This window comes from Sander vitreus, chromosome 20, assembly GCF_031162955.1.
Source record: "Sander vitreus isolate 19-12246 chromosome 20, sanVit1, whole genome shotgun sequence".
NCBI lineage: Eukaryota > Metazoa > Chordata > Actinopteri > Perciformes > Percidae > Sander > Sander vitreus.
Window position 1 is genome coordinate 20,523,651 of NC_135874.1, and position 72,089 is coordinate 20,595,739.

A 72,089-nucleotide genomic window follows, 5' to 3' on the forward strand; every position below is an offset into this window, starting at 1 on the left:
GCTCTTCACTTTTCAGCCTGCGTCAGAGAAATCACTGGAAAGTGTTGCATTTAACAACCTGTTGATAGTCTTTGCTTTTTTTTTAACTCTCAGACAGTTGCATAAGATATCAGGTTCACAAAGAGCACGAGCAGAAAATTGACTTTATTCTAACGTTGTAATCATCCATTTAATGACACTAAAGACTTATCTGATCTGTTAATAACACATTTGAATAAAGATAATTAATGTAAACGTTGTCACTGGTATTTGCACTGTTATACTCATAATTTTTAATGCTTAACTCAAGGTCCACTTCATCATATCCATGTCAATCATATGAGGACTTCATCTTTATACCCATTCAGTAAAATCATGATAGATTGTATTTGCATTTTTAGTTATATGATATATATATATATATAAAAAAGTAAGCCAAATTTCTTTTCTTTTTTTTCTGGCTTAAAGGTGATTTAATCAGAAAAAGGGAATATAAGGCAGATTGGTTTGAGTTACCTCGACACTAAGATCCTATTAATCCTGCATATTTGCTTATTGCTGCATATTTGCTATCTTTACTTTAAAGGTCCAATGACATGCTGCTTTTTGGATGCTTTTATATAGACCTTAGTGGTCCCCTAATACTGTATCTGAAGTCTCTTTTATATAGACCTTAGTGGTCCCCTAATACTGTATCTGAAGTCTCTTTTATATAGACCTTAGTGGTCCCCCTAATACTGTATCTGAAGTCTCTTTTATATAGACCTTAGTGGTCCCCTAATACTGTATCTGAAGTCTCTTTTATATAGGCCTTAGTGGTCCCCCTAATACTGTATCTGAAGTCTCTTTTATATAGGCCTTAGTGGTCCCCTAATACTGTATCTGAAGTCTCTTTTATATAGACCTTAGTGGTCCCCTAATACTGTATCTGAAGTCTCTTTTATATAGGCCTTAGTGGTCCCCTAATACTGTATCTGAAGTCTCTTTTATATAGGCCTTAGTGGTCCCCTAATACTGTATCTGAAGTCTCTTTTATATAGACCTTAGTGGTCCCCTAATACTGTATCTGAAGTATCTTTTATATAGACCTTAGTGGTCCCCTAATACTGTATCTGAAGTCTCGAAATTCAGCCTTGGTGCAGAATTACAGCCACTAGAGCCAGTCCCACAATGAGCTTTCCTTAGTATGTGCCATTTCTGTGTCTGTAACTTTAAATGCTATTGAGGAGGAGAGAGGGGGGGCAAGGTGGAGGTTGGTGGTGTGGCCTTGACCAACTGCCATGCTTTGTGTCAGTACCCGATCCGTACCGCCTGTAAAATCTGTTCTGCGCATAATTACGTAGTAGAAAACTAACAATGTCCCCGTGCGATTTGTACCACGCATGCGTTGAAATACTTTACGACCAAACATCACAACTTTTTTTTAATTAAATCTTTATTATACAATAGTCATAGCTACAAACAATCGAGACTTATCACTGATCCAAAACCGTGTAGCGATGTCGTTGTTTATGTTAATGTTTTTACTTTTAATACTTCGTCTTGACTAATAACCATAGACTGTCTATTATTAATGCGATGAAGTGTAAACGTACATAGCTAAGTGTCCTTTTGAAGACGGGATGACAGCTCTTCCAGCCACCACTGCTGTATACCACTATAGTAGCTACATGCTAACGGCAGTAAACATGTCATCTTAGCTAGCAATGTTGTTAAATTCTCCCCAATTCTGGGTCACATTCCTGCTGAAACATGTCCGATTGTGTAGTGTTTGGTTCAGAAGCCTTTATCTGCGATTTTTGACGTTAGAAAGTGCTATTTCGTTCCACTACAATCTAACGTTAGCATACTCATAGCTAACTATTGTAGCTGCATACTAACGCGACATAGTGGAGCATATATAGCTAGCTATATATGTACGTACGTATGTAGCAGGACTTTGTACCGTAAAAAATCACCAATAAAGGCTTCTAAACCAAATACTAAACAAATACAAATACAGTAAAGTGACCGGAATTTGGGGTGAAATGTCCAGCATTGAGCTACATAATAGTTTGCTAGGAGTTTGCTGGTCTCTCACAGAGATCTCATTTGTAGCCCTGTTTTTACCTGATACTTTCATATAAGTACAAATACATGAAGTGAGAGGTATACACATGCTTAAACTTTATTTAAAGCATGAGTAACCTGAAGCAGGACGGAGTCATGACTTAAAACACCAAAGCAAGACTTCTAGCTCAGGCTAGCTTGCGTTAGCAAATTACCTTCAAAGTTGCAAAGAAATGATGAAACGTAAAATTTGAAGCCTTTATTTAATTTGCTACATGGTGTTGTACTGGATGGCCGGACGAGCCTCCGTATATCATTAACAGATATTTTAGGCAACTCCAGCAAACACCTTGTAAACTTCATCTCTGCCATCATAACGGTCTACTGTCACTGTCTAATGTTTTCTTCTGGTAACCAGAAATGTCCAAACATCCTTACGCCAACGCGTGCATAGAGCCGTGAAGTCTGCCGGTGTTCGCACAAGCGTATAACTGATCAGGCAGTGTCGTAAAACACGTTGAGTTTCTGTGCATGCGCTGAATTATGCGCATGCGCAGAACGGATTTTACAGGCGGTACGGATCGGGTACTGACACTTTGCTTGTTTGCAAGCCATGATGTCTCTCTCTTTCTCATGGGCGGGTAAAGCAGAGAAAGGGGAGGTAACCTTTCCCCTTATGACGTCATAAAGGGAAGATTCCAGATCGGCCCATCTGAGCTTTCATTTTCTCAAAGGCAGAGCAGGATACCCAGGGCTCGGTTTACACCTATCGTCATTTCTAGCCACTGGGGGACCATAGGCAGGCTGGAGGAACTCACATTAATGTTAAAAACCTCAAAGTGACATTTTCATGCCATGGGACCTTTAAATACCTCAATGGAAATAAGTCTTCAGTCAGACTTTATTGTATTATATTTGACATTGTTGTAGTTGTGTGTGGTTTGATTTCCTCTTCCTTTATAATGCCAAATACAACTAAACAAAAGATAAACGTTCTGCCACTGCATCACTTTGACTTTTTATTGCAGTTACTGAATGATGCTTAGGGATAACAGCCACAGTTGAATTACTGGTGTTGTTTTCCTGAGATTTTTACAGGATAGACATCTTATAATTCTGTAGGATACAACACTTTTCTTGTTTGTTAACGGCGGCAGAAATACAACCTTCTGACCTCCAGTGTTTCTGTTGAATCAATCATTGTGCACTGGAGGCATTTGTCTTGAAGAATACTACTGTACAGTTGGTAGTAGTCCTCAAGCCCCCCCGCCTTTTACTGAACGTTTAAAATATTAAAGAGCTTAAAATCAATTATCACTCACTAGTTCCCCATATCAAATCCATACCAATAACAGAGGAGATACAGAGACATTGTCCAAAAAGGTAGGTGTCCTTAAAGCTTTGTACATCCTGTTCGTAACACAACCCAGAGTACATTATGGCCTTCATTTGACATTTACAACATTTTAAAAGCATTACTTATATTCTAAGGTGCTTGTTGCTAAGCAATAAACACCACTGCTTGGTATTTAATGCAAAACGGGTGATATAAGTCAGTACATTTCACTTATGAAACACCTTTCAGTCACAATGTGTGGCTCCTCTGAATAACCAATTTTCCCAGCAGCACCAGCAGCAGTAGACTAATTAAATTGTTTAATTCCCAGGAGGACCATTGGTGTTCACACACCACAAGGTCATACATGGAGTGAACATGATTGTAATGTAAATGCTACTCTCTCATGTGCGACTGTGACAGAACTGCCTTACGGTCCATTCAGGAGAACACTGAGATGAAAGGATTAAAGGCGAAATAGGAGGTGTTGATGTAATGGACGCAATTGGAGGTATTTAAATTATTAGAAATTAACTCTTCTAACAATGCAGGATTAAATAATAATTACATTATTTACATCCTCCCCTGATTTAAATGATCTACCTGTTTAGATAAATCTACCTGACCCACAGCTGTGCTCCCTCCCCTGGTGAGAGAGATTTGGGTAGCCTGCAGACAGAGAAGCTAAAGGACGTGCCAGCCTCTTTCTATGACAACAGGAAGGAGCTGCTTTGATGAGCCCAGCAGAGGGCATTTGAGCCGAGCTGCAGCTAAAAATAGGACCAAGTAAACAAGAATGAATGAAGAGGTAGAGATGGAAACATGCACATCGATGCACAGGGACGTGTACGTGCACATAATTGTGTGCGTGTCTTACAATTTTCAACTAGCAGGCTCTTTTCCTAACACGCTGTATTCCAAATGTGCTGTTTGTATTTTTTTGTTTTTGCCTTAAAAAGTGACCGTTCAAAAATCCCTAATTGGATATTATATCTTCAATTTAAGAGAGACAAATTATTCCATCCTGGGCACATCTCACAACATCTGGATAAGACAGAGTCACTATTAATATTTTTAAAAGCCTGTTTCCAAATCCATCTGGACAAACTACACACTGTAGGTGAAACCCTGTATGTGCTCTCGCAAACAGGCCTTGCACATCATAGATGAATATTGTATTTATTTAGTTTTTTTTTTGGACACTTGACATTGTATTTGTTTCCAGTTAGTTGTAAATGTGCTCACTTAATATATTTGGGTTACTGTAATAACTTTTTGTTACTTTAATAACACAAATTCTCAATCTGCAACTCATGATGCTTTAGAGAGCTGGTTCCTAGCCTAGGGGTCAGGACCCTTACAAGGGGTCGTGAGATGAAACTAGTTGGTTGTGAGTGTAAAGAGTGTAGACATTGAAAAAAAAAAGAAGAAAAAGAGCCATCACTCTCTTCTATTAGACTGTTTTTTTTAGATGTGTGTCAGTCTATCACAAAGTACACAATCTTTAAAAGCCTGCTAAATACTGTAGCTCTGTTAGACTGGAAAATGAGGATTCTAAAATTAGAGGCCCAATAGAGTGAGGGTACAGAGAAGGTGTGTTACAAAATGCTTCGATTGGGTAACGTGCCCATGTTTTTGACAGAGAATCACAAGGTAGAGCTCAGCAGCTGCTTTATGTGTCCATGGCAACCTGATGATGGCATGGTAGTGTACATTGAACCTCAGAACTTAATGGGTTTTACAGTTCTATTGCAAAAACGGGTTCATAGAAACATGAATACAGTGCAATGGCTGCATGTTTTCAGAGGGCTAAAAGAATGTACAGAAATACTTTAACATTTACATTTTAGGCATTCAGTTGAGTAATGAACACAAGCAGGCAGTAGTGTTTTTTTTGTCTGACTGACTTACAGAGATAGCAATTTGATTTAATAGAAATTAGTGAAGGTTTAATGAACCTCAACAGGAAATGGGTTAACGGCAGCAAAACAGAGCAATTTAGATAATATTAGAATAAATACAGGGTACTGAAGGCAATAAAGTAATTATAGGACAACACATGCAGGTTATAAATTGTGTTTGTGTTGTATCATTAATGCAAAAGACCATTACACAGAGGCTGCACTAACCTTTTTTTTTTTTTCAAGTAGGAGTAACATATTGGGCTGTGCAGCTTGTTCGATTGGATGTATAATAGAAAGCAAGTAATATTTTAATGTATTCTCCAACTTTATTGTTTTTTTTTTTTACTGTATCTACATCTCCGGTGGATGCACAGCTGCTATGGAAAACAACACTGTATATTGAATGCCTGCTTTAAGAATATTTAATTCCAGTGCTGTATTTAATACCTGACCTTTAATATTTCCAGTGCATGCTTCATTCTTAGATATCATCATATTGATCAGAACATTTCAGGAGTTACACTGTAAGGATGTGTTGCAATTTATGTTTTTGTTGTACTTCTCTTAGTGACTTCCTGTGACTCCCAGAATGCTTTTCAAAAACTCCCAGAAAAGGTCTGTGATGATGGATGTCTTCCTGTATGAGCCGTGCTTGTGTCTTTTCCGGCCATCAGCAATCAGTGGATGATTAACAACTAAGGTAGTGGGTTAACCAGCAGCACTGAGTCACAAAAGCAGGGCTGAGAACCACTGCTGAAGAGCTTAAAATTGCCCTCAAGTACATAGGCTATAGACAAAATATACTAAATTAAACTTCAGAAATGCAAGGCTGATCTTCATTGTTGGTGTTTTGAGCATTAAGTTGCTTTAATTTGGATATTTTCTTAAAGCTCAAAACAAGTAACATTACTAGTCTATATAGTATGTAGTATATATCACAAAAGTCGATTTAGGCAAACTAAGCCACATTATTAAGCTGTATTTGCATCTAATAAGCATATTAGCATCTAATAGTTTACTAATGTAACGTTAGCCTTCCTAAATTGTGTTTTCTGTAGGCTATTTAGCTACATTTAGATAGCATCATTAGTAAGATGTATTTTTTTTTTTTTTTAAATGTTAAAGTGAGTTTTATTAGCATTTAATGCAGCTTAAATATATTTCTTAGTCAAGCTAAATTAACTTCAGGGTTAGCTAAACTAATTTACATTATGAAGTTCGGATAAAGGATAATAATACGGATAAACTCCACTAAAGGAAGATGCCTTGTTTGTAGAAGATATCACAAAAGTTGATTTGGGTTAACTTAACTATAATATTATGATTCATTTGCAACTTAATAGGCATAGGCTATCTTAACATGTAGCTAGCGTTAGCTATTTTACTAACTTTTTCTTCAGCTAACTTACATTGGGTTGCATTAGCATCTTGCTAATACGACTAGCTAGATGCTATTAATAAGTAGCTAGTATTAACATATATTATAGTTTTTAATGTATCTTAGTTGAACAAAATTAACTTTTGGATTACATTATTAGCTAGCTGCTGTATAAGATGATAACAGTCTGTCTCGCCTAAAATAAATCATTTGCTGAGCTATTATCAACCTGTAATGTGTAGCATGTTTTCTCTTAGCTATAATTTATTAATTAACGTTAGATATTTTTATTTGTACATTGCTTGTTTTAGACAGTCAGCTTGCTCCCGGGTGCCTGGTGGACTGTACCACACTATGAATGTCCCCCTACCCTCACCCTTGCAGTGGGCCGCTCCCCCTTCTTCACCGCTCGCTTCAGTGGAAGCGAAGCCCAAACAGAACATCATGGCGATTGATGGTAAGTAGGCCAATAACGTCTCTCCTTTACTCGTAATTAACTTCGGCTGGAAATAATACACGTCATAGCTGAATTCTTTAAACTAAAAAGTGCGAATGATTTCAGGAGAATGATGCTTGCATTGGCTGTAATCAGTTTAAGTTGTTTTTTATGTCTTTGAAGCGGATTTTTCCTCTGCTGTGTGAGAGTAGTAAAAGAGACACATGAGACGGTGTTTCTAACGGTGGTGCTGAAAGGACAGCTCCGCTATTTCAACTGCTATACATATAGCCAACTACTGTATAGCTGGTTGTGTTTCTACTCTGGCTGTCATTCGGTTCTCGTCGAAGTCGGCTGGTCGTTTTGTAGCCTCGTTGCATGCTAGTACTTTACAACTTGGGTTAAAGAGAGCAAACCCCACACAGATGGAGTTTTAGCCCAGTACAGTATTCTTTGAAAGCTCTGGTTCAGCTTTGGGATATCTAAAATACTAAGTTTGGTTTATAATTACTGTATAATAAATATATTTTCTGTGTATAGCCTCTTGGGTTTTATCTTCTGTTTCTGGGCTGCACAGTGAACAGTGCTTAAATTACACCTTTATCTGCTTATATAACTTTGCAGGTTGTAAGTAGCTTTGGTGTTTATTTTATCTGTTTATGTTTATATTTTAAATGCTTGCAGCTGTGGAATACAGTACTTTTGATGTCACTGGAAAGAGGACATCACATAACTCAATGATAAATGATCTGTTTCGTATTAATAGGGAGTATTTCAATCAAAATATTAAGCTGTGTTTTAAAAATATCCACATATGGGAAATATTATGTCAAATATACATTCAAACCTGTAGATGTTTTTTTGTTTTTTTTTATGGCTGTGTTTTATGCCTTTATACATGGGCAGTAGAGAGGTGACAAGACATGAAGGGAAATATATATTATGGAAAATGACACAACACAGTTTCCCAGCCAGAATCCAAGTGGGAATGCTCTAATCATACTACGCATTTAAACCAGTAGGCCAGTAGGACGCCCCAAACCTGTAATGATTTTAGGTCTGTACCAGTCTTTGGCGAAATAGGAAAAATAGTAGGCCACAGGGAATACGGGACATTTTTGTTCAGAAACCAGCACGGTGATGTGGTTTATCCAGTTCCTGCTGTAAAGTAGGCAACTAGACCACCCACCAGCCCCGGGCCTCGGGGCTTTGCTAATATCACTTGTGACATTCAGAAACACATTGTTTTGCAAGAGACTCATCAAGTATATGTTGAAGAATCTGAAAAAAAAAAGATGTTTAAATAAATGCCAGTCACACAGAGACTTTGATTTATTTGATATGAACCATAGCTTAGAGTGTTGCATTTTTTTGTTTTTTTAATTTTACACTTTTTATCAAGTGATCACACATGGTCTAATGGACTTGTTTATTGGACAGTTTTGCTTATATCTGAAATTTTACCATTGGAGGAAGTTATGAAAAACGCATCTGATCCCAGTCTTTTCAGTTTTGTCTTCGCATAATACACTTTTAAGCTATTGTTCCCCATGATTAAGTATTTTTTTCTTCATGTTAGGGACGAGCACATGAAGAATTAGCATGAACAGGAGCATGTCATAAATTCACGAGATACACAATAAGAGGCAGCTCCACACCCTTGCATTACTAAATCTCACCCTTCCTCATCTCCAGGAGTCTCACTAGAATCATACCTCCTCCAGTTCATCAGACAGCCACAACTTAGATGTTTTAGATGCTTATTCTACCCCACCCACTGACTACATTAGTCAGCAAAGTGCCATTTCCTGAAAGGCTGTGATTATAGCTGCCCCTGTCAGCGATATTTCACCACAGCTAGTTGGCTCCGCTGAGATTTATACAGCAGCTGTGGGGCTGACTGACACCTACAGCATCCAGAGCCCGGGCTGCCCACTCCAGTGGAAGGCTGTCTTTTTGGCTGTATTTGTGATGTAAGGTTGGATGAACATCATAACGTGGAACAAGGAACAAGTTGTTTCTGCCTGACATGTTAGAGCAAAGAATGAATTCAGATTTTATGTTTTATTGTGACTGCATGAATCAGTGTTTGGAAGTAATTATGTTCTTTAAAAAGTGCTATTATTTAACTTGTCATCTCATTTAATACATGTAATACATACATACATGTAAGAACAACTGCAAAGGTTTTTTGTTCCGACACTAAATAAATATAATGGAAATATTTATACAGCCTTTACATACAAAAGCAGAATACAGCTGCAACTACAGTGCATGCAATTGCATGAGTGTATGCAATGTGAAAAGAAATAGTGGAGAAATGGTCATCGCAATTTCTCAGGGCCTTAAGTAGTGTCAAGTTGTTTGATCTGTCCGAACAAAATGTGTAAAAAAGAAAGTGAAATGGTATTGCAAGCATTGCATTTAAATGATTTTTTTTTTTACATTTTAGAACATTTACTCTAACTGTAGTTTTAGTCAACAACCTCAAGTGTGACTCACACATTATAGCTTTTGTTTGGCAGCTATTTACAGACTTTATTAATTAACAATCAGTCATGCGATTAAGTCTGTTTATTTTGCGAATTCAGGTTGTGCATCATATCTGGATCGTCATCTTAAAACTGCTATTATCAAAGCGTGCTGCCTTAAATACCAAATATATCAGAGCTCCTTAAGCTGGTTAATTTGATATACAGTACACAGCAGGCTCTCTGTAAAAAGATCACTGAGAGACTTTGTCAAGCTTGTGTAAATGAAAGCTTTTTTTGTTAATTAAGTGACTGCAATAGAAATTTAAATAAGGAAAAATGTTTTCACTGACTTTTATAAAAGCTGTAAAAGACGGAGGATTTTCTTGTACAAGTGTGATCTGGGCAGGACTGGTGTATATTGTGTGTGGTTCCACTGCTCAGCCCCGGGACTGAGCTCCATGCATCAGCTCCTATGACAAGCTGTAGACAGATCGACTGCAGGCCCAAGTGGATTTCACATATCCTGGTTAAGCCCGGTTTTCTGGCGGGCAGATCGAAAACAGCCCAACTCACGCGCTTTGTATTCTCAATGTGTGTGGTGTGTATGAAGCCTTGAGTCCTGAGCTGGAGCCAAGTACAGAGTAGGCAGCGCAGGAGGTGTTTAGCTGTGGAAATATTATGTTTTAAAATGACATCAACAGAAAAGCTCTTTTGTGCTGACATTTTGACAGTATCTTTCAAATCTTACTGAAATGCCTGCCATGTCGTTTGTCCTCTGGTGCCTTTGACAACCAGTGGAGCTACATCCAATAAGAAATATATGGTAGATCACATATGTTTAGACTGATAGAAATACAAACACCATTTTCTCGAAACATTAAGACCATGTTTTTCATGAACCCTGTTGCTTCCTGTCAATGATTTTTCAGCTCCTCTCCCCTCCTCCTCTCTGGCATGGCGGTTTGTTTTGGGGAGCGAGAAAGAGGAAATAATAGCCAATATGTCTTTGGACCATTTGAGCTAATGTGGGATATGAGACATTTTATCTGGAATAGAGATACATTAGAATACATTACTTTCAAAGTGAAACTAAGTGAAACTGTGGGCCGTAAATCAAACCAGGACATTTCAGTATTACACAAGTTTAAAAGGCAGCGAGGAAGCTGCCAGTCTTTACAAAGTTGCTTGTGAACACAGTGGAGTGATAAGCAGCGGGACCGATATTTCCAACAGGAGTTAGTGAAGACTAAGACGAGGCTTTTATTTGTCAGGTGGCCAGAAGCACGACTAAATGAATGTAAATGTTCTATGTCTGCTCAATGTGTAAAGTGCCAACTGTTTGCTAATATGTTAACTATATCAACTTAGGCAAAAATATTCCAAAAGTGCATTATTTTCCACTTGTTGGGTTGGTCCAAATGGCAAAAAAATAAATAAATAATGCAGCTAACAGTTTTACGATTAATGAGGTAATAATCAGGGCTTAATTTGAGCCGGAACACATGCGTTGGATCCGGAACCTTTTTTATTGGATCCGACAGCTCCTGTGTCACTAAGAAAAATGAATCGCCTAAATGGAAAAAATAAATGACTGTTTGTGTAGTGTTCAATGTTGTTATCTGTCTTGTTAGTCTTTATTCTCCATTGAAGTTCCACAAAAATCTTGTGTTTGCATTTTCGATGCGTTTTGAGGTGAATGTTCAGGGTAAGACAGAGGACCTCCCACTTTACAAATTAAGCACTGGTAATAATGTATATATTTTATGTACTTAAGATAGAGATTGAGATAAGAGCTACATGTTTGGAAAAGGTCCAGAGGATTAGTAGCATGTTGTATGCTAAAAGTCTATCCATACAACAGATGAACATAAGACTCTGTGACTTGTATACATGATCTCCCGTTGAATTGTGGACACAGACCTCATTCTTTAGTGCAGTTTTAGGCTACGTTTAGACTTAAGGCAAATCAAAAATTTGGCAACTATGTTTCTCGAATCAGATCTTTAGGACAGACTGTCTGCACAGACTGATATTTGCAAGTGATCAGATTGGAGTTTTGTGTCCAGACATTGCCAACCATATCTGCATGGGTTGCCGTGGTAATTATGTAGCTGGTGACGTGGCTTTCCAACGCGGTAGCATGAGAAATGGGGTCCATAATTTCGCCCTGTCAAGTCAGGGTGCAGACTATGGTCCTTCTCTGACTGTTGTTCTCCTCCATGTTGTCCTCCATAGCACTCTGCTAGTAGCAGCATGTATTCTGCTCAGCATGTCTGTCACTCTGGATTTGATGTATGTGTGTCGCGTTACGAGTGACGCAAAAGACACTTTGAAATCCGGTTTGAGCAGCCAGAACATCCAGGCTGAGACGCATCTGTAGAAATCCAATTGGAACCGCATTTGAAACCACCCCCAAATGTGGTTTGAATCCGATTTGCAAAAATCGCATTGTGTTTTTTTTTTTGCTGTCCAGACTTTCAAAATCAATCAGGATACAATCTGCCAATGAATATGCCAATATAGTATTATGAATATGCTGGCAGTCTGAACAAGACTCTTTTCTTTAACTGCATGTTTGTTAATGTTCCTCAGCAGATTGTTCCCAGAAGTTTGATTTGTGCAAGTTGTTTTTACGGTATGTAGGATGGATTGTAGATCCACTGCACTGACTTATCATGTTGTTCATCATCATGATGTTTCTGTCATCTCAGGGCTTGATGTCAGGTTGAGACAAAGTGAAGGATTTTTTGTGCAGTTTACTTATTGATCAGCTCTTCATTTTACACGATTTGGGAGAATCACAAGAAACAGAGAGACATCATTTCTTCCTTCTTAGAGCGGGAGTGACTGATAATACAAGGCTTGTTTTGTAACACTGATGAATTAGTCCCAGTAGAAAAGTACACAGAAAGGCCGAAGATGCATTTGCCACTGAGGTTTGAGTTTGATTTGGGAATAACAGATTTTCTTGAAGAAAAAAGTTAAAATGTATATGGGTTTTTTACTTCTGTATTGTTGTGTGTTTGCAGGCTCAAGCTATTAGTAATACTTCACAGTAATTGTCAAATGAATACTATGGTTCTAAATTGGGTATATGTGGCTTTGTCTGTTCTATAAATAAGGTGTCAACTGCACTACTTTGTCAGAGTATGTTTCCATTGCCCAGGGCTATGGAGAGTGCTGGTAATATATAGAGCAATAGTTGGCTGTGACTTCACACAGTTTTCTCACAAGAAAACCCAATGCCTCAGTATATGTTATATAGCTGTAGTGCGAGGAAACTGTTGCTGCTTTCTCAATTTACAGCCGACTGTCGGGTAAGATAATCTTCGACGTACTGTATCCTCTATTTGCTAACTGGCTTAGCTGGAGCTTATTCTGAAGTCGCTCCTTCTTGCCTTTCAATATGACAACGCAAACATGTTTCATGAACAACCTGATGTAACACAAACCTTCCCTCTGCCAGTTTCAATAAAGATACTAAGTGATTTTCTTGTAAATGGCCACTGACGAGAAAATGTTCTCACAAATCAATTATTGCTATTATTGAGAGGACATGAAGAAGCAATACAAGCTGATCATTTGTCTCTGTTTTATTTGATGAGCATGTAGACCACTGCACATTTAGCTAGCTTACTTCTCTAAATCCAGTCCGTTATAAAATACTTTCTGCAGGCCTGCTTTTAGTTATTAATTTTAAAGCTGCACTGATTTATATTTTATTTTAACAATGGATCAAATGACAAGGTTTAAAGTCCCACTAATAAAAATGTTTTTAAGAATATAAAAAATATTCTGTTATGATTCATACTTTTTTTTTTGTACACGGTTTTCCCACATAAAAAGTAAAAAAAAAAATCTGTCATGGAACTTGGGTTTGCGAAGTCCCAATGGGCCCGTTAGCAGAGCTCCGCGAGCTCGCGGTCTGCAACGATATAGTTTCGGCATCCTGTCTGAACCCACCGTCAGTCAGACTCAGATAGTCTATATCCACATGTTCCATTGTTCAGGTGCCGCCAAAAATTCCGCCGGATGTCTTTCATTTCGGCCAGATGTCCGTTTGCTTCCGCTTTCTTTGTGCTGGCATTTTAAACTCTGGCCGATTTATGAGGACTATGGTTGACTGCTCCTCAGATCTCTGCAGGGTAAATCCAGACAGCTAGATGGACTATCTGTCCAATCTGAGTAGTCTGTTGCATGAGTAAAACAACCTTTGAACGTACACACGTTTCACCCAAACAAGTTCCTTCCCAAGGCTATTTTGCAGAGGTGCCGTTGCTCCGTGCGGCGCTTAGCGCCACCCAAGACAATTGTGATTGGTTTAAAGAAACAACACTGAACCGATGAGGTGAGATGAGGAGTCTGTTGTGCACTAAAATCAGGGACTAGCAGATGTATCAGAATGGTAAATGTAGTTAGCATCCTTTATGTTTTGTTTGTTAGCTTGTTAGCTTGTAACTGGCAGTGGCTAACAGCTACGCTGACAGTGTGTTTTTGCTCTCTGTACTGACAGTCCGCTCTGCGCCGGAGCCGGTTTCTTTGCTGGCTTTTGTGTATAAGACAAGTGATTGGCTTACGGATTAGCGATTTACCTAATCAAGCTTGCCCAGGATACGTTTGAGTCTCAAATTTCAGGGAAGTGCACAGACATTTCCCATTCAGGAGAGTAATGTGAAAACACCTCTCTAGGTGCAAACTTTGGACGGATACAATTAAGTATAGTTAAGTTCAGACATTTTAGGGGACATAAACATAAGAAAAACACATTTTTGAGTGGAGGGACTTGTTTCAAAGTGGTTACTCATAGTGACAAACCCACAGAGAATGATCTCCCAATTCTGCAGTCCACTTTAGTTTTAGCGACTTTCAGCTCATTGTTTTGGTTTTACAGCCCACAACTTTACTGTCTCTCATTAGCTTTGGTTCCAGACACAGCAGGCAACTGTTTTTAGCAAAAAACCTAAACTTACTATATGCTACCTGCCCAGCACCAAGCTGCACACTGGCAAAGTAAGCAATTAGCTTGGGAACATAGTAGAGGTTTGATGCTAGAATGGTTGGCCCGGAGGGACATCAAAGGCATGACCCGCTTCTGATTGGTTGATGGGTTGGTTAGGTTTGGGCATGAGGAGTGAGATTGGTTAAGGTTAGAGTAAGAATATCAGGGTAAGACAATCAGAGTGAGTGTAGGGCGGGTCATGCCTTTGCCCATTCCTCTGGACCAGCAGTTTAAAGGGCTAGAAAGCTGGTAAATCTTCAACTAACAGTTTGAAACTCAATTGGGGCAGCACCACAAGTTTCACCACAAGTTTCTTTCCCTTGTTCCTTTCTCTCACAGCATGTTCTTTCCACTGACCTCAAACAACCAAATATCTGTCAGGTCAATTTGTTCAGCCCAACTTTCTGTATCACGTTCTCAGTCCATCCCTCTCTCCTTAACCCAGACGTGTTAGCCTCGGCAGCCTGATTAGAGGGGGCAGGTAGAGGAGATTCCTTAAAGAAACTGGGACAAATCCTAAAAATGTTTTCAGCCCGGCCCCAGATGTCTGCATGAGAAAAGGCTGCGAGGCCACAGACTTCTCCTTGATTTAGCATGCAGAAGTGAAACAGACTTGGTGAAGCCAAGGGTGAGAAACAAGAACTCAGTAATTGCACATATTGATCACAACAGGTGCTTTGAATTGATTGTTGTCAGACTCAAAAAGAGATCACGTGAACCGCTCAATGTACTGACAAGGTTTTAAGAGCCAGCACTCTCTTTTCAGTGTACTCTCAGTGCCACAGGTAGACACAAAGTCTAATAATTGTCATAATTGGAAAAGACAACTAAAGCTGCGTGAGGCAGAATAGCTTCCTCTCTGTCCAGCCCAAGGGGGTAAGCTTCTTTTCAGAGCTTGAATCTCCTATGGCACCATTTTGATGCTACAAAGCGATCACCCAACGTTAGCATTCCATTGACTGCCATTCATCTTGACGTCACTTTGACAGCGAATAACTTTACATCTGAAGCGTTTAAAGACTTTATTTGTCCACTGTTTATTTCTAAAGAAACACGACAATGTATAAAAGGCTCCATTACCTTATACCTCACATTATGGCTCCGTTGTATACGTTTTTGTAAAAATAGGCTAACGATTGTGTCATAACCACGCAACTTACTGTCGCATAGTAGAGGAATTACCGTATAGTACAGGAGAAGCTCGCAGGCAGTTTGGACTTACATTAGCTGTTTAAGTTTAATTACTAATGTTAACTAGCATTTTAGTTAGCAATAATTAGCCTGTGTCCATGTTATCTCCTTACATATACCTATGCTCTACGTCTCTGCAAGATTGGGAATGATTGAGATTTCTCTTGGCACAGCTACCAGAAGACGTACAACTTTCAGACACGTTGCTCACGTCACATTTACGTCGTTTCTCTCAGTTGGAGGCTGCGCAGTAACGCTCAGCACTCACCGGAAAAGTGCTTCTAAAGGCCTTCACTGGACTCCGTCCAGAGCAACGGGATCTGTTGGTCCATTCTTATATACAGTCTATGGTCCAGCCCATCCCATGAGACGAGCACGGGCATGCACCGGCTTCGGGGCACGGTCACACATGTGTGAATGCAGGTGAGTGATCATTGCCCGCCGGCTATTGGTTAGCAACAATCAACGTCTCTTCCATCTTGGCTCACAGCCAAGCGAGTTCAACCACACACACTGCTTTGCTATTGGTTGAGGCTGCGATTTCTTCAGTCAAAGTTCACTGAAGTTGAACTCGATGCGAATTTGCTTTGCCACCGGAAACGAATGTTTTATTCGCCCCTTCCCACGCATAGAATGGAAGTGAACGGGAGGCGAATAATTGCCATTTCCCCTTTAAGAACAACACTGCACATTAAAAACATTCACTGACTCTTACCTACTATGTTTAGAAGAAGTCCATGCACAGAGCGAGTTGATTGGATTTTGCAACATCGTGTTGCCTATGTTATATATTAATCAGTATATTTTGTCTGTCAGTCCATATTCATTTTTCCCCATGTGGTAATGACAAATATGTTAAAGCACAAATCTTTCCCATTAATGCATTCATTTGCTTATTTGACAGTCTACGTGGCATTAGCAAGTAAGTATGTGGCACCTTTGGTAAGAAAATTTTAGTGCTGGTTAATGGAACTTTCATCCCCAAAATATTAAAAAGATGGGAGAGAGATTGCTCGTGGTGTGATATGAGCAACCGGCACTGTGTGCTGTATTAGAGAGCACATGCAAGAAAATGTTATTTTTGACGAATATGGTGTGTGGTGAGTGAAAGAGCAGAGGCAGCTTCCTCCCACACACAGCTGCTGTATCGATCTGCTGGACAACAGCAACAACTCGGCTCCTTGTTGTGCAGGAAAGATTTTCAGACATGTCTTGTCATGTAGAGGCTCAATTTCCTTCAATGGCTGTGTTTACATGCTGTAACATGGCTATCAGCCATACACTATTTTATGTCTTACCGAGGTTTGTATTTACATGAACCTTTGATATCTTATAACACTTGTGTCCTGCTTGGCCATTATTAAACAAATTGTGAATATTTACTGAGGCGTTCGAGCAACAGTAAGTTACTTCCCTATACATGGGAAATAAATGATGCAGTTTTGCTATTAGTACTCTATGCTTACTGTAAACACTACTTAGGTTTATGTTACTATAACAGTAGTCTTGCTTTGCCAGACCCTCCTCCAAAGCGCGCTGGAGAAGAGTCTGGCTCTTCTTGGGCGGTACTAAGCACCGGAGAAAAGCTGCAGTGCCGCTGCAAAATAGGCTCGGAAGGAACTTTTTTTGGTGGAACATGTGTACGTTTAAAAGTTGTTTTAGTCTTAGACCCAGATGGGCCTAAATGAGTGAAATCCGGCGCATTTTCCGGCGGCAACGGAGCAATCCCGGAAGTGGAACGTTAAGGATATAGACTACTGTAATAGTAGTAGTGAAGATACTAATAACTTTAAGTTAAATGAAGATGTTAACACATGCCACAAAATCTGGTAAATATGTCACTAAGAACAAGACAACATGTTTGTACAACTGCAGTTGAGTCATTGGCTTTACTTGAGTTACAGGATTTAGACTATTAACAGTAAAAAAAATAAACAGACATTGGTTTGTGCCATATCTGCAGCCTGGTCACTCTTTTTCACTAGTCAGATAGCCAAGAGGTTTGAATTGACTGCCTAATTTTATAAAGATGAAAAATATTGAGCTGCTCAATAAAAAATTAATTTGGACGATAAAAGTTGAAGAACACAGGGATGTAAGGTGTAGGCGCTGTCTTTTTATTAAAAGCTGGAAGCACTTTTAAAGGGCCTGTACTCATACAAAAAAAAAAAATAAACCCAAATATATTCTGTTAACTATCCCAGAAAGGCATTTTTGCCTAAAATATATATACAGTATATATATATATACACACACAATAAATGATTAAACTTGTTGATCGACTTAATTAATTAATCAATTGTTGCAGCTTTAGTTTTCTTGTTTCTGCCTTTTGTGAAAGGTTCAGACTGACCTAAGCCAACAGACCCTGCTCTTCTTAATCGGTATCAAATCTGAGCCTTATTTGTGTGTTTGACATGACCTTTCCATGATGGGAGGCTGGACCAGGAACAATGTAGTATGTTCATTTTTTATTTATTTTTTTGATTTTTTTGGGGGGCATTTTAGGCCTTTATTTGGATAGGACAACTTAGACTTGAAAGGGTAGAGATAATGGGGAATGACATGCAGCAAAGGACCGCAGGTCGGAGTCGAACCCACGGCTGCTGTGTCGAGGAGTAAACCTCTATATATGGGCGCCCGCTCTACCAGGTGAGCTTACCAGGGGCCCGAGTATGTTCATTTTTAGCAGGGTGGGTTAAGGCAATTTAAAAAAAGAAACTAATAATGTTTTAGTTTTGTTTGAATTTTTGATGGTTTTTTTTCTTCATTTCTGATCTAATGTGTTTGTGGGTTTTCTGCTGCAAATTAAATTATACGTTTTTCTGTCTAGACAATAGATTGACTCTATTTGTGTTTCTGCATACAGCCCAGTCAAAAAACGCTTTTCCTTAAGCCCTACATGACTGATTCTTTTTTAGATACGTCATTAATCATCAAATGTTAGCATGGTATAAAAAATGACATGTGGCAAATGCCATGTGTCTCTGACCATTGCACCACCGTGACACCATTAGTCTTATTGCTTTCAGCCTTTCTTTAGATTTGGTAGAGAGCTGTGCAAATCTTACAAGTGTCATAGTTGAAGGCAGCTAGAGCTATTTGAAACCTCAACCTGTAGGCAGATCCCAGAGGCCGAGCTCAGAGACTGTGAGGCCCTCACAAGTGTGAGTAATAGTTCTGAATTACAGTCACTGTCTGGAAACCTGTCGAAGAAAACCATGGTGAGCTCTATGCAGAGGTCCTCTCTCTGAATAATAGTGTCTAGCTATCTACAGTATCTCATGATATCCTAATGCTATGATGGACAATCATACTCCTCCAGCTGCCACCCAAACTGTGGGTTTTCTAAATGTCAGAGATGCTGTACAATAACAAACAGGAGGAGCTGTTCTCCCCGATTCCAGTCTTTGTGCTAAGCTAAGCTAACTGGCTGCTAGCTGAAGCTTCATATTTAACAGATAAATATGAGAGTGATATTAAGCTTCTCATCTAACGTTCAGCAAGAAGATATTAAACTATTCCTTTAATAGACATTTTTCACGGCAGACATGTTGACATGTCATAGTAGGAAAAGCACAGGTGTATTCAAAACCATTAATGATGGCTGCATTCCACTTAGGAGAGGCCCTGGTATTGTGCATGCTGACTCACTTAAATAGCTTACCGGGACACTTGATGTAATTGAGCCATCGTTAAGGTTATCAAGTCAAAATGTCTGCTGTGAAAAAGGTCCGTGGCTTGTCTTTCCCCTGATCCTTTCTCTAAGCAAGAAGAGGGTTTTATGTAAAGACATTTAGAACAACTGTGTTGTATTTTAAAGTGCTATATCAATAAAGTTAAATAAAGTAGAGTTGAAGGTTTGAGGTGGGAGAGATGTAAGAAGTAAGACAAAGGACACACACAGGTTATTTACACCTAATTAGGACAGGTACTGTCACTGTAAATAAGTGTTTCAGCTTACAAGATCTAAAGGCAGCACCTACATATACTATTTCTGAATAGAAACTGCTTATCACAGTATTTGTGGATAAAAACTAAACCAGCCTTTAATCATGTAAAGCGCTTTTGTCCACAGAAGAATACAAATCAAGCAGTAGCTGTCGTGCTGGCAAAATAATTTGGGGACCGTATGTCGACATTCAAAGCTTTCTAGTTGTTGTCCATTAGGAAAGAAGGAAAGAAAATACAATGAAACCCAATGTCAGTGCCATATAAAGATACTGTTAGACTGTTTGAATAAATCTCTGTAGTGTTTCTTAGATTAACCGGCGCATTTTAAACTCGAGCAGCTTGTAAACCAGCAATGGACTGTTACCATCCAGTCTCTGTCAGTGTCTTATATATGTGTTGTTCTTGTCCTTTTCTGGGAATTTGTCTAAATGTTCCAACATATTCAAATGTGTTCCCATGATGTTTGTTCTGTCTCTCGTTTCCTCCATCACAGCGTGGCTCATTGAAACTGCATTGTCTTTCCAGGTGGCGAGCGTAACTGTGGAGTACATGAGCTGATATGCGTCAGAAAAGGTATGGCAGATCAGAGCTCTGGGAGGTTGACCTTTGACCTCACACTCCACCTTCCTCATCAGCATTTATCACTGTTGAACTGTCCCCGTTGACACTCGTCCTTGTTCAACTGTGTGCTGTGCTGCCTTCGCTGTCGTTGGGCTGCGATGTTTGTTTGAGCCTTGTCATATTAATAAGTACTTTGAGCATAAAAATATTTTACAAACTCATTTCTCATTTGTAATGACACTTTTCATAAGAATTATACCCTAAATAATTTTATTGCAATAACGGCACTGTCAACCCATTTAGCCATTTTTCCTGTCTTGTTACTTAGTAACTATTACTGTACCCCGTAATTGTTAAGTAGATTCTTACTCCGTCTCATCTTTTTGCCCAGTAAGTATTTATTAATACCCTGTATAAACTAAATGATTACACTTTAATTTGCAGGCTGTAATCTAAAATGTTACTGTTGCATTATTGTGGATTTATATGAATTAATTCGGTAAAGAAGACCTAAATGGATAAACCACACTTTACTTAATAGGCAATTCCAAAGTTATAGTTTACATATACGGTAAGTACATGATGTAATTCTTGACATGTCACAAAAGTGAGTAGACATGATTTATTTTTTATGTAACTGCATGTATTGAAGGTCACGATGGTGCTGTAACTGAAATAACAAGCTTTTAACAAATCAAGCCGGTTAAAATAACCGTAATTTTTTCGTGTTGAGTCAGAACACTCAGTGCCTCTCTTTGCCATGGCAGTATTCATGTTCTGGATGGAGACGACTCTTCAGAGAGTGCTTATCACAATATATGAGCCAGCTGAATGGGCTGGTTGTGTAAGTGTGTGCATGTTGAATAATTTGGGATATCCCATTTATTTTGTGATTGTTGAAGATTCCAGGGTGGGTGTGTGGGTGTGTGTGTGTGTGTGTGTGTGTGTGTGTGTGTGTGTGTGTGTGCGCGCGCGCGTCTCTCTCTCTCTCTCTCTCTCTCTCTCTCTCTCTCTCTCTTTTCGGGGCATTGTATGAACATGTGTGGGAGTGTGTATCAGAGTGCTGGTGAGAGTGCTCATAGACTGCCTGTGGAGTGTGTGTGGGTGTCTTCGTGGTTTTGAGATGGTTTTGTGCTTTTTGACATTCTACATGGCAACTGTTTCCATGCGGACAGAACGCAACAACGGCAATAAAGACTTGCAACAATAATACCAAAAAGACAATAAAGCAACTAGCGCAACTTAGACTAGAACACATTTAGATTACTTTTCCACCTATGTGCAGTTGGTGTTCCTTATTTATGTACAGTAAAATTTGTGCAAATGATTTTAAACACCTCCTAGACCATCTAAACCTAGACATTACTGACTGTTTGAGAAACTTAGTCTCAACTGTCCATCAATTTTGTTAGCCGCATACAGTACCTGAGTCAGGTTGCCATGGCAACATGGTCAGCTGAGTAGCCCAGATGTCCTTTCCCCCGGCAACATCCTCTTGCTCCTCCTAGGGGATCTCTCAGTGCTCCCAGGCATTGTGGGAAATGTAGCGTGTCTTGTGTCTTACCACTTTCAGAATTCCCATTGTAGGACAGTTGAGAAGGACATTGTCTGGATTATGATGGTGAAATTATAAGCATGCTCTTTATTGGCTCTAATTTAGGATGTACAGTATTTGTAGCCACTGTAGTTTTATTTCAGAACTGTCAGTATGTCAGTTCCAGACAAGGTTACCCAGTTCAAGGGATAATAAGACCACCTGCTCCTTCTGTTTGGTCACATCAAGATGTCATTTTCATGGTGTGCAGTGCAGAAACCTTTCTATGACCCATATGCCTCCTCATTGTTTCCTTGGACTGTGGCTGGTGATTGGACAGTCTTGTAATTGCCCTATAAATACATTATGCTTCTTCCTGTCATATAGCTATGTCAAAATAAAAGTTATTATCCATATTTAACATCTCAAATCATCTACTGAGTGAAATAGGCATTGTCTTTTTCACTTTGCGCACGCACCCCTCCTCCACGCAGTTGTTGGACACGGAGGATTAAAAAACATGATGGACTCTTCAGAAGAGGTAATTATCTTCACTCGAGTTTCACCGGATGACTTCTGAACATAGTCATACTGAGAAATACAGAGAGAGTTGTGTGGAGCTGATAGTCTTAATTAGCTTTGTAGCAACTCATTTGGCAACGGCTTGAATGTAACGGACGTTCAATAATATCAAAAAGTTATGCACTAAAGCTTTAATATCACGTTTCTACCTTTAAACTGAGCGTCTTATGCAAATCAGTTGTTGCACCAGGTTAATATCGTATTAATAACCTATGTTTCCTGCACTACATCTAAACACAGCCTGTATTAAACTCTGCATCTGCATCGGAGAATGGTGTAGGCATCTTTGATATTGTCAGGTTTGCTTTTCTCCAAAATCTTTTAACAGTTTCCCTTAATAAGAAATACCAAGCACACACCGAACCGACAGTTTCCCGTTAACAAGGACATTTGTTGATTTAATTTTCTTACTGCCAAGCTCAGACATAACATTGTCATATAGTATTCATATGTGTTTACAATTATTCAACAAATAGTTAGGAATTCCACTTTCCTCCTTTCCTCAGTTTACTTTTATCATCATGATGAGGGAGCAATGTGAAATGTCTGTCAGTTTCCTGGAGTTATTATGCTGTAGTAAATTCCAAATATCTGTCTAATATGTCTTTTTGATGAATTTTATGTCATGTTTGGTTCTCGTCATACCTTTTAAATTCAATCAAAACACTAACTCTAAAGACTCTTACAAAGATGTGTGGTACAGTGTGTAACCAATACAAGGTTGCTTTCCCAAATTATTGGTCTCTGAGCTTCTTGTGTAACAAAGTCTGTAAATGTTTAATCTTCCTGTGAGTCAGCATTCAGTCCCCCACATATTATGTAAGGGCTATTCTCAGTATTTTTAATGGAATACAGTAGATTTGGTTCAAAAAGTTGTACATGTATTAGCTAAAACTGAACATATGTTGTATGTGTGTCCATGTGTGTGACTTCATTATTTGTGTCCTTAACAATAACGTCTGGCATGTTTCTCTGTTGTGCTTTATTATGTGCTATTATTTTTCTTTGTTAATGTATAGTGGCCCAAACATCTTACTTTGACTCGTTTCTTTAATCAAGATCATGTATAATAAGTCATATTTTTTAAACGGGATTTTTTTACTTATTATCAATATAATTTTTTGTTAGTTCCAGTTAGTGGCTGCAGGTTTGAATACCAAATGAGAAGCAATTTGACCGACGTAAGGTAAGAATCTAAATGCTCTAAATGACTTATTTTGCATTTGAATTACAGTGTAGTGAGTTTCTGTTTGATAAAATTGAAACAGGATAATTAGAAATTATGTTAGACATCCTCGGCCAGGCATCACCGACACACCAACACTTGCGTATGGTGATGGGAGTAAAAATGAGGAATGAAGCCTGAAAAAAATAAATAAAATCAATTGTAGTCTTAAGTCAGGAAGCCAAAAGTAAAGAGAGAAACTGTCTGTAGATTTCTATGATTGAATATTCTTGTCCCTGTTTGAGCCTGTTGGGGAATTATACAGAACAGGATCCCACTCCATCTGTGCTCTGAATAATTCAGTCATCAGTGAGAAGCTGGTACAGTGTGAGCAGACAGGCATTCCCATGAGATAATGCCTCCTGTTACCAAACATTGAGGGCTACCAACAATTATCCAGACTCATTTAAGAGAACAGCAGCTATCTTTTCTAGATCTTTAGGTGTGAAAGACAAGAGAGAGTGTGTGTGTGTGCGTGTGTGTGCGTGCGTGTGTGTGTGCGTGCAAAAAATACTACAGACTGAAACAAATGCAAAAGTGCAGGCAGTTGTTCGCATTGTGACACTGTTGGCTGAGTCCAGTTAATTGTTGCAGGCATTATATGTAATGGCCATTATGAATAACAGAAAACATCATCACCATCATCGATTGGAAAATAAGATGTCATCCAAGTACACTAGCTTGCCGAATGAGCTCATTATCTTCCAGTCATTTGGTTTATTTGAACCAAATGGACTCTACACGTAGTGATTTCTGTGTTGCAGAGTTGAATTCATCATTGAAAATGAGCTCAGCAGTAATTTGAGCAGTCAGTATGTGAGTAGTGTGTTATTTCTAATTGCACTAAAAAAATGTTGTACCCTTCCCCTTTGCTTTTATAATATCACCTTTATCACTTCTCACTTCTTACTTTTATGACCCTTCAGTGGGCTATTGTAAAGTGAATGTCTAAGACATTAGCACTAGATTATTGCTAATGTAGAGGATCTAGAACTTTATATAGGCACATTATTTAGTTTTTTTTTTTTTTTTAAAACACTTGATTTATGTAAATGATTAACAGTTAGGGGATCAAACTGTCACTATCAGTCCACCCATGATGCTTTAGTTTACTCATCACGAGGAGTACTACACACACAGTATAATGTATTTTGTGGTTCTGGAGGGATCTTTCTAAAGTCTGAGAAAATAACCCTTATGATGTTATTACGGTTATCTCAGGTTGGTCTGGGAGACTAGAGGATGGATACCTGAACCGAGCCCGGCCGGTTTCGGACAGATATTTAGAAATGATGTTCGGGTCGGGCTCGGTCACATCAGCGCGATAAGGCATTGAACATTTTAAATTTAAAAAAGCTTATTATGTAGGTGCGCGCCTGTGTTAATGTGCGCTTGTTGCCCCGTGTGCGCTGATGCGCTCATCTGTTGACATTTCCGAATGCCTTCCTACAGTTGCTTAATAAAAGCGGGCATTCCACACAAACAAACTTAGGCTACATGTGTCATTAGTATAAGAAAAAAATTAGAGATTTTAACTGTGTCGGGCTCAGGTCGGGCTCGGACATAAATATATTAATGCCTGTCGGGCTCGGGCCGGGTTCGGTTACTGCTCTGTCGGACGCGGGCTGGGCTTGGACAGAAAAATGCGGCCCGATCCGTACTCTAATGGAGACAAACTGTAGGCATGGAATTTGAAAGATGTGGACATTTATCAGGCAGGGAGAGTCAAACTAAATGATGCCATATTTTGTTGTGATGCCTAACCCAAACCCTGTTTTGTAACCTAACCCATCCTTAACCCTTAGAAGCTAGCTAGCTGCTAACTTAAGTGTTGAAGCTTGCGCAGTATCCCAGTTACGTTTGGAAATGAAGTTCAGTTACTACATTTATCGTGTTTTTGGAGCTTGGTCCATGCTGGTAACTTTAAATCAGGATATCTTGGCCTCTGTTTATTTATTTTGACCATTGTTTTTTTTATATTTCTCTTACAAGTCACCACACTTCATGGACGTGTAATATTAATATGATAGAGTTCCCCTTAAAGGCAGTATTTTGTAGAGGCGGGGCTATATAAATAAACTCGACTCGACTATTTTAAATCCTAAATGCTTAAAATCCTAAGTAGTTCAACATTCATTCTATGTTGTGTCAAGTGTAAGTGGGCCTGGAGTGGAGTCAGCATCAGTTAGATTGTACATCCTTTTTCCTTTCCACTGCATTCCACAATCCAAATCCCTCTCACCATCATCAGTACAATACAGATTGGTTTACAAGTTTGCTTTTTCTATCACAAACTTTGTGTGATGAAGTCTGTATGCAGTGTTTGGTAGTGTGCAGTTCATACATAAAATCCTTGGTGCAGCCTGCATGTCACACTGTGAATACAAACCTCTGCAACGCTGAGAAACAAGACAGCATTCACCGTTTCATCCCAAAATGCACCACACATTGCGCTTGCCTCTATTCTGATCCCTGTTGTCCTTGCTGACCACTTGAAGTGCACACCACACAATGTAGGAATTGTATTCAATCATTCATGTTAGAGCTGGGCGATATGGAGAAAATCAAATATCACGATATTTTTGACCAAATACTTCAATGTCGATTGCGGCGATATTGTAGGGTTTTCACAAAAGATTTACAATGAAATTTTAGATTAAATCAGATTTGAGAAAATCATCAATAATGTGGATACAATGACTAAGTGGGTAAAGGCAAATAATAGAACAGCTAGAACAGTCTGGTAAGTGCAGAACATTACATCACTTTACTGTAATTTAAAACCAGGAAAAGACAACGCTTGTGTCATATCACGATATTACGACATCTAAAATTTAAGACAATATCTGGCCTAATATATCGATGTCAATATAATATCGATATATTGCCCAGCCCTAATTCATTTGCAAAGACACAATCACCCTGGATAAGTCTTTTCAATGAGTCACACTCGACAGAAATGGCTTTAATAGGGGGCTCTTTACTGCCTTGGCTGGTTATTGCCTCATAGCCTTTAGTAATGTCTGAACAGCATGGGTGCAATTCCCTCCCTAAATTACGAACAGTGCCGTATCTATTATGCTATAAAAATTGTGTCAAATGTGTCCTTACTTGTTGGACAATACATTCTACTGACAGCACAATACAAGATCCAGTATGTGTATAGCCGAGTATAGAGTAGTGACGCTTAAATAACCGAGCAGTTCTGACTTTTAACGTGCACCAGCTTGTGAACAGTCAGTGAGCCACTCATCCTCTGTGTGCCCCTGATTGCAACACCTATTTTGCCGTTATGTTTGTCAAATTCATTTTCTGAACTCCCTGCAGCAGGTGACAGTCAAACTCTGGAATTGAAGGTTGATTGCTCCTGTCCTGATCTTTTGTAGAGGTCTATGAAGTGAACATGTTCAACTTAATTATTGTGGTTTAGTACTTTAAGTTTGCAAGGGTTACATTAAATAGTCCGCAGCGGTTGAGGACAACATGTTAAGCCAATTTCACGATGTCACAATGGTTGATTTACCACCAGAGAGAAGAACAACTGAAAAACATACGCTCCAATAGTTAAAGCGGGAAGTCTCCCCTGTGACCACACCTGATGATGACATAACATCTCCAAGAAGGTGTTGGAAGGTGACATATGAGGTGGAAGGTAATACAGCTGGCTGATTGTCTTCATCAACAGGGTTCATTCTGCATATCTGATGATGTTTGGTTCCAAAGCAAACTGTATCTACTGATGTGTGACAGTCGTTGTTGCATTTAATGAGATCTGACCTGCCTGTTTGTCTGGAGTCTGGAGTGATGCTGCACCTGAATCTGTTGCTATGGCAACATACCGTTTGTCTCTCTCTCTCTCTCTCTCTCTCTCTACCTACTACTGAATTTGAGTGTTACATTAAAAGCACTTATTATGCTGTCTGTAAAAGTGCTTTATGCTCTCTTTGAACATGAACCAACCACATTAAGTTAAATATTAATTAACACTAAATCACATTATTAAACATGATGAGATGATGAGACTCCTGCAGTATTGGCTTTTTTTTTTGCCAAAATAAGCCGTCTTGATTACACCAATATATTTTCAGCGCCATGTATTCTTGCTGCCATGCTGTGTTAGCTTACTTTGCAAACTTTAATCAATTTGCCATGATCTCATTTGTATACCAACATTATACCACCGTTTGTGTGCTCACATTTAATAGCAGCAACTTTAACTCAAATTTCCATGTCTCAGTCTCTCCAGAGGTGCTGGGGTTTCTGACAGCCATCGGACTCTTCATCATCCTTGTGACCCTCCTGTTCTGGTACCTGAACAAGAAGTTGGCACTAGAGAACCCAGGGAGCCTTCAGTGCCTAGATGACTTCAGGAAAAAAGCCGAGTTGCAAGGTAAGCCTGCTCTTGTGCACTTTTTGTACTAAAGGTTTCAATGTACATTTCACCATAATTGTTTCTACATGTCACGTAAACCTTAGATGTTTTAAATAGTACACCTAATGCCCCATGTAATTGAAATTTTTGTAACTATAGTACAGTTTGGACTGGTTTTAACCAATGCTACAGGACCTACGTGTGAACTATGTGTCCATGGTAGTTGCCATTTGGACTGTATACCTCAGTTTACACGGTTTTGGTTGAGTCTAGGCCACTAGAAATTTCCACACAAAAAATTGTCCAGTAATAGTAAGTAATATCACCATTAACCAACTGCAAAAACAGTTTTATTTTGTGTAATATACCAAATAAATGTATTATTATTTATTATTATTATTATTATATATATTAAAACATATCCTACACTTGCAGTTTAAGGCACAGATTATTAACTGTACCATGGTCCTTCTTAAGAGCTTCCAAATGATTCTCCCTTCATTGTTCAGATATCCAACCTGAGCTCCAATTAGACCCTAGAAAAGTTAGACTCAAGTCATTTGTGTTGTCCAGCCACTGCAAAAGTATGGAGCCATGCCACCGACTGCATCATGTGGCCTGACCTCTGCATGGGGACATGTTCCACTGGCCATGGCCTTTCTCAACCTATAAGGGGATTACTGTTGCTGACAGATGTAGGCCTGTTTACTTGTCATCCGTCCACAGGGCTTCAGAAGTTTAAAAGGTTGGTGGCCCCAGGGAGCCTGCACAGTTGGGAGTTGGCTCTACACTGACAATCCACTTGGTAAACATTCAGTTAAAAACAAAGAGAGGCAGTATATAAAGCGGTGAGGCGATTGTTCTTGGTGTCTTTTCCTGTTTATCTTTTTGCACAATGACAGTTTTAACAAAAAACATGGGACAATTATGTTTACTTATCATAGATTGTGGTAAGTTATAATGTAATGTAGTGAACGAATATTTCTCTACTGTTTTCTGAGCCCAAACTGGTACTTTGTAGACTGACAACATTTTTAATAATGCCCAATATTTTATTCTTTTTGCTTTATGGTCTGAAACTAAACACCCTTTGCAAATACAATAGTTCGGAGAGATTGTTCAGGCTGCACAGGAAATCATTTTAAAGCTCTGCTGCCCCTTGCTGGAACAAATGTGAAGCTACAACTGGTGTTTCAGTGGTTGGTCGATGTAAAATCAACAATGACTGTTTTATTGACATTCAAAATCAGTGCAAATAATAATATTCTATTCTATAATAATATTCTGGAATTTCTTCAATACTGTAATGATTGTACATCACCAGCTTTTCAGATTTCTTCCTTGTTTTCTTCTTTCTATTCTTCATTTCCCCCCACATGTGGGCCAAACATTAAGACAACCTCTCAGTATATGTCTAAATCAAGGCCAGCACTTTATGTAACTATAGCCTCAAACACCACCACAGGGACACTGAATATTTAAGTTTCACAAAGAATCTAACAAACCTTCCACAATTCATTGACGACATTAATATATTACTTATACAGTATGTCTAGACATATATTTCGGTTGCATTTCAAGGCACTCTGTTGCATAAAGTGTCGACTCATGGACAGAGCTTCATGGCAACATTAGCTTTGTAAATACAACCTTCATTATACTCACCACATTATATTCAAGACTCTGTAACACGACTATATCTGGCTGCTGTATTATTCTGTCTTGCATGATCAGTGTTGGGTTCCAAATTCATCCAAAGCAGCATTCTGTATCTGCTTGCTTTCAAAACCTGAACCATACATGACAAATATTGTTTCCTCCTTTATACATACATTGTATTAACAGAGCAATGAATCACCTTCTTAGTAATACCTGGAATAAAAACACAGCCATATCTAATTCTTGTAGACATTGTGACACCAACCAGTGATTTTGTTTATAGAACATATCAAAGTCATTCTAACATGTTTTTATAGGATTTGGGTGGAGAAAAGGATACTTTCCGTTATAATTCCAATACACAGTTCAAATATCTATTCTTTATCTCCTGTTTTTCATGCACGTTTCCAGGGCCCATATTTATTTAGCATTTCAAAGTCACTTGACAAGGATAAAAAAATAAATAAAAATAACTTGGACACTTTTGAGAATGGATGACATTGTGTGTGATGAAACCCAGAACCAATGGTACAAAATTAATCATGACATGTCATTTTCTCAGTGAATTCAACACAAAACACCGGAAGGATAATCTAGATCATTTAACGCATGAGAAATAAAATACAGAAAATAGCATGGCAGGGTGAATGTGCAGATGTCTCTTTAACTGCAGCAGCTCAGCAAAGCTGTGACTGAATGATCTTTAGCTCTCTGTTCAGAATGATCCAATAAACAACAGCTGCTACAACCGACCATTACGGTGTAATGAACAGATGAATGGATTTTATACATTTATACTGCAAAACAATAAGTAAATGTCATTTTTTTTCCTACCAAACCTATATGTCACGACCACCACTATTGTAATTGAATTTGATATAATGCGGTTAAGAAAACATTTAAACAGCTCAGTTTGTAGAGCGGGTGTCGCTATGTAGGGGTTTACTCCTCGACGCAGCGGGCCCGGATTCGACTCCGACCTGCGGCCCTTTGCTGCATGTCGTTCCTCCTCTCTCTCCCCTTTCATGTCTTCAGCTGTCCTGTCAAAAATTAAGGCTGAAAATGCTTAAAAAACTTAAACAGTTCTTTATGCATCACTAGGGACTTGGGAGATGGCTTTTTAACTTTTCTATCATTTTTTGGCTGTGTTAATGCATATGGTATACATTTTGGCAAGGGTGTGAGTTTTTATTTATCTTTGATTTTTTTGAGTTCAACCTCAGCTCCTATAATACGTCTATAATAAACTGTGTAGCCATTCATAAACAAAGGCCGATGAAATTAATTTCTAGCGAGCTATTCTGACAATGGAATTTTACCTGAGGTATTTTGTCTGTTGGCCTTTTACAAAGCAGTTCATCAGATGTCCTGTGAAGTACAGGATTGGGGCCAGTAGAGGCTGCCAGTCTACCTGATCTTTTGCATGTCGGCCTGTCCCACAGTAAGCAGGCCATCTTTCTCTACCCCAAACAGACAAGACCTACTCTGACGGCGACTTGCAGGGCTCGTCATCGGACAGCGAGGATGAACTGATGGGTCAGTATCAGGAAGCGGTCAGCCGCTCCCAAGGCCTCCGGGGAGGAGCCAAGGCAGCCGCTAATACCAAACACGCAGGAGGTTTCAGCTGGGAGAGCCGGCAGAAGTATAGCCCTCTGACTGCCGAGTATAACGGCTACAGCAGTGACGCCTCGGCTGATGACGGTAGGCTATCTGTCTGTGAATTGAATCAGTGAACTAGTTTTTTCCCCATGTATTATTCATATATAGAGATGATACAGTTTTATGGTCATTGCGTTTAGTGTCACCATGATCTTTTGTTTATTTTTTCCAAAAACATCCATAAAGGATGCCTTAACAATGAGAAGATGCACTTGTTTAATGTAAATTAGTAATACAGATATGTCCCCCTTATCACTGCAGTAAGCTTGAGACAATTGCACAGGTGCTTCTGCACCTCCGAACCAACAAATGCACCCCACACACACACACACACACAGATACACACTGTCAGTTAAGCCAGAGAGATGATCAAAGCGAAGCTCCCGTTAAGCACACTCTCCGTGGGAGGGTTGTGAAACAGTCAACTGTCTGCATAATCTGCACAGCCCTAGCCTCACACATTTTTTTTATTCTTTTATGCATCTCTGTTTCCCATCTGCCCGACTCACCATCACAGGGGCATTTACCGTGGTGGATGGAAGGCAGGCTTTTTCTTTTATTTCAGCATAGACAGAGTCCCAGGAGAACACGGGCATTAACCTATTTGGATCAGTCTTTTATTTGACATACGCACTTCATTTGCACCCTGAATGTGAATCAATCATTTAGGTTGTTTAACACCCTTGACATCTTATAATATACTGCATTCATTATTGTTATATCAGAGTCATGTGTTCAGGTGGAATAGTACTACAGTGAATGAGAGCCTGAGAATATAAATGTATACTAATATGTCCGATTAGGAGGGGATTTAAAGTTATAGTTACACATTTTGGGAAATACGATTATTCACTTGATCACCGAGCGTTAGATAAGACAATCTATACCACTCTCATGTCTGTACACTCAATACAAAGCTACAGCCAGCAGCCGGTTAGCTTAGCTTAGCATAGACAGTTAGCCTGGCTCTGTCCAAAGTTAATAAAATCCCTCTACCCGCACCACTAAAGCTCACTAATTAAAACTTTATATCTAAATAAAACAAGTCAAAAAGTTGTGTTTTTACAGGGGGGTTATGTGCTGGAATATTTTTTGGCAGTGACTTTGGCAATGTCGTGTGGCAGGGAATAATAGGACCCAAACGCAGAGAGAGGCAGGCAGGAGAAGGTTGGCGTTGAGGGTTTATTGTGAATGAAAAACGGCAGTACAGAGACTGGAAAAACACAACGAAAAACTCTGAAGGAAAACTTACAAAACTAAAGCAGGGAGGAATCCAAAACAAAGGCCCAGGCTACACACGCAGACAGGAACAACAGGAACAAACTGACAGCACAGGGACACAAACGGACGCAAAACAATCTGACAAAAGACATGGGAAACGCAAGGACTAAATACACTGGGTAACCTGGTAACAAGGGGCAGGTGACACAGCGTGTGAAACACATTAGGAGAGACAGAGTAATCAAAAAAGGCGGGAAAACACAGGAAGTGAAACAAGACACGACAAGACAGAAAACTAGATTATCAAAATAAAACAGGAAACAGAACATAATACCAAACGGGGAACAGAAATATACACAACGAAAAACAGTCCACAGAATACACAAAACAGGATAAATCTACAAGACAGGGAACGGAAAAATACAGAATAAATATACAAAACAGAAAACAGCAACAGAAATATACAAACAGGGAACAGAAACATCCACAACCACAACAGGCAACTTGTACATTTTACGCTTCAGTTTTTGTATGTATAAACAAACAAGATGTAACTTAAATTGTAAGCTTAAGAGGTGCTGGTTGGCAGATTTTTTTCCTGTCAGATTGAGCCAGGCTAGCTATTTCCAGTCATTATGCTAAGCTAAGATAACTGGCTGCTGGCTGTAGCTTTATATTTACCGGACTTGACATGAGAGTAGTATCAATGAGAGTAGTATCAATCGTCATCATTGTCAATCATCTTATCGTCAAGAGCATGAATAAGTGTGTGTCCTAAGATGTAGTGATATTTGTTGGAAGAAAGGAAATAAGCATTAACGGCCAAAAACTAGAACAAAATGAAATGAAAATAGTGACAAGAATTGTTAATGTAAATGTTGTGGATTTTTTTCACAAGATATACCTGATCCTTTTAAAAATGTAGAGGTGTAGATATCCTGCAGAACTGTAGCAGATTGCAACATTGTAGTTTCGTTTTGACACGTACAGAGATGTAAGTCCAACACGTTTGTGTTCGTCATCCTCAGACAGAAATCAGCCGTTTTTATGTCTGACATTTTTTTCAGAGACAAAAACAATCTAATCTTCGCTAGGGTCCTCAATTGGTGAATCATGTCTGAACCAGCTTTGTGTTATAAAGGACAGTGGGTCCCAAGCCAGAGTGTCTGGCACAATCTACTTAGAGCAATGTTTGAATGTGTAGCTGAAGGATAAATAGCGCACGACACGCTTCTGACTCCATTAGTATAGAAGCAACGCACTGAACAAGGCTGTCATTACGCAAGTGCTGCAAAAGCTGCATGTCTCATAACCACTAGATGGTTCCTGTCATCCTCAGTCTACGCTCAGAGATATGGTACCAGATCAGCTGTTCATTGATTTCACATATTATATAAAGATTTTCCGGGCATTTTAGTCGCATGCACAGATTCAAATTCCTGGAGATGATTTCGCTTTTGTAATACTACCAAATTTTCTGTTAAAGCAGACGTGCATCTTCTGATAAACTGGAAAACCATAGCTGAATTTCATTTCTGTCTCACAGCCACAGTGATTTTTCATTTTGAGACTTAAAGGACATGAGCTAATCAGGGATTCTTGTCAAGTGGCTCTCCAACAAGAGTGAGAACATGCAGTCTGTAACACACTACTGATTAGTTGTTGTCCTCTTACAAGGTTAATTCAGAGCCAAATTTAGACTATTCTCCACTAGCTTTATGCAAGTTGCCTGCAAATTATTCATAATATACTGTTACAGTTTATCTACTGTAAATGAACATTCAGTCAAATTAATCTTTAAACTATTTAGGACAGGGGTTCCCAAACGTTTTTAATTGGGACCCTTCAAAACAAAACAGACTTAGATTATTTTCTCAATTATTTTTTTGTGCATAAATGTCTAAACAGTGAAAATGTCCATTAGGAAGAATTGATATTGTTGTTTAGTTTGACTAAGACTCCAAGATATTGAGTTAACTATCATGCTGTGACTGTGACATCCTCACATTTGAGAAGCTGAAACTAGGGAATGTTTAGCTTGGATGTTCTGCTTAAAAAAAGAATGAAATGATAAAAAAAAAAAAAAAATCTTTAATTCTGATGAGTGACTAATTGATTAATCGAGGAATCATTTAACTTAACTTTCAACCCTATGTCCACTAGTTGAGACCAGTTTAAGTTGTTTTGAGAAAATATGTGGAGATAATGATTAGACAGCAATACTGTAATCTTTCATTTAATGAATTTCAAAGAAGCAGTTCACACTGGATTCAAGACATTTGTGTTATCACTGACTTGTTTTCTGGAGCAGTAAGATTATGTAGTCAGTGTTCCTTGTTAGAGAGAGCGAGACAGGGATTTGAGTCATATGTGCCTGACAGCAATAATTAAAAATGTACTTGGTTTATTTATATAACAATATTTTAGCTATGAATGTCTTGTTTTTTTGTGTGAGTCAAATAGCCTTAAAGGTTTGAAGGATTATATAGAAAATTCAGCATTGGAAGCGGATTATTTCTTTCTCTAAAATAAAAGGAGGGCACTTAAAGAACATATATATGGAGTGCGGAATTTAGACATTGTTTGTAGTTTCTATAAACCTTTTATGGATCATCAGTTTATTGTAATCAGTTTGCTTGTAATAAACAGCACACTAATCCAATCCGTAGCCGGGAGAGGAAGTGGAGCAAGAACTTCATCAATGGCTGCACTTTGGTTAAAAGAACTATAGGTTTGATATTTTCCTCCAAGCTTTGATGGCTGTGGTATTCTCTCCCACTAACCCATCATGGATCAGTCTCGGAACGCATCGGCTATCAGTCTGACGACCGGTCCGATTTAGCCTCTGGGGACAACGGCTAATATTTATGGGGTTCTGGTGTGGCCAGCGGATATACGGATATCCAGTCCAAGACTTTCTCTTCCGTGTGCCAGTCATTGTTTACAGTCTAATTAGCAACTTGAGGACACAAGAATGGATTTGGAGTTGAGAGAATGTCTCAAACATATATCTGTGTATATAAATGCAGATAAAAAGCTCATTAGTCATCAGACGATAGCCGATGGGTTCCGAGATTGCATTTCAGCCATAGGTGTCATTTACACTGGGGACACTAGGGACATGTCCCCTCACTTTTAAAATGGTCGTTTTTGTCCCCATCACTTTTTAAAAGCAAATTTGTTAAAATGTTTTGAAAAATGGAACACAGAAAACACAGATATGTGGAAAAAGATTTGAATGGCAGAAAGAAAAAAACACGAGCAGGCATCTTGCTTGAACACATATGAGCTATTAGAGTCTAGGGGTTTATAAATGAATTAAAATGCAGTTATTCGTCATTGATCTAAACAGGTGCATTTAAAGAGGTGACTTCCACAAACAACAAAAAACAAGAGAAAGGAGGACTAAATCATGCCTACATGTGTGTTGCCTTAGCAGAGATAACATTAAAGTGAAAACCTGATACCTGATATACAGGTGAATACATATTTGAAAAGCAATAAAGAATGCCTGATTATATTTTAAATTTTCTATTCGATTATATTCAGTTATATTTTTATATTTTGAATTGTTACCTGCTGCATGAATTTAGTGTTTGCCTATACATAAATACATAAATTTTTCACCATACATTTTAGCTTAAATTCTCCAGAATGCGGGAAATAAAGTGTCTAACGCTACAAAATGTGTGCGTTTTATGCTGAGTAGGCCTAGTTTCATATTTTGTATTGCCCTTTAATGCGTCTTTATGCAATATTTTTCCCGGCGAGGTAATTATCTACTATAACCTCATACCAATTCCCCCCATTACATGCAAAAATGTTTTTTCATCTGAGCCCTGATGTCCCTCCCCCTTTTCAACACAAAGTGACGCCCTTGATTTCAGCCAATGTGTTCCACCTCTTTTGCTCTCCACCCGGACTCTTTACCTGCATGCAGCCAAAGCCCGCTCAAACATTATTAGTCAATGCTACTCAGACTACAAACAAACCAGAATGCTTCTGATACGAAAATCTTGTCCTGTTGTCTACAGATTCTTCATTCATACGCAGATATCTGTTATAGCGATTAATCATGGATCAGCAATGACCATGCAGTGACCTCACCAGTCCTGACATCAGTCACGCTTCTCTTCCAAAAGTAGTAGGTAGTTACCATGATATAACTGAGAGAGTACACCTTATTTCAAACAAGCTGTTGTAAAAGTTCTGAGGCGTCTGTGTTATTTTCTCTCGACTGCCACTGCTGCGTCTGTTTGTCTGTGAGTATGAAGAGCTTTATCCTCAGGACATATGTATTATACATGAGGAGGATTGTGCAGATGCTGCAGAATCAGGCAGGGCGGGAGCCCCGGTGGCAGCGCGCACCCTTCCAAAATAGGAAGTAAGCAGTAAGAAAAAAATAATCGGAGGTTTGTCTGGACTGGGCTGTAGCCTCTGCCGTGAAAGAGGCAAAGCAGCGGGTGTGGGAGAAGTTCGGAGAAGACATGGAGAAGGACTTTCGGTCGGCACCAAGGTGTTTCTGGAAAACCGTTCGCCACCTCAGGAGGGGGAAGCGGGGAACCATCCAAGCTGTGTACAGTAAGGATGGGACGCTGTTGACCTCAACTGAGGAGGTAATAGGGCGGTGGAAGGAGCACTTTGAGGAACTCCTAAATCCGACTAATACACCCTCTATGGTAGAGGCAGAGCTGGAGGATGATGAGGGATTGTCGTCAATTTCCCTGGTGGAAGTTGCTGAGGTAGTTAAACAACTCCACAGTGGCAAAGCCCCAGGGATTGATGAGATCCGTCCAGAAATGCTTAAAGCTCTGGGTGTGGAGGGGTTGTCTTGGTTGACATGCCTCTTCAACATTGTGTGGAAGTCTGGGACGGTGCCTAAGGAGTGGCAGACCAGGGTGGTGGTTCCCCTTTTCAAAAAGGGGGACCAGAGGGTGTGTGCCAATTACAGGGGTATCACACTTCTCAGCCTCCCCGGTAAAGTCTACTCCAAGGTGCTGGAAAGGAGGGTTCGGTCGATAGTCGAACCTCAGGTTGAAGAGGAACAATGCGGATTCCGTCCTGGTCGTGGAACAACGGACCAGATCTTTACTCTCGCAAGGATCCTGGAGGGAGCCTGGGAGTATGCCCAACCGGTCTACATGTGCTTTGTGGATCTGGAGAAGGCGTATGACCGGGTCCCCCGGGAGATACTGTGGGCGGTGCTGCGGGAGTATGGGGTGAGGGGGTCCCTTCTCAGGGCCATCCAATCTCTGTACGACCAAAGCGAGAGCTGTGTCCGGGTTCTCGGCAGTAAGTCCTCCGCCAGGGCTGCGCTTTGTCACCAATCCTGTTTGTAGTATTTATGGACAGGATATCGAGGCGTAGTCAGGGTGGAGAGGGGTTGCAGTTCGGTGGGCTGGGGATCTCATCGCTGCTTTTTGCAGATGATGTGGTCCTGATGTCATCATCGGGCTGTGACCTTCAGCACTCACTGGATCGGTTCGCAGCTGAGTGTGAAGCGGCTGGGATAAGGATCAGCACCTCTAAATCGGAGGCCATGGTTTTCAGCAGGAAACCGATGGAGTGCCTTCTCCAGGTAGGGAATGAGTCCTTACCCCAAGTGAAGGAGTTCAAGTACCTTGGGGTCTCGAGTGAGGGGACAATGGAGCGGGAGATTGGTCGGAGAATCGGCGCAGCGGGTGCGGTATTACATTCAATTTATTGCACTGTTGTGACGAAAAGAGAGCTGAGCCAGAAGGCAAAGCTCTCAATCTACTGGTCAGTTTTTGTTCCTACCCTCACCTATGGTCATGAAAGCTGGGTCATGACCGAAAGGACAAGATCCAGGGTACAAGCGGCCAAAATGGGTTTCCTCAGGAGGGTGGCTGGCGTCTCCCTTAGAGATAGGGTGAGAAGCTCAGTCATCCGTGAGGAGCTCGGAGTAGAGCCGCTGCTTCTTCGCGTCGAAGGAGCCAGTTGACGTGGTTCGGGCATCTGGTAAGGATGCCCCCTGGGCGCCTCCCTAGGGAGGTGTTCCAGGCACGTCCAGCTGGGAGGAGGCCTCGGGGAAGACCCAGCACTAGGTGGAGGGATTATATCTCCAACCTGGCCTGGGAACATCTCGGGATCCCCCAGTCGGAGCTGGTTAATGTGGCTCGGGAAAGGGAAGTTTGGGGTCCCTGCTGGAGCTGCTACCCCTGCGACCTGATACCGGATAAGCGGACGAAGATGGATGGTTTGTCTGGACCAACTTCCGTCCTCTTCTCTGAAGTTAGCGTGCAGTCATGACCCCTTGATGAGGACATTATTGCTAAGGAACACGTCACAGTACTTATTTCATGAATTATTTCAGTGAAATTGTTTAATCAAACTTATTCATAAAAAAAGTAAGTGCCTTACCTTGATTACAGTCTATATCGACGATGTTTCATTTCCGGGATTGTTCAGGTGTCGCCTCCCCCTCCTTTCCGTGCTTCCGTGCACTAACCCCCCAACCCCCACCCCCAAATCCTTCTTGTCGGTTATTGGCTGAAACGCTGGAAGAGTTTGTTATGTTTGGTGGTGCAGGTTGGCGCAGTTTGTTTTTGTTGGTGTTTGTGGAGCCTGGGTTGTCTACAGAGACCGTGTTTTTTTTACAGTGTGTTCAGGGGACAGGCAGCTAGCAGATAGTGAGGAGATGTTTGCTGTATGTGACAAAAAATGTAGCCTAAAAAACGCGTGACATCGCTTAGAGCACCTTTAAACTGGTGGATTTATGAGGACTATGGTTAACTGCTCCTCAGATCTCTGCAGGGTAAATCCAGACAGCTAGCTAGACTATCTGTCCAATCTGGGTTTTCTGTTGTACGACTAAAACAACTTTTGAACGTACACATTCCACCAAAACAAGTTCCTTCCCGAGGCTATTTTGCAGCGGCTCCGTTGCTCCGTACGGCGCTTAGCACCGCCCAAGACAATTGTGATTGGTTTAAAGTAATGCCAATAAACCAGAGCATGTTTTTCTCCCATCCCAGAATGCTGTGTGGACTAGCCAGACCCTCCTCCGCAACGGTGTGGAGGTAGGTCTGGCAATGCAAGACTACCTTCATTATAGCATGTAAACCTGGTTTTCATTATCTAACTTAACTTTTGTGTAATAAGCTACTTTAGGTGACAAATGATAGAAAACATGGCTCTCTGGCTGGAAGGATTTCCAACACTTCCACCTCACCAGCTAACAATCAGTCCAGTAACACTGTAGATGGAGAAATACAGGTATGACACAAGATATCAGTGGTACTCCAAAGCGTCATGAACAAGTCTGAGAGGAATAGTTTTACTTATTGGCTTATTGGGAAATACACTCATTTGCTTTCTTCACAAGATTTGGATGAGATCCTTGTAGCCATAGAAAGGACAATGAAGTGTTGCTCCGCTCATTTGTCACCTAAGATATTTAGGTTATACCTGAGTTTCACAGTCAAGATTCACAAAGCACAAACTGTTTCCTCACTTGCAGAAGTACAAGAAGGAAAAACAAGGCGACTGCCAGTACAGAGGGGATGAAACTCTGTGAAGAAGTGGGTTAGACAAGAGGAGGAATGGTAACCATCCCAATTAGCGGGCTGGAGAAAAGAGTAGTGCTTTTACACAGCAGCTTCCATCATATCAACCGCCCCCGGCTCAGCAGGAAAAGAGCTGCTCAAAATGGATTTGCTCCTTTTATCAAGCCCTCCATGACACTTAGTTAAGACTCTTTTGCCTCCATCTTGCCACAGTTATGTGCAACTTTGAGGTGGCGTCTCACTGACATTATTAAGAGTGAAAGTTTCAAGAATTTGGGAGAAAGCTGGAACAATGAGTTGGAGAGGATTTCGTCATCAGTGTTGGCTTTTCCAAAAGTTATGGAGACAGAAAAAGAAGAGGGTTTTTTTCTTCCCCCCCCAAGTTATTTTCTTGTTCATCTTTTGTTTTCTTTCCTTTTTTTGCAAGAGCCTGGGGTATAAAGCACTCTTCGCCAGTGTCCCTATGGGAGTATTAGCATCAGCTGCTCAATTTTTGTGAATCCAAATTGGACAAGGGAGGCAGATTTGAGAATGCAGTGACAACACTATTCAAGGTTCTTTATAAGTGGCACAGAGACTCTCAGTATAGCCTTATTCTATGCCTTCCAGGCCAACTGAATCATTTAGAAAGGTGAGAGGCATGAAATCTGTGGCAGATTAAGAAGTATTCAGTGCAATCCTTTAATGGTGCATATCTGATGTTTTATTTAGGATGTGCATACAAAAGATTCCTCTCACAGAGCACATAATGCTCACAAGGATGGGCCGAATGAGCTCCAGAGTGAAAATGAAATATATGATAAATTGCACATAACTGAATGCTAAAGAATTACATGAACGATACACATAACAGAATATAGGAACCCAAATTATACTATAACATTTACTGAGGTGCAGCTACAGATTAAACATTTACTCTAAATTCAGTTAATATAAAATAAAATGGCAAGGCTTTGCAGAAGTGCATATGCATTAATGACTGTGTAAGCTTTAAGTAATGAGGGCTTCACTGTCAATAAATTCAGCCTTTGCAATGTTGTAATCTAGTGTTAATTCTGTAAACTCATTACAGCATGGGTAAACATTCTCTCTCCACCTTGTCTCATGTTATCTGGCATTGTTGTTATAAATGGATTAAGATATTTAAGAGTGTGACTCAGTCTGCTTCTAAATAAAAACAAAACCAATACTTATCGCCACATGATGTTTAATAATGCTCTTCCCTATATCCCAAAATCCAATGATGATGCTTTTAGCTGCAATGCTACACAGATCTGAAACACATTTCTAGAAGACTTGCTTTAACATGTCTTACCTTTAAATCACCTTTACTTCAAATTCAAGGTATCTGTAGATCTTTTTTCGTTGTTGTTGCTTTTCCTCAGCGTGTTGCTTTTGTGTATTTTTCAATGAATCAATTCAATAATTATTTTATTGGTCACATGAAGTCGTACGAGGTACAATTCCAGTGAAATGTAATGCCATCAGCTCCTTAAACTTGCGCATGATTCATCACAAGGCAGACTGTGGCCGCCAGATCGGCACATAGAAACAGAGTCCCCTGGTTGAATGGCACCGGCACTCAGGATCCAGCCAAGTCTCAGCAAAAGGACACCACAGCCCCCGACATCCCCGCTGGAAACCGACGCAGGCATGGAGGCCACCCAGCTCACCATCTGGCGCCTGCACACTGGCTGTAGGATGCCCAAGGATGCAGAAGCCACACTCTGTGTTCAATTCCTCCATGCTTGCCTTGACGCCCCCCTTTGATGTAGAGATGGAGATGGACACAGAGATGGTCTTGCTTGTCTACTAAGTCGTGATCGTAGCCATAGGTCGTAGCTGATAGCCATCTTCACCTTTTTCTCTGTTTACTCTGATGTTTACATTCGAGATCTTTGACTGGCCAGGCTAGCAGAGTCAGCAGGAGACTGGTGAGTTGATTTCCCTATCCTGATGAGCGACTCATAGTCATTAGATGGCCGCAGAGATGCTCTTGCTAGCTTGAGCTCATCTTCTCCATCTTTTCCTTAGTGTTTACTCTGATGTTTACATTTGAAAACTTGACCGTCCATGTCTTATGTAAAGCACTTTGAATCATCCTGAGTATAAAATATGCTATACAAATCAAATTGTATTGCATTGCCTACAGTGATAGCTGCAGTTGTGGTGTCTACTGTACAGTCATGCCAGCAGCTCTGTTTGATGAAATGTCGATCTTTATATATTGAAATAAAAGCATCAGAGTTATAAGTGTGCAGCTACCATTCTGTTTTATTTTATGTCAAGCTGCAAGCCAGCACCTCACTAGAAAACGTTTTTTAGTATAGCAATCCATCAACTAATTGTTGAGACGTTTCATTCTAAATCGAAAGTGGCCCTAGTCGGGAGATCACTAATGTCAGTAGGATATATCGTCTGAGAACTATGAGTGTTTGTACATAATATTGTGCCAATCAATCGAGGACATGCTGAGATATTTCACAGGGTAAGTGAAAACTTTGCGGTGGCTTTTAGATTAAAAAAAAGTCAAGGGATCACCGAAGTCATTAGGCTTTGTTCTCTGGGGACCGTGAATGTACCAAATTTCATGGCAATTGATCCAACAAGAGAAATTTGACTCTAGACCTAAGTAGTTAACCTGTACAACCGACCGACATTGCCATCGCTACACCTCTGCTGCTGGCATGGCTAAAAAGCATAAAAGCAGAACCAAAAATAAAAGAATAATAAAAAGAGCAAGAACCACTTTGTCCACATCATTCAAATAAAAATTCTGTATCATATGATATGTAATAAATATGTACATTATTGTGATCCTCTCCCTTCCGGCTTCCCTCCAACCAGCCAACTGCATCCAGAGGATGAGACGAACGCCACCGCTGGATGAGCTTCAGCCACCTCCTTATCAGGATGAGAACGGCTCTCCAAGGATGTCCTGTACGCTGTCTGACCTGGGAGACGCCAAGTGCGATCTGTCCTATACCAGCGGCAGTCCACACCTGTCCTTTGGCAAATGCCCCAGTGAGTGCAGTGACGGCCCTGAGACTGAGAGTTACCTCAACAAGGGCTACGAGGAGGATGTACCGAGTGACAGTACAGCTGTCCTTAGCCCAGAGGTAAATGCCAGTGATGAAAGATATGACTGGAAATGTATATTGTGGGTTTTAATTGCACATTGAACATCTCATTGGTTTCTTAAGGACATGTCAGCCCGTGGATCCGCAGCTCAGCTCCCTAAAGGTTATGAACCAGATCCAGTTGCAAAATATGGCACTCTGGACGTGGTGTTTGACTACGACTCAGACGATCAGCAACTGGCAGTCACCATCACGGCAGTATCGGATCTTCCTGCCCTAAAACGTACAGGCAACATCTCCTGGCAGGTCCACCTGGTGCTGCTGCCCACCAAGAAGCAGAGAGCCAAGACAGGAATCCAGAGAGGTCCGTGCCCAATCTTCACCGAGACCTTCCGCTTCAGCCACGTGGAGTCAGAGATGATCAGCAATTACGCCATCCGATTGCGCCTTTATAGTATGCGGCGGATGAAAAAGGAAAAGGTGCTCGGGGAAAAGGTGTTCTACCTCACCAAGCTCAACCTTCAGGGCAAAATGTCTGTGCCGGTCATATTAGACCCATGCTGTGCTCTTCCGGTAAGTAGGATCAAAGCAGGTGTTGGCTTTCAAGCGCTCTCTCTCAACGCCTCACTAATGGCTCCTCTACGTTGATCGATCTTTCATGTGTTTGGATAACATTTTTTAGAATGGGGTGATATTTTGCAGCTCGAGAGAATATAAAGATCCAACCAGCTACTTCTGTTTGCCTTGTTGGTTTAACGTGTCTGAGAGATAGATGGTGTGACACTGCCTCCATTTCACATCAGGAAATAGTCAACTCTATTTAGTTGTGGTGGTTTGTTTTTCCTTTTCCTAGAATTTAAAATCTTACATCAGTTTAACTAAAATTCGGATAACAAAGAGGAAAAGCAGCCAGGGAAAAAAGCAGCTAAGGCATATCTCAAACCACAAGGGTCTATTAACATATTCAACAGGGAATTTGTCATATATAAGTTTACTTGCCTTTGCCTTTTATTGTTTCTTATGACATAGTTTGTTTTTAGTGCTTTGGCAAAAGAGCAACATATGGTGTTGGAAAAATAAGTAGACGTTGACAAGGAAATGCATCTTTTTCAACACTTACTATGGGCAGGGCTTAACGATCAGTAGATTGCCAGACGTAGCTAAGTAGTGTCATCAGCATTATAATGCATTTGTACACTGGGGTTTGCAAATGCTGTTGATAGCGTTAGGTAATGGTAATAGGAACTGAAACGCATTCTAGATATTGCACTAGATATGGGGAGCATTGACTGTGATTTTTGTTATACATATACCAGTGAACAATCCTCTTAATGTCTGCAAATATTTTCAGGGTGGTGAATCCCAAGTCAGCCTCTCAGATATGACATGCAGTGAAAGCGCCTCATCATTCCAGTCAGTCAGTCAGACTTCCACACCAGAGATCCTCGTGGGTCTAGTGTACAACGCCACGACAGGACGTCTCTCAGTGGAGATCATCAAAGGCATCCATTTTAAAAACCTGTCTGCCAACAAGCCACCCAGTAAGTACTCTAAAACGTTTTATTTGAGTCATTGCCAAAAGACCAGTGAAGAGTGTAAACAATTTTTTCGAGCTGTTTCAGATTGGAAAAAAGGACAAGTTGAGCCTGTGCATAGGGATGTATGTTTATGCAGCTTTACATTTGCATCATGCTTCCACAGCAAATGTCACAACCAATTATATTGTTTTTCTGCACCAAATTTAATTTATAGTTTTTACAAATTAGCAATCCATACATGCCACCAACTTGTTTTTTGGGTCAGCCTTTAAAGTTATATATTGTCAGTCTAAAATTAATTAATTCATCTTACATACTGTAAGTATATATTGTAAATGACACTTATAGAAAACAAGGAGCTTGAATCATTCTTGGAAAAATATGTGATCAAAACTGATGTGAAATGCCTTTGTTAAACATATGTGAAATAAAATGCTATTTTTTATTTTTTTATTATAAGACTGAGACAGAGAGAAATGGCTTGAAACGTCTCCAAATGAGACATAGTCTGATATATCCATTTTAGCTGCACTACCTGCTTTTCAGTTTTCCTCTGGTTTGATCCCTGGTTTCCCTCATTTACTGCTCAGTTTTCAGCGGTCCGAGCCGCAAGTTCAAACAAAAACTGCCTCTTGTTGAACTCTGTGAGGTGTTGTTGACCTTCTGACCCCGTTTCTCTTTCCTCATATGCATCTTCTGTTATGTCTGCACCTGAAATTCTCTCACCCTACTACCTTTATGACATCTTGGTCCGTTGTTTTTTCTTACTGCTGTCCAACCCTTGTTGTCAGATGGGCTGTTCTGTTGTCTAAAACACTTGATAGGTGGACAGGTTTATATTATCAGAGGTGAGTCTCTGTCCCTGCCGCAAAGTGAGATGCGATCGCTGTTGAACTATGGATTTATTCATACTATCTTCATGGATGCAGTCAATCAAACACAAAGCTTTACTTTTCTAACTATTTTATTTACTTATATGGTTTCCATAATATCTGTAAAATATTTTTCCGCAAGTAAAAATTGTAATAAAAAAAAAAAAAAAAAAAGAATAATGTATGAGGAAACCGAAGAATGTGACAACCAAGAAAAGTACAAGCACAAGTGTGTGACTGTGCTGTCAGGACGGATTAGTTTTTTTAAATTAAAGCAACAGTTTGACATATTGGGAAATGAGCATTTTCACTTTCTTGCCCAGTTAGATGAGAAGATCAATACCACTTTCATGTCTGAACAGTAAATATGAAGCTACGGCCAACAGCTGGATAGCTTAGCTTAGCTTAGCATAAAGACTGGAAACAGCTAACTCTGTTCAAAGGTAACAAAATCCCTCCATCTCCGCAGATTGTCTGGCTGTTACTGCACCAAGAAATAGTGCAGCGCATAACTCTTATAAAAACGTGACCTGCCACTTTTACACTTGCCGGTTTGTATTGATTAAACAAATGAGAAATAACATGTTAATTAGTGCGCTTTGGAGTTGCTGGTAGGCAGATAGGACATTACAGACAGTCAGGCTAGCTGTTTCCCCCTGTTTGCAGTCTTTATGCTAAGCTAAGCACATGGTCTCCTTTCTGTAGCTTCATATTTAACACACAGACATGAGAATCTATCAATATGCTCATCTAACTCTTGGCAGAAAGTGAATACCCTTGTTTCCCAAAAGTATAAAATCATGTAAACATTACTTGTAAAAAGCGGCATTAGGAACTATGGCAATTACTTTTCATTGTTACTCCTTCACACCCTCTTTAAAATTCTAACACTTATCCATGAAGATAGCTGCTTGTTGTAAACCCTGTTCCCTTCTTTTTTTCGAATGTGTATGTGTTTGTCTTATGCACAAGTCCTGTAACCACTCTCGCTACCTGTGTCGTGTCTTGTGTTCGTGCAAGCGATGCCTGCAAGTCTTTTCCCTCAGAAGTAACACTTTTCATTTCAAGTCAATCCAGTTTGCTTGGTGGCTGATGGCCAGCTAGAAGGAAATGATGTGCGTCATTCACTGCTGGCTTTATTCAAACAGTACACTTTGGCATGCTTTGGGTGTCATTTTTCAGTTCTGCTTACAGCATATGAAACAGAAACAGTGGAGAGCATAAATATTCATCTAAAAGACACATACTGTCCTCCCATTAATTGCTGTGTACCATTTATTTATGGATGTCTGTAACTAATGACTAGCTTCCAGATTTTTATATTTTTTTGTGCTTCCCTCAATAGCGTATCCACATACTGCATACAAATTGCATTTAGAAAATAGTCACATCTGGTAACACTGAAAAAAAGCTTTGTGCAAAATCCTTATGAAGGCCTTGATTGACTTTGTGTGTCTTACAAAGTGGAAAGAGCACGGTGAAAGATGCGGAGCAATTTCAGAGCTCCTTTTCTATAATTTCAAAACAGTACCAAGCCGACAAGTCAAGTTAATCATCAGTCGCAGCCCCTCATTCAGCAACAATACCAAAGAGCCATGCATCACTGCTACTGACCACTTAAGCCATCCACAGCTCTACAGAGCCCATTCAGCAGCAGTCAAAAAAGAAATCAAGGCTATTTTTTTCACTGTGCTTTTATGTCAAAGAGAGCAACTGAATGTGTGATTTGAGGCAGTGAGCTAGACGTTGGAAGGCAGCTGGCACTTGACAGTATGAAAGCCTTGGCAATTCATTCCTTATACTCCCTCTTAGACAGGAACATAATACACAGCATTATTATTGAGTATGGTTGTAGACGAGGGGCGAAACACTCTCAAAGACCCATTGTGATTGCCAGTCTTGCCTCGTTTACTTTCAGCTGAATTTGTGGCTTCAGTTCATATCGTGATTTCTGCATGGAAATGAGGAGTGAAAAAGAAAAACCGTGAATGCTGAATCACTTGATAGTGCCAGTGTTTTTCCTTTTCTCCTTTCTTTCTCGGTTAAATGAATGAGATTTTTTGGGAATTATTTATTTTTTTGAAATATGCACTGATTTACAATAAAATAGAAGGGAATCAGCTGGGGGACAAGCTGGAGAATTTCACACAGATTATCAGTATCATAACTGCTATGTACTAGATGTACATTCTTGAATACTGCTAATGTGAAACATGTCCAAAGATTATGTTTTCTGTTTGATTACAAGGAGCTTGTGTTACAGGTTTATTTTTTTCGTTATTCTTTTCATCATCAGTTTTGGAAAAGGCTCTTCATCCTCTTAAGCACAGGCAGACACATTACTAACTTTTTACAATCCATTTATATCTTTAACATTATCCCCTACTTCAGGTTAGACATACTGTACAGTAGTTGCCTAGCAACAAGACAGAAGTAACGCTCCTTGCACCCTTTGAATTCTCGCTCTGTTATCAGGAGCACTCACAGCTGCGTTTCGTGTTTGATCAGGAGAAAACCGCATCCAATGTGGTCATGATCTTATACATCAACTGCAGTAACATTATAACAGGAACAAACGCTTTGTGGGGGAAAATGGGTCATACCCTGCTGCAGAGGAAACACAGCTTCAGAAGGTAGTAATGCTTTAATTCAAAGAGAATTCACTGTAGAAACATAAGGACTTTGCACAAATGATCCAGCACCCAAGTCGGATGCCATACATTTAAAAATGTTTCTAAAGGTTTACATCATTTCCCTTTTAATTGTCTACTCCGCCTGTTTCTTGCTCAGACACATATGTTAAGCTGACCTTACTGAACTCCATGGGCCACGAGATGTCCAAGTGTAAGACATCCATCTGTCGAGGTCAACCCAACCCAACCTACAAAGAGACGTTTGTCTTCCAGGTAGCACTTTTCCAGCTATCGGACGTCACGCTTATCCTGTCCGTCTACAACAAGCGCAGCATGAAGCGTAAGGAGATGATTGGCTGGATTTCGCTCGGCCTCAACAGCTCTGGAGAGGAGGAGCTCACCCACTGGACTCAGATGAAAGAGTCTAAAGGACAGCAGGTTTGCCGCTGGCACAGTTTGTTGGAGTCCTAACAGCAAGAGAACAGTAAGTGAAGAGAGTGCGTGAGGATAACTGCACAGAGCAGTTGTCATCCCAGACGGGCGATAAATGGAGTTCAGCAGGGATAGAGGAATGTGACAGACGTCCAGGGAACCAGGGTCAGTGGGGGTGAAGAAAAAGACAGAATAACATGTGTCTGCACTCAGAGTTGTTTCAGCTTGGCACAGCATATTAAGCCTATTTATGGCACTGTTTGTAAAACCACCGTTGATTATTTTCATGGATTGCCTTGTAATGACCTTTACGTTTCTGTAGATGGCACTCTGTTTTTGTCTGTTGAACTGGTTGAGCTGGGACCTGTTCCAAGAAACAGGTTCTGGGCAACGTTGTTGAGTAAATTATTGTCTGATAATTTTGCGTTTCCACACCTCCAGCTCAAACAACTGACATGAGGATTATTCTAAATCTTATCCGAAAGGTTTACAACATGAAACATGGCCCCTCTCTTTGTTTTTGACCCTGTATACAACACGTTTTTGTCATGTATTTATACCAAAAATATTTCACAATTTAGAAGCCAGCAGAACATGGACGTGCACGACCACTTTTCAAATCAAGTAGTAGGTAGTTATTTTCAAGGGACAATCTTACTACAGTGTGGTGAACACAAAATATTCTACTAAAGTTAGAACAGTTTTGTTTATTTTACATGAGAGATTTTTATATTTGTGTTCTTGCTTCTTGTTTTTCCTCACTGGTTTGAAGTGGGCATGGCTTAGTTGGAAAAAGGTGATGTGGTGAAACCGTGTCATGTATTACCATGCACCAGTCAGAGTTAAGCAGGCAAAATTTCAAAATCATTTGTGGGAGTGTTTGCTTATGTTACCAGTAACCACACCCACAGTTTTTGACTGGCTAAATATTATATTAACTCAAATATTATGTATTTATTATTTATTTTTCCAAATGTTAACTTGCTATATTGAATAGTCAATGTTATAGAGAAGTGCTTTAAAAACCAGGTTATCAGTGTGGCTGGTTAGCTCAGTTGGTAGAGCGGCCATGTGTATGTAGAGGTTTATTCCTCGATGCACAAGGTCGAGCGTTCGAGTCCGACCTCTGACGGTTTCCTGCATGTCTTCCCCCTTGCATATCTCAGCTTTCCTATCCGTTAAAGGTGGAAATGCCCAAAAATAATCATAGCCAGGTTTTAAGCCATTTTTATGGTACGAGAAACCACATTTTGCCTTTTTTACCCCGGCTAGCTAACTAATTGTAGCAACTTTCTTGTTACATGAGTAAACAGGGCAGCACCAGTGCCATGCTCTGCCTGGCAGAAAACACAACCACCAGTGTACTTTTCTACTTAGCTCTTGAGTTTTAATTTCTCCAGATGTCTGTTGTTTAAGCCAGAGGTGTGGCTACATGAAGAAGCTACCATCACTGCTCATGTTTGCTACACTAGCTACAAACATAAACCGCACCACTTCTTCCATGTAGGGAAGACGTTAAAGAAATTTAGGTTTAAAATGTAGGTTAAATCACTATGTTGTTGATGAATGTTGCTGATTATTACTTTGCCAAAGCTTCATTTGCCACATCCCAATGTGTCTACTGCAAATGTATTGCAGTTACTTGTTGCATTCAAATATGCAGGACTCTGGGAATGGAGGCATGTTGAAAGATATTTTGAAGGCCAAAGAAGTGGTGGCCATTTTGGGTCGGTTTCCAGAGAACTTATAAAGAATCTACCCTTTTTATCAATCTCAGTCAACACTGCCGAGGCTACACCCCTCACCATTGTTTGAGCCTCAACTTAAGTACAGATACAAAACATCAACTAAATAATTTTAGACAGGCAAATGTCAGGCAAATAAAATTATTGACATATAACCTGACAGTGGAAGTGTCATGGTTGAAGTTCAGTAGTGATCTCTTAGAAGAATTAAGCATTTCACATTGTTAGATATTTTTTTGAAAACAGCAGTTTGCGGAAGCAATGACAGACTGAGATATGTTATATATAGAAATGTGTAGTAGTTACTGTGGTGGTTGTGTGATCTTGAGTTTCCATGCACTATTAAAAAGTCACACAGAATGTCAAAAGCATATTCAAAGACATTTAAAGACACTTTTTTATGGGTACCAAATAACTCGGTCACATATCACAGCAGTGAAGCTAACAAGTGAAAAGAAAATATACCTGTTAATCTCTTTTACCCGCTCTGGTGCTAATAAGTGCTGTGGCTGCACACACGGAATCCCTTGCCTTATGGTTTAGTCAGTTCATAAATTACTGTAAGTGGACCCAGTACAAGAACAGACACAGATACACCCTCAGAGCACACAGACCATAATTACAGGAAGCACACGCACAGCACCATTCAACCTCACTAAAGGGATTTCAAACTGTTTTCATAGGAGCATCAGTGTGCATTGACAAACTTGCAGAATGTCTACATGCGAATAGGTTGTATGTTTAGCTGTGGACACTTTCTCACTTAATTTCATTTACAGACAACAGAAAATACATATACTCTTTACTGTGCCTGTGGTTGTGGTGAAAGCTAGCTTTGTGCAGTGTTTACCAAGTGGATGTGTGTTGTGTGTGTGTGTGTGTGTGTGTGTGTGTGTGTGTGTGTGTGTGTGTGTGTTGACTGGAAAGGTACAGTGGGGGGGCTGTGATAGTTGTATTTTCTCGTTGGTTGTGACAATTTCTGAATTTATTTACCTGTATTTAGAACGCAGTAACACACTTCGTGAATGTCTGCCATATACTTTATATACAGTAAATGTGTTGTTATCTATTTTTTGTATCAATAATGGGGAGGAAATTGTGTTCAGACAGTTAAATAGTGAATCACATATTAACCCACCCTGTGAGCAATACTATTCTGGATTGCTATTGTTTATTCTGTTCCTTTATTTGATGTTTTAGAGGCGGTATGTCTTAGTAGCTCTGGTCCTCTTTACGTCCCCTTCTCTAAAACCAGAAAGGGATGTGACAGAAACCAGCAGAGCTCATCTTAAAATCAATCTGCCAAGACTTTTGATGCTTTTTAACAGTGTGAAACAGAAGCACAGCCTTTACAGCACAACAGTCAAACACACAGTGTAAAAGCTTGGCAGTAGCTCCCTTGTACATGTGGAGATACCTCATATCATTGGAATCCAAATTTCGCCAAAAGTTTAAAAAAAAAATCCACTCATAGAAAAAATGAGTCAAAAATCCATACTCAAGCAATATTTGTTTTATGATCAGGCTGGATCATTTGATTTGACTTTAGTAAATTAATTCTTATGTCTTGCATTTAACTGCCAGCAGAAAAAGGGAGTGATCTTGTTAAATCAACAGAAGGTGTGCAGGAATATAAATAGTGTGATCTTTCACACTGTTAGTAGGTGTCTGATGCTCCATAGTCAAGCCTATTATCAGTCGATTTCTGTGCGTCCCGGAATGATGCACAATGGTGACAAAAAGGTTCTTCAGCAACTCTTCACAGAAAAATTGTTAACGTTTTTTTCACGTTAAGATCCGGTCTTGCTACCACGCTGTGGAAGCAAAAATAGGCCAAAAGGATTTTAATCTTGCAAGCAACTGAATATCTAAACGTGAGATTTAAATTATAATAAATCCCCCTCTTAAAGAATAATTAGAATGCACACTTGATTTGAAATGTTTAAGGGTATGCAAATTCAGATGGAAAATTGTGCCCAAAATTCAAGAAAAACTAGATTCATGTCATTTTCAGATCTAAAATTTCAAGTTGAGTAAAAAAAACAAAAACAAAAAAAAACATCAGAGTGCTAAAACTGGATAGGGGAAATTCAGAAACAACAAACAAAAATAAGAACTGATAAGAAATCTGTCTTTGAATTTGTGAAACATTTTTTAAATTCAAACCACATACATTGAGATATATGGTTTTTTAAAGTTATTAATGCTATTAATAAAGTAGTATTTAAAATTCTACGTTAAGTATTCAGTAGTAGTTATTTTTCACAATAAGGTACTCAGCTGCATTTAAAATTCATTTTATGGCCATCCTTTGCTCCTGTACAAACCAACACAAAGGCCGGGTCGAACAATTTTCTATAGCTCTTTGTTCTGCTAATCTTTCACAAGATGTGTTCCACTAATAAGGTTTTTAAAACAATACGGCTATGCTTTGCAGTATAGTTTCTTGTGCTTTGATTTCCTTGACACATTTCCAAAAATCCCCTGTTTAAATGCTGGTTTTAATTTGTGTTTTTTTTCTTCTTTCTTTTAGTTTGGAAACTACCTATGCCACAGATGGCATTGGTGCCTTACTGTTTTTCACTCAGCAACCTTGTGTCACAGTGTCTTAATGTACTTGTACATGTACTTTTCTTCTGTACTTCAGGCTGAGTTTGATTTGTAAAATGTCTTACAAATTGATTTATGATAGACAGAATTTATATGTGATATTGTTTAAAAAAAGAAAAGACACACTTGTGTGGGAGAAGTTTGTTCTACCATATATCATCACATCTTTGTGTGTGTGTGTGTGTGTGTGTGTGTGGGCTTGTTTATCTATATTCGTGGGGTCCAAAAACTGGGAGTTCTGTCGGCTGTTTGAGGGTTAAGACTTGGTTGTAGGATTATGGATGGTTAGGGTAAGGGGCTAGGGAATGTATTATGTCAATAACGGGTCCCCACAAAGATAGTGCCACAAACCTGTGTGTGTGTGTGTGTGTGTGTGTGTGTGTGTGTGTGTGTGTGTCATTTACCCTAAAGCAACTACAATGGTGTTAATATGAGCAAACATTCACTTTGTACTCTGTACACAGTGTTGAACCCTTTCACACGGTAAAGTTTTGGGCTTTAGGTACATTTTGAATTAGATGTGCAGCTCTGCTCTAATACAGTTACTTATGTCTACAAAATGTTCACATTGCCACAAAACAACCAACAGGTGGAGCAAGTATTGCATTTTCATGCTTATTTGGCAATGTTTAGCAAATGTGACCTTCAATAATTTTATAAATCAAAAAAAAAATGTTCTTGTTTGAAAGCAGATTGCCTTAAGCTCTCATAGTGAGTGGTTTACTTCTACGGTTTGCGTGGGTAGAAGTAGCTTCTTTACTGGTGAAAATTTAAAAAAAAATGTTCAAAGGCCAACAAATATTTTTTAAGAAAATGGTTTTGTAGCATTGTGGGATACCATAATATATATATCCGTCCATTTGTTTTTCTTAATATATATATATATATATTAAAAGGCATGTCAATAGGGAGCACTTACAAGCAGTGTTTCCTCTTAGCTGATCATTATGTGAGCTACATTTCTTCACACAGACTAAATAAAGATTATATCTTTCATGCCATAGGTCTTAGGTGCACTCTGCAGAGACTTTGCGGTGATGTAGGTCTGACTGAATTGACGCCACTGCATTGTGTGATGTTGGCTTAGACCTGAATCTTTTAATGGCTTTAGCAAGGGCCTATTGTAAAACAAAGGTAAAGAGAGAAAACAAGATCAGAGATATAAGGTTTTTACAATTAACTGTTCTCCAGCACATTCCACAGCTGAACACAGAACAAAGCGTCCAGGGGGAGAAATGCTGTAAATTAGATTCAGTGGCTGCTGCTGAATCAAAGGGGAAATGCATGACAGATGAGAGGGGCTTGCTCCCTCCCCTCTCTTTGTCGGTCACATCCCTGCAGAGCAGATCTCCAACACACAACCAGTCTAAAAAAAGTGTTAGGTTTCCTTCAAGTGCTGTCGGAATAATGACAATTACGAATTTCGTGCACAGACTCCCAACAATTTGGGAATAATGTGACATTTAGGAGACTAAAGGAAAATGAACACAGTAAAATTTGACAAGGGAAATGAAAAGATTAATAAGCAAGTATGAGGTAAAATTGGTGTATGTATGTAGGCTCTATGTGAATCGCTGGGTTGATGACTGAGTAATATTTCTGTAAGTGGGCCTACAAACACAAGAAATCAATCTACTACTATCAGTGAAACAATTACAGCTGAAGCGATTGGTCAATTGACATGGGAAGAAAAAAATCAGCAACAATTTTGATTAGAGCTGCAATGAGTAGTCGACCTTTCGATTAGTAAATAGAAAATTAGGTGGGAACTGTTTTGATAAAGTTAATTCATTAATTAAAAATGGCAAACATTGGATGGTTCCAGGTTCTTAAATTTGCTGCTCTTCACAGTCTTAGATTAGACTGTAAATCGAATATGTTGGGGTTTTGGAATGAAGGTCGAACAAAGCAAAAGCATATTTTTGAAGACCAGATTATTTATAATTTTTTTTGATTAATTAAGATGACGTTTCAATCAAAAATGCCAAAAAAAATCCCTGGTTCAAGCATTGGAAGGGGTGCTAGCCTACTTATCTTGGTCATAATGATAGTAAATTGATAGTAAATTAAATATCATTTGATTTTGGATTGTTAATCGATAATTAAAAGAATCGTTAGGTGATGCCCTAAACAAAATCAAAAGGATCATCAATGTATAAGCTGCAACAATAAGTCGTCAGTCACTGACTATTCACTTACAATCTAAGTACCAATCAAGTAAGGGAAATTCCGAGCAGTACCTGAACTCCTCAGCAGTAGTTGGACTGGAAGGGATGGAGCTGCGACGCTGATGTTGTTTTCTCCGCCACATATTGATATGAACTGTCGACCCAGCCGTAACGACGTGAGCTGCTCGGAACCTTCTGCATGGGAAACCACCCTGAATGGACTACCACACCACCGAAACTACACAAGCCAACCATTTAATTTCATTGAGGAAAAGAAAAACAACAGCTGTCTACATTTTGCCAGCGAGGAAAGCGCGCGGGGATGCTTCGCGCTGGTAGTGTAAAACGCGCGCGCTTAATGATAAGTATTTAGACAAGTAGCTAATTAACTAGTAATTACATAAGTGGTATTTAAACCGCAAGTGTGGTTCGCGTGTCTGCCAGTCGGCTAAAATTAGAACAACGCGCTGCCAACGAAGGACACAGTAGTCTTTATTCAGTAGGATATTTTTCATCAACGCACCTTGGATTTCAGTCGTTATCACAAAGCAAGTGTGGAGCCCAGGACGAGGTCCAAACAATTTAAGACAGGTAAGCTAACATTTTGCTAAATGTGTCAAAAATGTTTAGTCGTGTGAGTGTCAGGTTCAGTGGCTTTAGTATTGAAAAGTAAAAGTAGGCTTTATAATGTTTTTGCCACCATAAGTTATTCCTAAACGCACTCTCATATAGGTTGTTTATATGACTTCAAATGTGTGTGTCTTTGTCTTCCTTAATGTAATAATTATTCAAACACAGCATCCCATTTGGACTCAAACTCAATTTTGGCAAGTGCCGACACGACGTTACCTTGTAACGTTGCCCATATGCCAATCAATGAGGTTACACTGGGAGGTAAACAATAAGTTATTGTTAAGTTAAGGCTATTTTGAAAAATGCATACTGCAGAATTGCATACGAAATGATTCTCAGAGGAGTTCTGTTTAATTTAAAATTCCAATTAAGCAAAGTGAACAATGGCAATACATTGTTGACAGGTACAGAAAAAAAATTAAAAATGTTGTTGAAGGTACAATTCTGTTGATTTAGCTAAATTGCCTTAGTCAATGCAACGTGGATAAGTCCATGTTCACTGAGCTGAGTACATGTTTTGATAAACCTGTTGTAGAATGATTAGATGTGATACTGCAGGATTAATGAGAATGAGACTAGCTGACAGAGACCCTGGTCAAACATACAGTATTATGCAGGCTGACATAACCAGCCACCCTCCTGGCATCCATCCAACCTCACTTCATTATTTTGTGGGGACCGCTCTTGGCTGCAAATCCTGAAGTGACGGTTGCCTGTATTACTGCTGCCTTCTGAAAGGAAGCGGGTTTAGACGATTTAGGTGAATTCTGAGCTTCTGTTCTAATTCTCTCCTTGATGTCATTTCTGTGCTGTCTTAGACTCAGTGTCACAAGCACTGACTCACTCAGTGTGGACCATTAACACCCCGTTGGCCCCAGAGAGGATTTAAAAAATTCAAACATAGACAGTCTTATGGAGTTAGAGCAATAAATATACCCCAATCTCCCCTCTGTCTCTCCCTTTCTTTATGCCGTTTTGGTGAAAGAAAGGCTTTGTGCGCAGTGGGCTGGTAACAGGGTTGGATGCGCTTCACCTCCACTCACTGCCAACAACGTCCGGAGTAACTTGCCAGGAATTCCACCTTTGCTATTTGTTTCCCTTGGAGGGAAAAGTGTGTTATGTGGAATATAGTGAGGCACGCAACAGGGGGGAACATCCAGCTCAGATTAAACTAACAGACCACAGAAGAGGGGCTGTAACAAGAGGAAGCGCTCCGGCTTTGCAGCATGGTGGACGGGTTCTTGGCATCTAGCTTGGGCAAGTCTGATGCCAGATTCCTTCTCTTTGCCGCCTGCCAAAGCCCTCCGCCCCGTCGTCTTTATCAAAAGACCTCGCTGCGATTCCCCTCTTCCAGTTCTGTCGCAGCGCTATCAATCATATCTTGCTCTCAGCAGACTCTTCTTCTCATTAAGGATGTGAACCTGTAGGTAGCCTGCAGCCCCCCTAGCCATTCATCTCTCTCAGCCGGGCGCAGAGACTCACATCTGGAGCAGCATTTCAAAATATGGCTCATAGCAGACATGCAGTGTACACTGAAGGAGATTCGATACATCTTTTAAAGGCTACCTTTTAGCAGATGCGCTGCCAAGCATAACATTAACAGCACTTGGAAGTGTGTTGTTCATACACAAACCTGTAATGGTTTGTAATCTGCCAATAAGGCAGAAACAGCAGGTGTACAGCAGTACATAATACTGTATATATTACTGAACAAAGGAAAGTTTAGGTTACCACTGAAAGACAAAAATGCTAATAAAATGTCATTGGTGATTATAGTTAACAAGAAATAGGATGGCTTCACATCTCATTCCCTTTGTCCCTGTCTTTCTCTGCTCTATTTTGTGTAAAAGGTCTCAGGGCCAAGACAAGTTGAGCTGCTTTTGTGTGTGTGTGTGTGTGTGTGTGTGTGTGTGTGTGTGTGTGAGAGAGAGTGAGAGTGAGAGTGTGAGAGAGAGAGAGAGAGGACTGAAGGGTGTAGCCCCAGACTTCTTTTTTCCCCTCAGGCACCGCTTCCCCATCATGAATACGCCTTTGTGCTCCAGAAAGACACACAACTAAAGGTGGACAACTTTAGAGGAAAGGATAGAGGAAGGTGTGACATGACATTTATTTATAGCTGAGACCTTAACCATGACTTCACCTCCATCGAAAATAACTGCATTTACAACATGAGATCGTACTCCTTATAAGTCCTGTAGTAACTCGAAAAAATGTAGTTTTTTCCCAAAGATTCCTTTAATACTTAACTCTGTGTGTCTGTAATAAATTTAGACCTGCACAAGAGCAGGATTTTGTTTAGACGAGACCGAATTAATACAACGTGTGCAAACGCTGGTTCAAAATGCTTCACATTCCAGGTGTCAACGTTTATCACTTATCATAAGTGGTACCATATTTGTGGTGGATTTCAGACCCTTTCCTTAGCTTTGAAAACAACCTTAGGTTGGTGGTTAGGTGTTTTTTTTTTTTTAATAAACACATACCGATGCACTTATCTGCCTTTTGCATACACCTCTTGCAGTGACGTACCCACAGACCTCTGGCCCGTTAACCCTCACAGTCACAACAAGCCATCCCCAGATTGTCCATAATGCAGCTCCGTACAGCTGCCCTGCCACAACACATGTGTCACCACTCAGCAAGAAAAGCGCTGGGCAAAACCCTGGGGGCCCTGAGCCCAACTTAGTCACGCCACCGCGGTCAAGACGGCCCTCCACCAACTGCAAGCTGCTCTGATGACTCCTGACAGGCTGCAAGCTAGCACAAACACAATATAAGATGGAACCAAAAGAAAATACCAACATAACACAGCATAAGAGTGGCAGGGCAGAGGAGGATGCTTCTTGTTATTTTTGTCCAACATCAGGGTATCCTTAAGAAGTCTGGAAAAACCTTAATTTAGATAATAAAACCGTTAAGCCTGAAATGTTAATATCATTTGTAAAAAGGCTATTTCTACTTTTGTGTAGTGAAATTATTTATAAGTCTCATTCCGATTCACATACAGTATGACCAAACTGAATTTGAGAAGTAAAGTGTGGACAGATTGTTTTGTTTCTAAGTACCAATTAGAACTCCATACATGCCTTTATTGATTATGGGGCTAGGCGATTTGACCGTCACTTATCTGTTTTGTGTATAATTGGCCTTGCCCCATTTGGGACTGACTCATCCACTTTCCGTCCAAACAGGGCAGTAAGTAGCCAAGTATTACACCACCTACGTCTAATTACAACCTAGTTGAACTTTGAATTGTGGCACAAAGCATTGCTATTGTACATTAAGCCCTTACTGTTCTTGGCTCAAATAATAGTATGCATTAGCAGAGGTAGAACAAGTGAAAACAATACTGGGAGTAATTTAAGAAAAGAGTCCAAAGATATCACCCAGCATGGTTCTTTGTCAAGCCTGAAAACATGTTTTGCAAATATGCATGGCCATCATGTGCACAAGGAGGCAAGTGTCGCATTTACTGAACCAGCCCCAGACTTGCAGCTTTGCTGCTGTCCCATTGAAGCTGCTTTAGTCCCTTTCTTCACACACTGAAGACATCCAGGCTGTTTAATTTTCTAAAAAGAGGGTTTACAAGTCTTAAGGCACACAAAACAACTATTGTACATTAGCGTCCCTAATCCTACTCAAATTCCTACTGTATATAAGGATCTAATGTCACACATACTGTAAATATGTAGAGGAAGAGCCCTATGTGTAGCCATTGATTCTGTTGTTATCAAAAAGGCTGTCAGTGCATTAAGGTTTTTGTGAAAGCTTCAAAAGCATAGTTATTATGTTTTTGCATTGATTGTTTTTTTTGAGCATGCCTCTGCAAAGCATCTTTTGGAGTTTCTGTCTAATTTGCCCAGCGTGGCTGTTCTTCTAGTGTTTCCGTGTAACTGCAGTCCACTCTACTAGCAGGGGGCTAATCGCTTGCTATTTGACTGTCTCAATTTTGATTCATGGCGTACAGTGCCTTGTTGCTACTCTGAAGGAGAACTTGATGTCATGACACCTATTATCTATTCTCTATCTGTTCTCTCCTCTTATGCCAGCACTTGCACGCTCTCCACCCCCACGCCAACAGACATATTGATGGGATGTAGCTTCTCCATATTGAGAAGTAGTGGGCTGTATCTTGGCTTTGAGTTCCCAGTTACAGTATGATGATCAACATCAGATGATGTTTTGTCATTCACTTTATTTGTCATTAGCATGCTTTCTGATTGTTATTTTATGGCTGTATTGTGTCAGGATGTGCTCAGGGTAATATGATATGGATTGCATATCTATCCTAGAAAATAAATACGACGTGTAACGTTAGATCAGCAGCTTTATTAGATCTTGGTAGAAGCATGCTGCATGCTTATTGGCTCACTGATGCTGATGAGATTTGCTCCTTAGGTATTGAAATTTGGTATTGAATGATGAGGCATTTTTCGATAAGCGATACTAACGAGGCAATTCGGTCGGTGCCTAAAAAGTACTGAATTCAGTACCCAGCCAGTAAACATTTTACAATTGAAAAATAAACTTGTCAGTGCTCTGTGGTGGCATTAAACAACAGGTTTCTAAATGTGCCATTCTTTTTTATGTCTGTACATGTCTGGGCAATTATAGTTGAAACAATTAGTCAATTGACAGGAAGTTATTCGGCTAACTATTTTGATAATAAATTGTAGAATCTAGTAGCAAAAATGCTAGAGAAAATCATCAAGAGATTAATTGAGCCCTAATTGTATTGTGGATTAGCTCCAAAATGTCTTTATACTTTGTGTAGCCAAATGGGTTTCTGTAAAGGTGTTATATTCTATTCTATTTTCAGTGAAATCATGCACAATTGCTCCTAGAGTTAATGTTTTTGCAGTCGGGTAGATGTAATGCAAGAGAGAAGCAAGGATTTAAAAGGCTAAGCATCAAAGTGATGCAGGTGACCAGGTAGCACTATAAAGATGCAACAGGTGCTCCACAGGTGACAGATTTCAATGGCCCTGTCAAATCACGTCACCGTTCAGTCGCTGTGTGAGCGAAGGCATCAGGCATCCAGCTAAAAAAGAAATGGAAGAGAGCAGGGAAGGCGCTGCCAGTTCTCAAGTTCTCCGTCTTCCAGCGAGATTCAAAGTGCCTGCCGTGAGATCACAGAGCTCCGAGGAAGCTTGCTGTTGAAGCTCCTGTCAAGGCAAACACAGGCAGCTCTTTCAGGGCTACGCCCACTTATCTTAGATTTGGTCCACCACACAAACTGTCACCACTCTCACACACACACACACACGTTTGTTTCACTATCTTCATCATTGACATAATGCATTCCCTAGCCCCTTAACCATCACAACTAAATGCCTAACCTTAACCCTTACCCTAACCATAACCTAATTCTAACCCTAATCCTAAAACCAAGTCTTAACCCTCAAACAGACCTTTAAACTTGTGGGGTCCAGCATTTTGGGCCCCACAAAGCTGTCCGGACCCCACAAGTATACTGTATTCCCCGGTTTTTGGACCCCACGAATATAGTAAAACAAGCACACACACACACACACACACACACACACACACACACACACACACACACACACACACACACACACACACACACACACCCCTGTCTGGGATGTGTACTGACATACACAAAAGCTGACACTCTCAAGAGCTGACATTGTCAAGAGTGACTTAGAAAAAGGATTCGTCTTACTTTGCACATATGCACATAACTTACTGAACGCCCTCCCCAGTGCTTTATACATTTGTACCGAATAGTTTGAAGCTTCAAAAGCCTCATTCATAACATTGACATCCAAATTCTAAATCAACATTTGAATGCTGCCCAGCTTTTTTTAAACCCTCTATTTCTTCACAGTTGCAAATAAAGATACAGCCCTACTGTCTCACCAATGAAATGAGCTGTAAGGCCCAGCACATGGTTCAACATAAGCTACATTTATGCATTACTGTAAAACCATTTAAGTGTCTTTACCTTGGCATCAAGTCAAAGTTGATATATTAAGTATCCTATAGGATTAGAGAACCTCTTCTTCAGAAGTTTAAATGAGTTGAGGAATCATCATCTGATTCTTTGCAAAGATGGTTTAGATTAGTGTTGTGAGTTCTTTTGTTTAGTGAGTTGCATACTAAAACTCGTTCATTTTTATGTGGTCTGTTAGATAGAAAATACAGTATTTATTTTACTAGGACTTGATAGTTAATCACACATAATCACAGTTAAACCTACTGTATATCTCAGTATGCATCATTTTACTGTATGTCCTTTTAATCATGTAATTTGTCATACTGAACAGTTGTGTTCAACCACTTCCTTTACAGAGAATCGGTAACAATTGATGTGCATCAACTTAACCAAGTCAAATGTTAAGATAGAGAATCAGGCAGAGAATTGTTAATTTTTGGGAAAAATGAGCTAAGTAGAAAAGAATGGATTAGCTCAACATAAGTGAGGAAATTGCAGTCCAGTGGTTTGAAAAAGTTTTGGTTTAAACCAGATGACGAGTACTTATTCTTACAATGTGCTGCTAATTTTACTGCAACACAAAAGAGGAAAAGTTATAAAATAATTTTGCCCAGAGACACATAATTGTAATTAATTATGGTGACAGCGATCTTGGACTGTAAACATGAATGCATATTCAATGTGGGTATGCAGTATGTAAGTCTTTATTTACACTGGGTGTGTACTCATGTCATTTGTGGTAATAGAATATGGCGGAGCAAAATCTTACCAATTATGTCCTCTGCAGAATTCCCTGTTGCACAATGTATCTGCCTGATTCTGTGCAGTTGTTAAGTCATGACACATTGCATGCCCGTGGGTGCTGTGAAGACCCTCTCAGGCAGTCTGGGATCTATTTTGATGTGAAAACCACAAACATGAACTCTTTCACTGCTATCTGTTCCCCTAAGGCTCGGGAAACACTTGCCAAAACCTGCCGGAAACCTGGCCAAAAGAACAGGGAGTAAATAATTAAAACACACACACACACACACACACACACACACACACACACACAAAGTGATGCAGCATACACTCTGTCAAACACATGCTGGATCGATTAGCATTTTTGAGGCTGCAGAAAAAAAGAGAGAGCACAAAGTTTATTAGAGTCATGTTTCATACTCCTCCAGAATCATTGAACAAATGAAATCTACCCCCACTTTTGACCTAAATACCAGTTTTTCTTTGAATGTTTTTTATTAAACATAGGGTGAGGGCAAGTAATTGGAACCTCTAAACACTCCTCAAAAGCCACAACTGACAGAATCAAGATAATGAGCAAATAAACGAAAAGCTACCCTATATATTCCTACACCGTTCACTGTTTATTTTTCAGATCAATTTTAAACACAGATGGTGGTTTGCAGAGTGGAGGGTCATATAATACCCACATTGATACTGTAATATAAATACCTGCGACCAGAGACAGCACCACCTTTATCATAAAAACCTGTTGTGGATATTGCGAAGCAATTTGGGCTACAAAACGAGAAGACAAGTAGGTTCCGACGGGAATACAGTGCTCACATCGAAGAAATGCAACAAGGTGGTGTATGTGCATAAAATGAAAATGTCTTTGCTTAGTAAAACATAGAAAACTTGAAAACTTTACAAAGTTGAACAGTAAAGTGAACAGTCAGATTAATTACATTTTAAAAGGAGCACACTACATAAAGGCTGATATTGGCTTATTGCAGATGTATTGTTACCATATGTCGGCCAATATAACAAACCATTGCAGTACAGAAATGCCAGGTTTGAGGTAGTCTTGCATCGCCAGACCTATCTCCACAGCGTCGTGTCACTGCTAGAGTAAAGCCTGGCTGGTGTATATCTGCGATAATTATATTCTTGATGATATAACAAAATACTGAACAATATTTTATTATTAATTTCATACAATTGCAGCAAAATAAGTGTTTTAAGTCAATATAAACGTATAAATTCTTTGGTTTGTAAACAACAGTAACTCAAAGTGAGATTCAGATTCTGTATGAAATATACAGTAAATCGTACAACATAGTACAACATTAACAGGCAATTCCGTCAACAGGTTGGAATATTAGCATTATCACAATATGAATATCTTCATATATCATGATATGAAAATGATATCAGTAGTATTGTGAACAACATAACATGGTAGTAAGCCAGACTATGTTTGAGGTAATTTAGAAACATTGTCACTATAACATAGTTTGTCCACCAGAGAGCTTAAACAACACCAGAATTTACTGTAATAGAAAATCTTCAATTACAAGCTTCGAAATAGCCAAAGACATTGGTTATTGTTCAACTGTGAATGGCAAAAATAGCCTTGTTTGAGGAAGATACATAAACACCTACTGTATATGTGTGAAAATCCAGTGCCTTAGTTGACTTTCCTTCCGAAATAATTCAGGACACTACAAGCTGTGTGTGTGTGCGTGTGCGTGTGTGTGTGTGTGTGTGTGTGTGTGTGTGTGTGTGTGTGCGCGTGTGTGTGTGTGTGTGTGTCTATCTCAGCGCTGGAGGGAGTGAGTCAATCACAGCAGCAGAAATCATCCCTGCGGGCGATCCGTCTCCACTCATGACAAGGCTCCTAAGGCACTTATCTTTCCTTCCTTGACTCATTCCATCCATCCATCCCTCAGCCCTCCCTCTATCTCCACCTCTCCCCATTCTCTCTTCCTATTCTCTATCACTCTGTCTCCCTCCCACGGTATGTCTCGTGCCCTGGCACAGCAATTAACTTCTCATCATCAAAGGGTGTAATGAAAAAGAAGGCGAGATAGAGAGTAGGGAAGCTATGAGAGGGATAAAGCCAGAAGGAGAGTGAACAGAGTTCACAGTGTCTCACACACACACACACACACACACTTACACTTACACTTACACGTGCATGCTTGCAGGTTCTTTTTTATTCTTTTTCCTCAAATACACACTCTGTTAAACACAATCACACACACACGCAGCCTACACTCGCTCTCAATCACTCTCACATTCCTGCGAGATGCAGACAGAAAGAGAGAAAGAGAGGTATGATATCCCCCCCAGGGAGATTTTTCTCTCGTCGTTCCTTGTTTTTATTTCTGAACCCCCATTTCTCCCTTCCTCTTTCACAGACACACACACACACACGCTTGTTCACACTGTCTCCCCTCCTCCTCCTTGTCTTTGAAGAACAAGAAGTATCGCTGTACATGTAGGGAAGCTGCTCTGTCGGTATTCTCATTGTTTTGTTTTTTTCACCCCCCTGGTTCAGAGAGCTGTCGACTGTGACCGCTGTTGAAAGGATGTCAGCGAGAAAGAGAGAGGGAGGTTGAGACTGGGGGATGAAAGAGGTGATAAAGGAGGGAGGGAGGGGGGTGTTGAGATGGAGGTCCCTAAAGAGGACAGAGAGAGTGATGGCATGCTTGTTTCTTTGTACCCAAGCAAACGTAGCAACAGCAGCAGTGAGGCGAGGTGATGGAGAGGAAAATAGCTAAGGGTAAGAAAGCAGCTCAAGGGGGAAATGAGAAGGGCTAAAGCTGCTAATTAACCATGGCACTAGCGCTCAGTAACAGTGACATAATTGGCCCTAGTTGGTGGCCCTTGGTGGGGGAGGCCTCATCAGTGGAATCTATCTCATACAAGTATGGTTTATCTGTGACAACACGTCATGAAATGTGAATAATCAATATGGATTATGACCCAAACTGGAATAGCTGAGTTCCAGGTTTCACTGGTCAAAGAGAAGAAAACGTAATGTCTTTTAGCTGGATTCTTGTCTTTCCCCCTGCCCCCCCCCCAAAAAAAATTTAGAATTGTGTGCTACAGTCCTTGTTGACGCACAAGTTGTTGGCCTGAAGCAAATGTAGACAATCACGTGTCTCCTCTGATACACATGGAGTCACCAGCTCCTTCTTTTTACACGCCAAAGGTTGATGCATGTCCCTCCGAGATCTCAACCACTCTGCACCACCCTCACACCAGCCAGTAGAATGTGATCCCTTACCAGCTTCCCACCTGCAAACACTCTCAATTGGTGTTACAGTAATGTTGGTCATCAAAAATCTGGCCAAGAAATACTCCAAAATTAAAACGAGACAAAAATACTAAATAAAATGTAATATTTGGGATCACAATCTATGACGACACATATTGGAACATTTTTGTTTACAGACAATGTGAAACTACAATAGCAAACTACAGTAGTGTAAAAGATGAACAAATTGACATGTAAGCTAATTATTTTTTGGGTGTACAACAAAAAAAAAAGCAAAACCAATGACATTCCCATGAGCCTCGGCTTTGTGTTAATCACCAAAAGTTAGCAAGATTGTAATTGCATGTAAGCATTGTCATTGTGAGCATGTTAGCATGCTGACGTTGGCATTTAGCTCAACGCATAGCTGTGCCTCACAGAACCACTAACAAAGCTGTAGACTTTTGTCTCGTGTCTCAATTCCGAAACATCTGTTAGTACACATTACAGTTCCATGTAGTACACTGTGTACACATAGTACATGCATAGTATTAGTGCTTGAATTTTAACAGGATAGTGTTGTCTTAAATAGCACATGGTCATCATGTACTAACTGTACCGGAAATGACAATGTACGCAAATTGAGACACAGCATTAGTCTTGTTTCATTTTAAACCCTCCATTGCCTGCATGCATCTGCATCTTCGTAACCCCCTCTGGCCAAAAAAGAATTTAATTTAGATGGCTACTTACTTAACCTGGCTACATACACATCATATAGTTAAAAGTCAAACACAGTGGTAATCAGGTGGGGACTTGTGAGTACTGTACTGTATGCCCATAATCTTATCGTGTGCAAGTTAAAGCCCTGTCTGCCCCATCTGTGTGCCTTAGCCTGCCACCCAACTGGCAATGCAACAAACCCTTGGTTACACTGGTAATGCCAGTTGTTGGGGGGGGGGGGGCTGAAATTGTACTATATCACAATATATATATATACATTGCAACATTTACTATATCGCCAACTCCCAGCGGCCAATTCTTGAACCACTCTTTGTGGGTAGTTTGTCTTGGGAGGCCCTACCGGCTATTACACCCAACAACGCAGCTCCGACCACAATAAAAGTGTCAGTTCACAGGGGGGGTCTTTTCATATAAGATGGAGCATAACATTGACAGATGGATTGGTGCAGCATTTGCAGTAATACAGACCTTGTACTGCACTGTTGATATTAACGCATGCTCGCTGAACCCTTAGAAAACATCGAATGTAATGCTCTCCTATGTAATCTATTACTCCCTGGGGCTAGCTAGATAGGTTTGGAAGGAGTGGCATTGCCTTAAGGTGATGTTTCAGTGGCTTCAGGTGTGTCTGATTAGTCAGTTAAAAGCAAACACTAGAAAAGCAGCACACAGAAATAAAACTGTTCATCCAAGCAAAGCAGGGAGCTTATTGAAGCGGACATTTTAATCAGCTACCCAACGGGTGAGGCTGAGATGGTGTCGACTCCATTTGGTTCTGTCAAGCTGGGTTGTGGGTGATGATATCTGTTCATGTGGGCAGGTAGAGGAGGGGCAGGAGAAGCTTTGAGAAGGAAAGGCGGTGACAAGGAAGTCCGGCTGCCGATGCCTGAAACAGCTGGCTTTGCATTCTGCATGAAGGGGAGGAGTCAACAGTAAGCCAAATGACAGCCATTCACTGTGATCAAAAGGACGATAGAGTTTCTCTCCTCGAATTCAAAGATTTACATCAACAGATTTTGGCTCTTAGGCCCCTCAGTGTCTTCACAGTAGGGCTCTGTTTTCAGATTGAAAACAGCTCAGTTGGCGGGCTAGTGCTACTCGCTGCCATGTAATGTGCCCTCCTCATGTTTCTTCTTATCTGCATCACTTTCATTTAAAACATAAGGTGATATCACTATTTGTATTATTTGGAAACTAACAAAAATCAGGATGAAAATAAAACCAAACTGTGCCTGTTTGATACCTTTTGTCAAGTTGTTTACCTTGTGTACTGGACCTACTGGCACCGTGCACATCTCCTTTGCCTTATAGACGACCATGCTGTGACACAGCTTTCCAATGCGACTTGATGTATAGGATCCATTTCACCGAACAAGCACGTGTCAAACATCTCTCTAACTCTAATCAATAGGGAATTCATGGTGCGAGTTGGTGTCATCTCTCCATCTGCGTTCCCACTTGTAACGGTACCACGCATATCACAGAGTTGCCAGCCATCTGCCAATTTTTAGTGCTCACCATTATTGTCGTTCAGATTTGTCATTCAGCTTGCGCAGAAGACCTACAACACTGACGTATTTGCCAGTATCGTAGACAAAAATCTTGTTAACATTTACCACATCATTGGGAAAGCATATGCAGAATGCTTGTTAGATTTATGGGGATAACGTGTGTTAATGTGAAAACTGGTACAGAGATAACACATAATTGTCATTTTATAATCAAGGAGTATTTTTATGTTTAGAATCACAGCTTATTATGGGTTTGACTAGCTTTGTTGTTTGTTTAATCATTTCGATTTCCATTCTGTTTTTTTCCAGACCTGAATCGGAGAGAGAGATGACCCTAGTTTTGTCCATGAATCCTTTCCTGGACCCAGAGGGAGACCCTCCGCTCTCCACATACAAGCCTATATGGGAGTCGGAGCGTTGCAGTAAGACCTGCCTGTCGAACCCTGCCCCACCATGCAGCTCTGAAGAGAAATTTACACAAGGTACAGACACTAAACACAGATGTTTCTTTATTCATTCAGTCATTTATGTAAGCTGGATTTAATCAGATGGATAAGGTTTATCAAGGATTTTGCACCACACACAATGGTCAGCAGTGCCTGGTTTTCAGACCTGGCAATTAGACCCGTCTGCCCAATCCATCAGTATTTCTCTGTCATAACCCTGCTGTCATAGTTATAGGTGTCTGATAGCAGGTCAGCAGTACAGTGTAGGTGTACTTGCTTTCATTGCATAGTCGGTGTAATTTAAGGATTTGTTTAATTATATTGCTAGTCAAACCGTCATTTCAGTATCAACTGAGTTACCAAAGAAAGCTGTTGCCATTTAGGTCACTTTATGAGGTTCTACTCAAGCATAACCAGGGTGACTGGTAACTGATTAGACTAAAACTCAATGTTTTCTTCAAAATGTATCCTTAACTAAAAGGTGTTCTGCTTTATTCTGTTAATGCAGCAAAAAATTGTTAAAGCTGGTGTGCAGTAGCCTGGCAAAAGCGTATTAGTCTGGAACCTCTCAGTTCATTTTGTTTTCCAAGGAGTGCAGACTAAAATGCCTCTGACGCAATTAGATAGACCTGCAACCAATCAGAGCAATGAAACGTGACAAAAAATTCACGAACCTTAAGTTACAGCTAAACAATACACTAAAAGTTGTTTCTAAAACTATTTGAGACAGGAAAGAGTTAATACAATAACAGAATCTTGATTCATACTTGATCAGCACTGCCTGGTAGGGCTGAAACGATTCCTTGAATAATTCGATTACAAAAAATCCTCGATGCAAAATGATTTGCCTCGAAGCTTCGTTAAATCAATGTTACCAACGTTGTATTGCTGACGGACGGTGTTTCCACAGGGATCATTATTATTGTCGCACACCAGACGCTGCTCAGTCTGCTGGCGACACACGCCAGAGCGTAAATAGTGCAGGGCTAAGAGAAGAGACGGGCTGGAGAAAACGACAGAAAGTGTCCAAAGTTTGGAATCAGTTCAAACGTAATTAAAAGGAGAATTCTGTACAGTGTGTCTACTGGAAAAACAGAACTAGCTTACCACAATAATAGCACGACGTCAATGCTTCAGCATCTCAACAGAAAACATTTCTGACTATCCCGTCGGAGAAACAGCTGATTGTTGCGCACCATTTTCTCTCACTCTCTCTTCATGGAGAAACAGCTGATCAACGATCTACTAGCATAAGTGTAACAGAGCTCAATCTATTTTAATTTATATATTTGATTACAATGCTAATCAAATATATAAATTAAAATAGATTGAGTATAATTAATATTTACATATACATATATTTACATATAGGCCTATATACAGATCAGTCTCAGGATGAAACTTGTAGTTCTGAAAGTTAAGTTGCACAACTTAAGGTCATGTTTATGTATGTTTAATCTAGGCCTTAGTGTGAGGTTGATGTCATTTCAGAAAATGTTTTCTTTAAAAAATTTACAATGTAATATGGCACATAAATGCACTTCGTATGTTTAGTTTTTTGAGAGATGATATTGAAAGCAATGTAGGCAACACAAATGTTGCTTTTTCCGAAGATTTAACCAAACTATTGTTTATTATTGCTCTTAAAACAAAAGTATTTCTTATCCGATTACTCGATTAATCGATGGAATAATCGGAAGAATACTCGATTACTAAAATAATCGATAGCTGCAGCCCTACTGCCTAGTTTGACAGTTTGATCTGAGTTTCGTGAGCCTGGTGCTTACACTGGATGGACCTACAGTACAGTGACTCTCCTCTGTCATCGTCACAAACCTGCCCCATTTTACATAAACAGTTGTGATTGGTCGGCTGGAAATCTGTCTGAACGGGAGGGGGGCCAGACGCATCTGCCAGAGCAAATGAAACATGAGCTCACAGATTTGTCTGGTTCCCAGGCTTTGTGTGCAGCTCAGTTCTATATTAATGTTGTTTTCACAGCATCTTTGGCAAATTGTGTGATATTCACTTACAGTATGTCATCACAATACATTTAATGAAACTATGTTCTGTCTGCAGAACCGCCCTGCAGGCGAGTTCCTGATCATGTTTCAGTATCAAGGATTGCATACTTCAAGAGGAAGTTTGTTGATGATGATGATGAGCCTCCCTTCAGCTTCAGGACATACTGCCAGACTGTAAGTATTGACACACGCATATTCTCACATTCTGAGTACACAGTGTATCCTAAGTGACCTCATTACAATGCCATACTCTTGGCCAATTATAGGTCATTGTCTCTATTAGATGTTTATGGTTTGCGTGAGGTCATGCAAATTAAAACAGCATCCAATTAACTAACTCTTTAACTATGATTATTGATGGTACAAAGGCTGTCACTGTGTCCAAAATCACTATTCAACCAATATTCTCTATATGATATGATGATATAGTTTAGTGATCTTGAGATTTTTTGCATAATTCTGCATTTTTGTTCCAATATGGACATTTCTGAGGGCTCTATAGTGGATACATTCTAGACCTAGAATTCCATCCTACAAATAAAATGGCAGTCAGTAAATATAGTGCACTAAATAGGGATTGGTTTTGGTGCTTATTCAAAATGGCTACAATCATCACTGCATGCAAGCATCATAAAGAAGTGCTCCGATCAGATTTATTATAAAAGGAGTTTTGGAAAATAGATGTTTCAGAGTTGTTAATTAATGTTAAACCTAAAGTATGATAGTTGAAAAGGAGGATTTATTTGCCTGCATATATTGAGGGTTGATTTGCAATTTGATTTGCATTAATATTATTGAAAGCAATACACACAAGTTATTTAAAATTGGTTGTGCAATGCAATTTTATTGAATCTGGATCTCTGGCTTTTTAAACTAACTAACCAGGTTACATAGATCTAATGGGACAATGTCCTTCAGGTTGCCCCAGTCTTGGAGGAGCGTGCCCATGTGCTGCGCCTCTCCCTGGAGAAGATGCGGTTCATTGACGACCCTGAGGCCTTCCTCCGACGCTCCGTCCTCGTCAACAACCTCCTTCGGCGCCTGCGAACTGAGATTCTGCTCCAAAGCACTGACTGGTGCTTCCCACCCAACCCAGCATTTAGCACTGGCCCCTGCGTCCCGGCACCCACCACTAACGCTGCTCACCAGGCACTCCGTGGAGCAGTACCCACCCGGATCTGTTTAGCACCCCAAGCCGGACCGCCCTTCCGTAAGCGCTTCAGAATGGTCCGTGGAGGACAGGGGGATCTACGCCCTGACTGTGCCCAGACATGCTGCTGCATCTACGCAGCGGCCGCTGCTGCAGGACACTATCTCCACCTCCCATTCTCCATGTACGATGCAGCACTCTCGACCTGCCCATCCACACCACACTCCTCCTCTTTTTTTCAGCTAGCTAGCCATAGTAAGTTAGGGCTGACAGTGGCCATAGAAGAGCATGATGGGGAGGATGAAGATGTTGAGGAGGAGGAGGAAAATGAAGAGGATGAAGAGAGGGAATTGGACGAGGAGGAGGAGGAGGAGGAGGAGGAGGAAGAAGAGGTTGATAGAAGAGAAGCTGGGCCTTCCCTTGATGTTGTCAAGGACAAGTCAAGACAGAAAAGTAGGACTAGAAACTTGCTGGGTCACGCACATACAAGGACAGAGGAGGACAGCTGCATGACAGA

General features: G+C 40.1%; 2 protein-coding genes across 2 annotated transcripts in view; both read left to right on the forward strand.

The window, feature by feature from the left end:
* The first annotated feature begins 7,000 nt into the window (after positions 1-7,000).
* syt14a (synaptotagmin XIVa) lies at positions 7,001-49,512 on the forward strand. Its single transcript, XM_078277527.1, has 8 exons — positions 7,001-7,103; positions 20,226-20,273; positions 27,840-27,992; positions 31,107-31,334; positions 42,887-43,158; positions 43,243-43,692; positions 44,471-44,660; positions 48,320-49,512. The coding sequence occupies exons 1-8, from the start codon at positions 7,001-7,003 to the stop codon at positions 48,631-48,633; spliced, it is 1,758 nt and encodes a 585-aa protein (XP_078133653.1). The 3' UTR covers positions 48,634-49,512.
* Positions 49,513-55,214: 5,702 nt separating this feature from the next.
* The window catches only part of sertad4 (SERTA domain containing 4), an 18,114-nt gene continuing 1,239 nt past the window's right edge, over positions 55,215-72,089 (forward strand). The window contains exons 1-4 of the mRNA XM_078277838.1: positions 55,215-55,708; positions 68,262-68,434; positions 70,478-70,596; positions 71,341-72,089. The exon at positions 71,341-72,089 is cut by the window's right edge and continues 1,239 nt beyond it. Of these exons, the coding sequence (XP_078133964.1) occupies positions 68,281-68,434; positions 70,478-70,596; positions 71,341-72,089 (1,022 nt within the window). The 5' untranslated portion in view covers positions 55,215-55,708; positions 68,262-68,280. The remainder of the gene's footprint in view (positions 55,709-68,261; positions 68,435-70,477; positions 70,597-71,340) is intronic.

Bases quoted from the DNA above. Each gene is read 5' to 3' on its own strand.
- syt14a (XM_078277527.1), top strand. From the start codon at position 7,001: ATGAATGTCCCCCTACCCTCACCCTTGCAGTGGGCCGCTCCCCCTTCT. The intron at 7,104-20,225 runs GTAAGTAGGCCA...TTGTCTTTCCAG, and splicing joins GAACATCATGGCGATTGATG to GTGGCGAGCGTAACTGTGGA. The intron at 27,993-31,106 runs GTAAGCCTGCTC...TACCCCAAACAG, and splicing joins GAAAAAAGCCGAGTTGCAAG to ACAAGACCTACTCTGACGGC.